The sequence below is a fragment of the Amborella trichopoda genome, chromosome 11 (genome assembly GCF_054954075.1).
Source record: "Amborella trichopoda isolate Santa Cruz 75 chromosome 11, AtrichopodaSantaCruz75HAP2 v2.0, whole genome shotgun sequence".
Classification (NCBI taxonomy): Eukaryota; Viridiplantae; Streptophyta; class Magnoliopsida; order Amborellales; family Amborellaceae; genus Amborella; species Amborella trichopoda.
Genome location: NC_142346.1, coordinates 3,898,387 through 3,960,000, shown reverse-complemented (window position 1 = coordinate 3,960,000; position 61,614 = coordinate 3,898,387). Strand labels below are relative to the sequence as shown.

The window sequence follows — 61,614 nt, the reverse complement described above, 5'->3', positions numbered from 1 at the left end:
ATCGAACCGACCCAGTGTTTCTCATGACCCACAGTCCAAGCAGGGGATCATTAGCGGGTCATCAAAGTCTTGCGAATGAGCCAAAGGGTCGCAATCATAGTCTGTGGAATACAGGTCCTCCCCTAGAGACAAGTCAAGGTCACCAAGATCTTATGCGACCACAGCTCTATGGCGCATATGGGTATCTCTCGCACATACATACGCTTCACCCTAAAAAGTGGATTTCTGGCTTTCCCGAATGATTTATCAATATGTATGCCGTGTGATGGTACATGGCTGAGGTTTTGGCCCTTGTCTCTGCGGGCCACCATCACACACAAGAGTCACACAGTCCCTCGACTCACTCATCCGGGCATGTTCTCCGACATCATCAAGGGCTAACCCATAAACCCTCATCAGTTTGTTCTTCATGCCTAGGTAACATGGGTTTTTCCCAACTGACTGGCCTAGATCATTAAGCACAGATCGGTATCAGCAAACCAACGTTTGCTTGGTATGGTCCATAAGGGATTACACTCCCACCGAGTTCATGTTCCACTATATCATTTCATTTTACAAGAACTCATAAGGTATTTAAAGGCTACATAAACCCAACATACCCTGCTTATGAAAGTAATTTAAAATAAAAAAATTAAATAATAGGAAATTTTACTTAAATATCCTCCCCATTATTTACTACCCTCCCCATCTCTTTCTTCTCTCTCCCAACACACCATTATTTACTACCCTCCCCATCTCTTTCTTCTCTCTCCCAACACACTTTTTCTATTTTATATGTATACGCATTTTTCCTCTTTCTTTTCATACCCAATTTGTCACCACTTTGAATCTTCAAGACAATATTTGGTTTTGAATATTGAAGATTCCAATTTACATATAAAACCTAGGTAAAACAAACTACTCATAATCTAATTTGCCTTGGTTTGTGTCTAAAGCTAGTTATCTAATGTTACCAAAGAAAGGGGTTCTATTGAATTATGATTTATAGAGCATTAGTCTTGAAGACTTTTTCTTCACAAAATCGTTCGCGGGGTAGCTTAGATCCGCTCAAAAATAAAAGGAGAAACCTTTCGAAATTAGAGAAAAGAAAAAGGAATTGTTTTATAAAGATTTTAGAAAAAGAAAAACAATTAATAACAAAATAAAATAACATGAAAGAGAAAAAAACAAATGGAAATACTTGAGAAGCCGGGCTTCTAGGCTTGGCACTCTGAGTTGGAGTCCGGATTAGACCGAAGATGTTGATCATGCTCCTTGATATTCAATTTTTATTGATCCAGAGGTTGTCTTGATTCTCTAGGGAAGTTTTGCCCATAAAATTGCTTCTAAGTCTGTGGTATGAACTAGGAAGGAGCTTTCTTTTAGGGTTGCTAGAGTTAATAGATTAATTAGGATTTCAAGGCACTCAGGTGTTTGCAAAGATTTTTGCATCACCTCCACCAAAAGAGGCCCATTTGAGATTGAAGGGCAAGCAAGCAGGACTCCTCATAACTTCAAAGTGTCATAATATAGCGATGATGATACTCCTGGTCGAGGGTCGGGGCGGCAAAAGATCGAAGCCAACTCCCACAGGATTATGATACCAAATAAACTAGAAGAATACCAAAAACACTTTTTGTTTTGTTGGTAGTCAGGCCCCCAAACGGTTGTATCTTGGACCCGAACTCAAGGAATCCTCAAACTTCATAAAGAGGTACACTACAAATAAAGCTCAAAGGGTTTGGATGAAGTCGTGGCTCAAAATTACGTTAGAGTCCATAATAAAGGACTGGCGTTAAAACTTGTGATGAAGAACACAAAATGGCCAAAATTTGTGCCCAGATTCTTCCCTAGATGTCCCTAAGATACCCTCAAAATTTCAACTTAAAACCATGTCGACATCCATGGAGCACCATACACATGCTGTGTGGCATTAGAAAGACAGCTAATTACAAAGGAGGCACTGGAAACGGGTCATCCTCACAGATGAGTTTCGATGGCCAGAAAACCTTAATCCTCAACATTCCAACATCCCTAGGTGATATTTACTGAAAGGTAAAGGTGTGTAGCATACTATTCAAGTGATAACTTTCATGCTACAAGTAAAATAGCCCAAAATTTTACATAATTGGTCATATTTGATAATTTCTCTTGATCGATTACTCCCAAACCTCGAGGAAGTTAGAGCTGGGCTTCGGTTTTATGGCTTGTAGACTTTCTGATAAAGTATATATGAAATGATGTATTTTGCTTTAAGGCGTCCGATTTCTAGATAAGTTGGATGGATTTTGTGTCACGCAACCTCTCATATTCCACGAACGTAGCTACTTCTACGATGAATTCTCTTGATTGGGAAGGTATTTCTAAAAGTTGGACTATTAGATCAAGCACGGTGTATATAAATTAATTTTTTTTATTCTTACACCGACAAGACCACTCACAAAATTTAATTACAAACAAATAATTTTTGAAAAAAATAAATAAAAGAAAAAAAAACAGTTCTAACTTTCTACCACTATTTAATACAATTTTTTAAATCAAAACCTTAACTCATTTTTTAAATCAAAACCTTAACTCATTGTTTTATGAGAAGAAAAGATCAAATCACTAATAAAGATTTAAAGAAGCAAAGTTGCCGAAGATTACCTTAACCGGGCTTAATACAACCTAAACCGAGTCTCCTCCTTCCCAATCCCACATATTCTAAATTGGACCCCCATATTTATGGAGGGTCCTATATAATTTTAGAATATATTTTATTTTGTATTTAGAATTTTAAAATCTTATATTTTATTTAAAACATTGACAAATTAATTTATCTTAATTTATAAATTTAAATGAAAAAAATAAAATATCAAAAAATTTATAAAAAACCAAATAAACTTTCTAAATATCATATATCATAAAATTAATTAAAACTAATTAATTTTGATGAGAATCGGATTCGTTAGATCTAGGAATTTATCAATATACGAAAGCACTCCGCCTTTAACTGCGGACCACAATCCACCTAGCTTTCTAAAACTGACCTAGTAGTTTCTATGACCCACAGTCCATTGCAGGGGCTTATGATTGGACCACCAAAGTTAGCCAATAAACTAGGGGATGCAATCCCAGTTTATAGATTTCAGGTTCATTCCCAAAGAAAAAAAAAAATCATGGTCCTCTAAACCATGATGCAACTATGACTCTATGGTGTGTAGGGATAATCTCTCGAACATGTACCGCTTCACTCTCATTGGCAAATATCAAAACGACTATCTATTTACGTGCCGTGTGATGATATAATGATGAGATTTTAGCCTTGTTTTTAAAGGCAATTCTTTATACGCAAGGGCCACACAGTCGCTCGACTCTCATCTAGGCATACTCCGACCTCATCAAGGGCTAACCCATTAAACCCTTCTCGGTAGATCCCTATATTTTTCAAACTCGACAGGCCTAACATGTTGAGCCTAGTCCGAGTTTCGGTAAATCGCAGTTGTCTAGTGTGGTTCACAAGAGGACCACACTCCCAATGAGCTTATGTTTCACTATATAAAATTCTCATGTAAGCTCTCATAAGGCCTTTAAAGACCACATAAACCCAACATCTCCTATTTGGCCTTTGGAGGCCTTACAATCTCTATTTCTCACATTCTCATCCCCCTATTCTCTCTTATTACATTAATCACGGCTTTCACCATCAATCCTTTCACAAAGGATTTATGGAGGCATCGCCTCTTTTTCTTTACTGCTCGGATCTCATTCTGAACATGGTTGTAGTCCTTCTTTTATGTCGCATCGCGAATCATGGATCTGTTGCCGTAGAAAATCATCACGTACCCTCATTGCATGGGATTGTATCTTCATTAGCTTTTAGCAGTTCTTCAATCAAGCTGCTCCCTTCTGTAGCCATACAACTAGCACCATATATCCGGTTTCCATGGGTGAACAACAATATGTTGTTCCAGTTGGCCCATCAAACACAAGGTGGTGCTCCTACTGGAATATTGAGTTTATCTGGATCTTTTTATAATATGATACCTGTATACTAAATATCCAAGCAACTAGAAATAATTGTGAGATTGTTGATAGCTCCCACACAAACATAACACATAAGAAATATTATCTCAGCATTCTAATACCTGTGTCATGAGGTAGTATAATAAGTCTCATACTAAACAATAATTCAATACCTGTTTGGTTTTGTAAAAACCATTTTTCGAACTACAAAGGTTCAACCACACTAGTCTCTTGGTTGTACATATCCATACAAACCAAATCATCTAATCCACACAATACGTTTCAAGGAGACCTAGCAAGATGATCATCCTCTGACATGCCCTATGGTTCATGGTCTTAAGTAATCGAAGATTCTAAATAACTCAAAACGATATCACATAATTGGTACTATGAGTCAAGACATGTGGGTATTTGAAAACAGTCCATATATTAATGACACATTTTCACATGTGCAAAAATACTTTCAAGACCCAAAGTTTTTCCTTATATCAAAATACTCTTGACTTGGTATACTTTCACGAATACTTAGAAAATAACATACGATTTTTCTTAAATACTTAGTGGATCTCACAAGAATATGGGGTTTTCTCAAAACCATAAACATATACTTTAGGTTTTTCATAAATGATCCAATTTAATTTAAAAAATACATCATTAGTCTTCATAAATCGTTTTTACCACGTTCACCATTAATTATTTATCAAGTTATGTTTATAGCCACAAAACAAATCATAATGTCTATCTTATAACTTTATCCAAAATAAAGCATGACTAAAAAATGGTTATCAAAACCTGACAAAAACACATGATTCTAAGATGAACACTATAGGGAAGCAAATAGATCTAGCTTTGATACCAATGATAACCATTATTTAGTGAAATGATTTTATCAAAAAATATATTTTTGGATTCACACTATGATTCTATGCTTTGATTTTGAGTTTAGTTTTTAATAGAAAAAGTTTCAGGAAGAAATCCTTTGTGAATTAAGAGGAACAATTATTTTATTGAGAGGTGCGCAAATAATTTTCTATTGTGAAAACTATATTGTGACGTAAATGTCACTAAATCAAAGACTCACTAAATGATGTGATTTAGGGATGGAGCTAAGCACATATTTTAATTTTTGAGTCTATTTCAATACTAAAAATTTCAGAGATAAAACTCGTAATGAGTTGAAAGATATCATATTTGAATCATGGGATGCTCATCTTCTATTCTATAGTACATTGAAAGACGTAGAATGTTGAGACATATATTTGTACTCCTCATAATTGAACCTCTTTTAGGAGTCATTCAAAAGTTTTATAATATATTATGAGTATGATTTATAACGGCAAAACTTCAGAGAGAAGTAATACAAAGTTGACAAGATATGTCACTTTATGTGAAGAAGTGAATATGAGAATTGCAGAATATAGAAGAAACACAATGCATATGAAAGCACTTGGGTTTCTTTGCAATGAAGGGATATGTAGAGATATTTGGTGGCAGCATAAAAATTCTAAAAATCAGTAGGAGAATTAAATTTGTTATCTTTGAAATGATGGAACGAAGAAAACTATTTTTTTTATATGTATGGGAGAATCCAAAAGTCCGAAGAGATGGATGCTTCATCAATGTATAAAAGATGATGACCAAGTGTTTCTTTATCATTTATGTGCTCTTTCAAGTTCACAAAAGCTGGTCAGCAAGTAAAAACAATGAATCAAGAAATCCCAGGTACCACAATACATGGTTTTGAGGTATGAAATCTATCCCACATTATATGGTAAGGTCATATAGGGAAAGAAAATTTAATAACCTTTTATTTTTTATTATATTTTAGCTTAATATGTATGGAATGTAAGAACATTAAGTGATATGTGCTAACAGCTTTTTTTTTTTTGTGTTCTATGTGCTTGAGTATGAACTACTTAAGGAATTGATACACATGGAGATGTGGTTTGATCAAGGACTATGAGCCTAAGTATGAAACACAAGAGATCTAGTGAAATAAAATAAATAGGGAAGCAAATAGATCTAGCTTTGATGCCAATGAAAGTCGGACTATGTGATCAAGCACGGTATATATAAATTAAATTTTTTCTTATTTTTCTTATTCTTACACCGATAAGACCACTCACAATGTCTAACTACAAACAAATAATTCTTGAAACAAATAAATAAAAGAAAAGAAATACGGTTCTCACTTGCTACCACTATTAAATACAATTCCTTAAATCAAAACCTTAACTAATTGCTTTATAGGAAGAGAAGATCAAATCACTAATAAAGATTTAAATAAGTAAAATTATCGAAGATTACCTCAACCGGGCTTAAACACCCCCACACTGAGTCTCCTCCTTCCGATGGTGTTTGGGATCTATAATCGGTCTCTTGATTCTCCTACATAATGTAAAACCCTCTGAATGGCATATGGATCTTGATCTAAACCCAACTACCTAAGGCCTGCGCCCCCTTTAGAAAAACTTGGGAGAGATCTTGAAGCTGTAGGTGAGGAGTGCCACCTATATAGTGATCTTTGAGAGACAGAGAAAGAGATTAACAGTTATAAAGAGGAGAGAATAAGTGTTCAACTTTTATGAGGTCGGTGAGCTTCTTTATATAGATTTTCTATGTTTTGGGGTTTGCCTCAATTCGCAGGGTCAAATCTTGACTGTCGATCTAAGGAGACTTGTGGGGTGAGAGATTTGATTCATCCATCTCTTTGATCTACCATCAAGATTCAAAGAGATGAGCTAGAGCCTTATCCTCTCATTCTTAGATCTATTCCCATCAAATCTTTACATAAAGAAAATATATATCTTACGTTCTATTTTAGTATATCCAATCATTATTTATTGGATCAAGCAATCTTGATTCAAAGATTTACTAAATATTTCAAATATTTAACCTTATCATATAAGTTGGCTACACCCAAAAGATAGACCAACAAACAAGGGAATAACTATCAACCAATCTTAGAGAACAAGTTAGTTCCCATGGGTGAGGCATGCCACCCTTTCATGGCCACACGTGGGCCCCACCCAATCCACATGTTCTAAATTGGGCCCTATATTTTTGGAGGGTCCTATATAATTTTAGAAAATATTTTATTTTATATTTAGAATTTTAAACCTTATATTCTATTTAAAACATTGGCAAATTAATTTCTCTTAAATAATAAATTCAAATGACAAAAATAAAATATCAAAAGATTCATAAAAATTCAAATAAATATTCTAAAAATCATATATCATAAAATTAATTAAAAATAATTAATTTTGATGGGCATCAGATCTGTTAGATCTAAGAATTTATCAATATACGAAAGCACTCCACCTTCAACTGCAGACCACGATTCACCTAGCTTTCTCAAACTGACCTAATAGTTCCCATGACTCACAATCCACTGTAGGGGCTCATGATTGGACCACCAAAGTTGGCCAATAAACTAAGGGACACAATCCCAGTTTATGGATTTCAGATTCTCTCTCAAGACAAAAACAAATCATGGTCCTCCAGACTATGATGCAATTATTACTTTATGGTGCATATGGTTAATCTCTCGCACATGTACATACTTCAGCCTCATTGGCGAATTTCAAAATGGCTATCTATGTACATACCATGTGATGATAGAGCAATGAGGTTTTTGTCTTGTTTCTAAGGTTATTCATCACATGCAAGGACCACACAGTCCCTTGGATCTCATCTAGGCATATTCTGACCTCATAAATGGCTAATCCACTAAACTCTTTTCGATAGATCTCTATGCCCAGGTATCTTGGGCTTTTCCAAACTCGGCTGGCCTAGCACGTCGAGCTTAGTCTGAGTATCGGTAAATCGCAATTGCCTAGTATATATAGTCCACAAGTGGACCACACTCCCATTGAGTTTATGTTTCACTATATAAAATGCTTATACAAGCTCTCATAAGGCCTTTAAATGTCACATAAACCGAACAATCCTATAATAAGATTTGGAACCATAGCTCGATATTTTTGATGATTTATAGGAAGCTACGATCAAAGGGTTTGATAGGCGTCTTGAAGGTAATCGGTGGCCAAGATTTTGACCTAGAAAATTTTTATTATTTTCATGGAATAAAAGACTAACAACTTGCTCAATATGCAATATTTTTGAGAGATTCTTGAACTGAAAAGTTCATATGATTGAGCCCTACTATGTTTTTGCCATAGGGCACCAAAAGTCCAATGAAACCTTACAAAAAATAAAGAATAAGTAAATGGCTGATTTTTCATTTAAGCAACTAAGAAATGACTTGCAACTCATCAAATTTTTGAGTTTTTAGGTCAAATTTATCGTAAAATGATCGTGGCCCAATGTAGAATTTCATTATGAGAGATTGCTCATTTGGATGCCGAAATATGAAGGTCCCATACCATATATATGAGTTAAAGGTTGCTTTATAGGGACTTTGGGTGGTATTTTACACATTGTTACCACCCAAAACTTTCCTGTTTCTTTTTGGATGGGAAAGTGTTTACAATGAAAAATTGAGAGGCTTTTCAGGTGAAAAACCGCCAATCTGACACTTCAAACTACTTGCTTAAAATCGTAGATGAGTAATGGGAATCAGTCAAACTATGACCTAGGTGTTGATCTATCCAAGTGAACATATCTTCTCTTAGATCATCGGTAGGGATGACATGATCTACGCACTAAAATACCTAAGAAAATGCAACTGAACTAAGATCCAACTAAGATAATTTAATGTGAGGAAGAGAGAAACTTACTTGCTCAGGCCAGTTGGCCAAGGATGCCCGCCCATATCAGGACCATGGCTTCACTTTATGCCATTTGTGCTCCTCTTTCTTTTCAGAAATGACTAAGCCATAGCTTTGGTAGAAATATGATTATTAGGTTTCATAATACGATTTTTCTAGATCTAATATTTAGAGGCTCAAATATGGGTCTTGCTAATGAAATTCCTGTTTCTTCTCTCTCCTAAATTTCTAAGTATCACACTTCACTCGTTCAATGCCTAAGCTAAATGGAATCTAAGTGATTTCTTGGTGACCAACCCCAAGAGGTTGGACTCAAGTCCTTTTATAAAGCTCTTAGTGGTTGGAAAGAGGTTGAAAGTTCTTATCCGGATGGGTAAACTCAAAATTTGAAATTCTGGTGGTCAAATGTACGTACGACACATGACGTGTCGTCTTAGTCAACAGGAGCAGATGACACAAATGATGTCATAAAAGCTGAAAAACAATGTGTCATCCAAACTTAGTGTGTCGTCTGCGTCATTAGGGTCCAGACGATAGTTGATGTGTTATCCAAGCTTAATGTCCTGCAGACACAAGAGTGTGGCATTTGGGTCCATATGACACGCAGTGTGTTGTCTAGGCTCAGTGTCGTCTTAACACAAGCTTGGAACCAAATGACCCAAATGACACAGTATATGTCGTCTGGGTCGTCAGATTCCAGACGACACATATTGTGTCATCCAGGCTCAGTGTTCACCAGACACAAACGGTTGGAACCAAATAGCACAGATGACACAATATGTGTTATTTTATCAAGTTAGCTCAAACAACACATCTTGTGTTGTTCACCAGACACAAAAGCTATATCTCACATGTTTTTGGATGAATATTATCTTATTTTCAAATTTAAATGAGTTCTCTATCGCATATTTAGATTACTTTTAAATTTAAATTAGGGTTTTAAAGGGATAAGGGATCATGAAATGAGGACCATAGACCATGGTATCCTATGATCTAGGGTGTTCTGGGATAGTGTGGTCCTAAGGGTTTTCTAAGTGTTTTTAAAGTTAGGAAAGAATAGAAATTCACCAAATTAAACAACGGGTCTCTTAGTTCAGTTGCATTTCCTTAAGTATTTCAGTGCTTATATCATGTCGGCCTTGCTGATGATCAATTGGAAGATCTGTTCACTTGGATAGATCAATCCTTAGGTCATAATTCGATTGATTTCCACAACTTCTCTACTATTTTAATCAATTATTTATTTGTATCAAATTGGGGGTTTCTCACCTGAAAACCTCTCAAATTTGCATTGCAAATTGTTTGGCGACTATAGTGGGGCATGTCAAGATGATCTTTTCACAAAAATACATCTCTTTATTTCTTGTTCTTTCCTTTTTTTATTTTAGAAACCATAGAATAGTAACTAATCTTGGGTTTGGAGTCTCTGAACTGTTTGGATCCTTGCCGAGTCGAGATGACACAACTCGTGTCGCTAGTAGTACTTTTACGACATGATCTTTGTTATCCTAATTGCAGGGGCTTTGGACGACACGTTGTGCGTTGCCTTTCTCAGATTCCTCCGACCTCCATTGCAGGTGCGCTAGCGCAACTACCAATGGAATATTTGAAGTAGAATCAAAGGAATCACATGAGTTACATAAAATAAAAATTTCACAAAAGACTTACACAATATTTCATTTCACCTTGGGAAATCCCCCACTTACTATAAACTACAAGAGCAAAATTACAATAGGCTTATACAATAACTATGCCCTTATAAATTGAGCATAGTTTCTTACAATTTAAATGAAACAAAATACAACAAAATAAATATTAAATAAATAATGTGCATGAGCTTAAAATATCCATTGGGAAGCCAATTTCAACGGTATAAGTACAACCCTTTACTATCACCACAGAACTTAATTATCATCCTCATATACATCCCAAAAACAACTTAAGATGGTCATACAACCAACTGAAACAAATGAGGAGAATTTGGGGTTGAAACATGCTCGAAACGCACTAGTTTCTGCCCTAGAGTTTGGAAGGTCCTAATCACTATGAGATGTAAAAGGATTAATTTCAGTGCATGGAGCTAAGGGTGAGCTCACTGTTATGATTCTATGTTAGCATTTCCAGTAACATAAAAGTTTCAACAGTTTGCACAAGAGGGTTATGAAAAATATATCAATACAACACATAACCAAAGGCCCCTTATAACTCTAACAGTCAGCCACTTAAAAGGGAAACTTATGAAAGAACAAATCTCACTATTTTTCACGAACTACAACGGCCAATCTATCACAAAAACAGTAGTCAAAACTGAATAGGAAGTGAGAGATGAGCTTTTAAACAATATACCTTCATCTTGGGTGAAAGGCATGTAAAGGGCAACTCCATTCATGCTCTTGGAGATGATATTACCGAGGGGCTTATGTGAATTTCCTGCAACATTTCTTAGACATAGCAAGAGCCAATACTTGGCTCAACAACGGCCACCACACTGGATGGTGCGTGATGAAGCTTAGGACACTAGGCTTCATCATGGGAGAAAGGCTTAGCAAATATCAAAGGGGAGCCAACATTTGAAGTGGGAAGAAGAGAAAGCTCAAAGAGTGGGGCGTGAAGCCCCTTTGAAGATGAGATGAGAGTTTAAAATAAAAAACTAACCAACTTATACTAAAGTGGGAAGAGGTTCTATGAAAAAACTTGTCATGTGGGGTTTACATCTTAAATTAGATCTCAACTGCCCATATAGTGATCCAAGGGTTGAGAGAGGATAAAGATCTAGCTTAGTTAATCACCAATGATGGCTATCACATAGATGATGATTAATGATCACACTCTTTATCACCATACCCACATACCACATTCACACACTTCCAACAATATTACATGTGCCCCATAACCCTAATTTTTCAAAATCATTGAATCACCACCATTCATTTTTGAACCAACGCATCTCCACCATTGATAAGATATCACACTTTCAAATTTCAAAAGAGGGTGGTGTGCCACCCATTGCTTATGGGTTGGAGTTGCTTGACTCAAGGTGAAGTCATTAAATGTGAAGCTTCCTCTTCACTTAACCCTTATGAAACATAACTTTCAAAAGGGGGGAACATGTTATAGGTTATCTCCTTATCTCCTTCACATCAGTAAGAAGCCCCAATTTCAAATTCTTAAAGGATAGAATTCAACTCCAATGTGTCTCGATTTCTAATGAAACCTTAATTGTTTTGCTACTGCAATTTCAACCCAATCATTACGCATCATTTTCACGGTTCACACACATTAATAGCCTATATATGAGATGGTTAGAAAATCATTGCCTCCTTTAGTAGTCAATCAGGATGCCACATAAACATGAATCCAATACTGACATTGATGAATAAATATTTAGAGGCAACTTTTAATTTATCTACATTACCTTGGTAATCAATATATTCAGGCATAACCAGGCGTATGGCATATCCATTGGTTGTCCTATAATTTTTAAAAAATCTCAATATTCTCTTGATAGCTTTTCCCATGCTCTTTACTCTGAGATCCACTAATCTTACTTTGAGAAAAAACTAAATCTGGTATGGTTCCTTGGTAAGGAACATTAAGGATCCCATAACATTCATGTAGGGAACTCTCTCATTATATGGTCTTTCACATTTATCTTTGTAAAACTTCTTGGTTTGACTCTCCTATTCACTGATACGTTATCTTAAATCATTTTAATATTTTCTTTTAATATGACAATATTAAACGATCTTACTGATCCGTTTTTTATAATCTCTATTATGAGACTTTCTCCTAGAATTCTCTAACAACATATTCGTTGTCTCTTAAAACGTTCCTGGCGAGTTATTGGTAATATTGTCCACATATAGTCTTAAGAGTACTAATACTATATTACTCCCAGTAACCTTAGCATTCATACACTAATCATCCTTAAAAAATTTCATTGGTCGGTATATCATAAAATCACATAAATCACCTTCTTGATGCTTGTTTCAAGTCATTGAGAGGCTTTGAACAATCATCTGCACCATATTTTCCTTTCTTTTCAACTTCAAATCCATCAGGCTATCCTAGGTAAGAAAAATGCCTTTTTCAATTCCTTATTAAGGAGAATAATTTTGACATTCATCTGATGGAGCTCAAGATTTAGATGGGTTGTAATGGCAAAATGTTATCCTAATCCACACTAGTTTTACAATAGGTAAGGAGGTATATCAACTTGTCCATGCCTTCCTTCCGAGTAAAACCTCTTTGGCTATCAATCAGCCTTTTATTTCTCAAGTTGTCCCTCATAACTCAGTTTCATTTTACACCTCCACTTCGATTTGATTGTCTTACGATATGGAGAAAAACAGAACGTTTCCACACTTCTCTTCCATTGATTGACTTTATTTCAGTTCTCATGGTTTTCTGCCATTGCAAGTGTTTAAGACATCTTATAGCTTTCTAGAAGGTTCATTATTTTCCAATTCATTATTTTTCTCACATACCTTACCTAAGTAGGTAAGAGAATACATGAGGGTCATCTGACTCTGGTTTTTTTAAATTTCAAGTTGGGTAGCGGGTTATTGGTCCTCAATCTCATGTGGAACAGGTTTCTCATGGCTCACTCTTTCTTCCAGGAATTCATTTTAAGAAAATTTACATCTAGACTCTCAATGATCGTCTTATTGGATAAGTCATAGAATCTTAAGCACTTAACGGTGTTCTGGGTAATGAAATCAGATTTTGGAGATCAACATGGTATTGTTTGAAATGGGATTAGGAGATAGGAAAAACAACTTAAAACTTTGATATGAAATTAAGATGGAGGCTTTGAGGTGGCAAACATTCTCATCTATCAAGTATATCTAAGTGGACTATCTTCTAAAACCAAATAACTCCATGTCATCTATCAAGTATATCTAAGTGGACTATCTTCTAAAACCAAATAACTCTATGGACCTTATCTATGAAAGGTCTTTATTTATGTTCCATCCAAATATTTTTTCACAAGATATGGAAATCATTATCAATGCCTCATGAAGTCTTTTCATCATTTCATTACGTAAGTGGACTAATCATTTTGTACCTCTCATATATCTATTAGGAATAGACCATTTTCCAAATAGCCCACAAAAAGTGTTTGGACCAATTAGGTCCTTTCCATAGACATAATCAAGAGCCTCACATGAACAAAAATGGGAAACTAGAGCATAAAGCTAAAAGCAAAGATGAGATTCTCATGCAACCTAGGTGCGTATAGTGTATCCCTAACATAATCTCACTTCTTAGTTTTGGTTATGTTTATAGTCGAAAATACAAGTAGGGAACCTGGTTATGCAAGGATATCAATTAGTAGAGAAATGGTCATGTCAAATTACATTCCGGGTGAGAATCAGGCCACAAGGCCATATCCTGCTCAGACCGCTGACAGAGCTAGCTTCCCATGCACCTTAACCTTAGAGTTCAAAGGAGATTTTAGAATGGTTTTTTAATGAAAAGGGGGAGATTTAATAAAAGATACTTTTATAAATAGAAGGAAATAAAAAAGAACAAATAGGCTAAAGAACAAAACTAGACTAAAAAATCCTTAAATCATGCGCATAAATAATATCAAAAGCATTTAAGATGGGAATAAATAAACTCCTAAATGATGGGAATTTAAAACAAGAGAATAGTGGAGAGATAAGAGAATTGAGATTTAATGAAGAGTCTTAATAAGAGAGAGAGAGAGAGAGAGAGAGGGAGAGAGAGAATTAAAGGTACCATGAATACTTATTAATGAAAGTAAAAAGAAAATATGGATAACAAGGATAAGATCAAAGAGGGAGAGGAATCAGGGACCTTAGGCTAGGACCCTAGGCCTGGCACCCAGAGTCAGCACCGGTTCAGAACAAGTAATTGCACAATCGATCCTGATCTTTAGGGTTTTTAACGGGACAAGTGAATATAGGAGGAAGAGGATCCGGAAGGTCTAATTATCCGGGTCACCTTCTAAAAGATGAATTTTAAGGTCTAAGAGTTCTAGTCTTCAAGGGTTAGGTAAGGTTTGGATTCACTCCAAGTTTGAGTCGGCAGAGCTTACATTCGTAATGCAATAAATCTCAGTTTAATTCAATTTGGCAAAGCTTATGCACTTAATGTAGAAAAAAACCTCTTTAAATAAAGGTCAAATGGTCTATTTATTAATAATTCGTGTTCAAGGCCATCATTGGATCGTTTTTTAGTGCTCTAATTTTCTTCTTGATTTTCTCTCAATCTTTTTCTTACAATTTCTTCTGTATATATTCTCTTTCACGTCTCTCTCCTTTAAAGAATTAACGGCACTTATTTTTGTATAGCTGTCCACCCTTTAACTCTGGCTTTTATATATATATATATATATATATATATATATATATATATATATATATATATATATATATATATATATATATATATATATATATATATATATAATTATGTTGATGTAGTTATTAAAGTCAAAATTTACCTATTTCTAGATATATCGTATATAGAGAATTCGGATAGACGATACCTCTATGGAGACATTTTGAGATAGGATTCTTACATAAAGTTATCACATGTGATGAATATGTTCATTGAAATTTAATTAGAAATTTATGATAGGAAATCTAACGAAGAAAAGGAAATTTTCCATTTATTGAATGTCTCATTTGTATCCAAACTGCACCCTTAGATAAACATTGAGAATAAACAGATGGGAAAGCTTTTTATGTTCCCCTTATACCATAGAAGTTCTATGTTCCCCCTACCATCCAGCCGTCCATTTTTTATCAAGAGAGCCACTTATCGATTGATCTTAGATCCGACGTCTCAAAGTATTTTATTTTAGTTTTTTTAATACAATTTGTCTGAATATGAAATTTGGTACGTGTCATCTTCTCATTGGACGCACCTATAAAAAATATTAACAATAAGTTTTCGATAAAAACTTATTTGATAATTTTAATTTTCGATAAAAACTCCTTAGGGGTTTTTTGATAATTTTATTTTATTGAAAATATTTTTTTTAATATATTTTTCGTTAGTGCGAGTTTAATAGAGGAATGGAGGTACAAAATTTGGTGTCAAAAAATTTTATAAAAAAAAATTAAAAATAAAAACAATGTAGAGACATGACATTTGTGATTGGGACAATCTTAGCCCTCTATTAAAAAATGGACGGTTGGACATAGAAAGGTTTTCCTAAACGGATACCCAATTTAAATATAATTTGATCGTAATTTTTAGATTAAGCACATCGAGAATAAACAGCTTGCAGCTACCCAAAATACGGGGTCAAGTTTATCTCGAAAATTAGCATACTTTTTGGGAAGAAGGCGTAGTGTTTTGCTATGGAAAAGAAGTAAAGGGCACAGCAGAAGGAGCTCCAGTTTTTTACAACAAAATTTTTTGATCTCTGTTACTCATGCGGATGGTTAGTCTTCCAGAAGCGGATAGAATCAGCTCTCTACCACCAGATTGCCTCCTAGAATCCATTGTCTCTCTCGTGCCCATAAGAGAAGCAGGCAGGACTTGTATTTTTTCTGGGAGATGGAGGTATGGGCTTTTGCTCCCTCATTGAACATCACAGATGATACCGGCAAAATCAAGAACTCCAAAGATTTAAACTGGTCTTTTATCGGTGAGCAAGCCCTTTCTCTCCACAACGGCCCCATTCTCGCAGGTCAATGTGATTTGGATCAATGGATACCTTTGTTAACAAGAAAAGGCCTGCAAAAACTCAAACTGAACTTCCTTCGTGAGGTGAAACAAGACGTGAATGGCATTATTTAGATGAGTTATAGAATGCACACTTCTCTATTTTCTTGTAGCTCTTTGGTGTCTTTGAACTTGAAATTTTGCTCACTCAATCCCTCTTGCGATTACAAGGGCTTACCACCTCTCAAGAATCTCACTCTAGCTTCGGTGAGGCTCAATGATAGCATATTGGAGTCTCTAGTTTCAGGGAGTGGGCGGTTGGAGAAATTACAACTATTGGGATGTGATGGCCTTTCCCATCTCAAAATTCATGCCTCCAGCATTTTAGTTTTTCATGTAGAATGCAAATTTAATGCCATAAATTTGAGTAAAAGTTCCAACTTGAAGGAGTTCATCGTATTTCAATGCGAAAGGGATAATGCCTTTGCTTTCATGTCTAGCAAAGTTCTGGAGGGTCTCCTTCTTGGATTAGAGGTGCTTTACTCTCATGATTCTTTGTTGCTCTCTGTTCTAATGTATATGGATGGCTTTATTTGGTGAGATTTTTTTTAACACTATCAGTTCTATAGAAATAATTGTACCTGCGTTCCATGAACTTGTTGCAGTATTTTTTCGGAGCAGATGTTCCTGAGAGATTCTCTACCACTTACAGCTTTCATACCTGAGTTTAAATACAAGCAAGATAATGGAGGTCAAGGGATTTGTTTGTCTTCTGAGAAGTTTCCCATACTTGGAATATCTCGCAATCCAGGTATGCTTGATCATAAGCTTATACCGTCACTTGTGCCTTTGATTGCTTTTTTGGTTTTATTTTTTTTGTAGGTTTCTTACTATCAAGAGATTGAAAGCCAAAATGATCGATGCTTTTGGGATGGATGCTTTTGGGAGAACATGAATGGTAAAGGCTGGGAAAGATTCGGTTAGAATATATGCTTGCTATTTCTTCATCCAGGCATGGATCTAGCCAAACAATTAAGCCTCGAAAAGCAGTTGCTTTCGCTTCAGAAATTCCAGTTAAGACTTGCAAATTTTCGAAACCAAATCTCGTATTTGGTTAGAATTTGAGGAAGAATGCTTGTTGTCTATCATCAATACAAGAATGATTGTCATATTGACTGATAGCAATTTGAACTTTGTGCGCATCGGCTTTGAAGCTGAAAGGAATTATTGGGGGACAGCATTAGTTAGTCACAAGGGTTCAAAGCATTTTATAATGTTGCTTTTATGTCCTCAGCAATTTGAGATATGCTCTTCTATTTTAAAACATGTTATAACAACACACATATAATGCTACCGGCGATTATATTGCTTTCTTTTAAACAACGTTGTTGTATTTTGATTATTATATTTTGTCCAGAAACAAAAAATAGCCTGCAAGTTTAGGATTGCACTCATTGAGAAGGATCATGCAACTTTTGGACAATCATCCAACTCTCATGAAGCCACGGAATCTTTATAATTAAGAAATAGCTTTTTCTTGTAGAATAGTTGTATTTTAAAATAGGAAAACCTTTATATAAGGTAGCAACTTTAAAATGTAGAATTAAGGAGCACCTCAAAATGCTGAAATAAAAGGTTTATCGTTTGGACATCGAGATGTATGAATATGAAAAGAAGGAAAGATTTTGAGTATGGGAAATAGTGTATCTTGCAATATATAATCTAGACCGTGCATTTTCAAGATTTTCATGTATTTATAGATCTACTTGATTTGAACCATTTTTAGTAATTAGATATAAAAATACATTCTCAAGCCATCCTAAGAATTTTTTGTATCAAAATTACATTTATGATAAAATTTAAAGGTGCACTTTAATTGGATTGTTTAAGGTTGCAACCTTATGCAAACCACAACCTTCAAAATAACATAGTGTTTTGTCTATTTCTCCTAAGCTTTATTTTGTAGAGAAATATATGTGTGAGTTTTTAGTCGCACATCGAAGATGAGAGTGTGGACTGAGTGGTATTTAAGTGATTGAAGATGAGAGTATGGACCGAGTGGTATTTAAGTGTGGGCATTCTCATGCTTTATATTCTTAGAACAAAGTTGAGAGTAACGGTGCAAATGCAGTGCACACGAAGCATGTGATACACATGTGCTCATGTGAGAGGGTGGAAGGGCGCTTTATAGTATACTTTGCGCTTTCTAATGGTCACTAGCCATTGAGGATTTAACGGCTTGTAAAAGATGACAAACGTCAAATTTAAGAGTGGTGTATGTAACAATCGAATTTAAGGGTAGTGTATGTAACAAGTGGTTGACTGTTGGTGAGATCACAACCATCGAGTTTAAGGGTGGTGTATGTGATTGTTGGTGGAAAATGTAACTCATCCCTCTCCATCTTTACACATTTTTCTCTCTTTCTCTCTGTAAGATACAAAACTCTCGTGAAGTACACAATAGGCTTCAAGTTCCGAATGCATAGAACCTAGAAGTGCATAAGAGAACCTTATGTTTTTTTGTATCCCGGTTCGTAGAACTTAGAAGTGCGCAAAAGAACCTTTTGTTTTTTTGAAATCTCTCTCTCTCTCTCTCTCTCTCTCTTTACAGGAAGCTTTAAATGGTTGATTAACTAATTAGAGTCCAGTAACAATTTTTTCTACATTTGAGAAGACAAATTTTGTTAACATTGTTAGGAATGTAGGAATATTCTAGAGGGTCCATTCAGGCTAAATACAATGAGTTGATCGCAACAATTAGTCCTTAAGACCAAGCTCTAGTCACCAAGCTCTATGAATGAATCAGAACAGAGACACAGAGTAGATGAATGAATCATGAAGTTAGAAAAATTAGATGATCATGATCTAAATATTCGAATATACAACCAGAATTTGTAAAACCATTTAAGAGCAAATCAAGCCATGGCTTAAAAACCATTCAATGTCAAATCAAGCCAATGCTTGTAATAACTAAGTTGCAATAGAGTAGGAGATGATTCTCTCCTTCGATTCACGAGAGCCTTGGCCAAGGAATTTAGAGTAGACACTTTGAGTTTGATTATATGGTGATTAATTGACATTAGAAGCCAACATCATAAAAAAAAGAGAAAAATAAAAATTGATATTAGAAGTCCCACTGGATCAGTTACATCATCCATTCAAACTCGGATATAGATATTGATGCTTGAGGACCACCTTCACCCGGGGAGACCCTCTAGGGATCGAAGCCAACTGGTTTAGGATCTTCTGTGAAGAATATTCCTCAAGTCCAACCTCGATCGTATGATGTTGGATAGCAAGAACCCAATCAATTGCATGTCGTGCTCGAGGCCCCACAAAATATTTGGTTTCTTTAAGTTGGAACTTTCATCCAAATTAATGTCACTAAATCCACTGCTAAGATACAAAACTAAAAGACTTGGGGAATGAATTTTGATATGGTAGAGGCTGTCACAATCTTCTACTTTGAGGTACTCTAATCGCAGGCTACGGGAAATTATGATCTTGAATGCATCATCATCAAGTGACACATTTTGCGGAGAGAGGAACTTAAAGGATTAGAACCCGATGAAATGAGTAGGGGGTTCAAGGATGCAAGAATGCAAGTCGAGCGACACCAGAGAGTTGCATGAAAACAAGCAAGGGGAAATTTGTATTGATGAAGCTGATTTACGTTGATGCTAAATTCTTGAAGGCCCCCTCTACTTACGAGGAAACATATCCAACGATCAATATCACTATGACTAATATGTTTGGATATATGAAAAGCTTGAATGGCTCCATGATGGAGCAAAAGAGCTTGGTCGACTGTCACAGGCCAACTGAATTTTTTAGAGACAGGACCTTTGTTTGAGTCCATTTTCAAGATTGCGACAGATGATCAAACATCTCTAAATATCTTGGATAAAATTGAGGTTCTACCTAATTCTCTTATGGGCAAGTGAGTGAGTATTTGATAAAGGATGTCATTAGAGAGATAACCAAGTCTATCAACTCTTGGCAGTCTAGTCCTGGCCATTGAAGAAGCCACAACCCCACAAGCCAAAAGATGATACTTTCAATAAACTTTTATTTTGAAGAAGTACTCTCTCTAAGTACTTAGGATCTCTCTATAAAAGAAACATCCCTCTGTAAAAAAAACTAAAAGGTGACCTCTCTTTCAAAGGATGAGCCCTTCCTTGTTAGACCTTTGAGATTGAAGAGGGATGAACTAATTCAATTGACTATGGTCTTGCCTTTTATAAGATGTTTAAATGGTCTTATCTATCAATATTAGAATCTTAGTTCAAATTGGAAAGTAGAATCTTTATATTTCCCTCATCTACTTCAATTTAGATAAGGAAAGACCATAAAAACGTTGTTTAAGAATATAAGAGAGAGAGAGAGATGGACATAAGTGCAAGGGCAGAGAGTGAGAGAAGGAGATGATGTAGGGGACATGTCAGGGAAGAGAGAAGAGAGCGAAGGTGGTGGGGATGCTTCTGAATCAGGTGGAGATGTTGTGGTTTCTATCAGGTTTGATCTATCAAGTGGGCTATTGTCAGATGAGAAGTTTCCAGTGGTGGGTTCATTCTCTCCCCCATCTAATGATATCTTCGGTCTCTCTAATTGGGCTAGAAGGAGTTGGGGTTTGTCTTATGCTCCAAAGGTTAAAATCATGGGGTTAAAATCATGGGGGACAACAAGATCATCTTCTTTCTTCTTTCTAAGGAAAAAGCAGTTTAGGTGTTGAAGAATCATTTTGTTCGTATTAGAGGGGCAAGCTTTTGTCTCTTGATCTATAGAAACCTGCATCCCATCATTCTTATTTACGAAAATAAAGTCTTTGGATCAGGTTGTCAGGTATTCCCTTCCATACCTGGTCTATGACAACTTTTCGTAAGTTGGCTAATAAGTGTGGGGAGTTTTGTGATATTGATAAAGTTGCTTTTGATGGAGTTGACTTGCGATTTGTTCGTATTCGTATCTGGAAATTGTGTGGGATTTCCATTCCTAAGTCCTTGAGATTACAAGTGGGACAAGAGGCTTTTTTAATTACGGTCTTATAAGAATCGAAGGATTTGTGCAGTGGCCCTCCTGACTTAAAGAGGGTTGTACCTCAGGTGGTAGAGGAGGTAGGATGGCAAAAAGTTGTTCGACGTCGTAGAGCTGTATCGGTCTGGGCTAATCCAGACTCTGCTTCTTTGCCATCGAATGAGCTCCAGATTTTTAGGATAGGGAAGAGGGAATTTCAAGTTTTAAAAATATGCAAAAGGTGGATTTCTGATGGCCGTTTTTTTTATTATTCGGTTGGGTTCTCGTCGTACGTTTCTGAAAAAGTTGAGGGATCACAAGCTGTTATGAATTGTGTGTGACCACCAAAGCTGGTAGTTTTGCATGCATAATGTGACGCCGAAATGGCGGAAGGCATATCTATGCGCCACAGATTTGCGGCCCAATCTTTGAGGGTTGAGATGACGGTGGGGGAAAGCAACGTGGTGGTTCGTACCATCGTTCCGTAGGCATGCACAAAGGTTGGAGTCTTCTTCTCCAAGCTTTTGGAGATTACTCTTAAGGCGGCAGATAAAATCTTTTGAGGCTTAAAGTCCTTGCCGTTGTTCTGTTACTTGCAGGTTATCACCTCTGATCGACGGTTGTCCTTCAGTTCGTGCACGCTCTGCTAAGTATCATATATCCCCTATGGCATCTTCGAGTAGCAAGAAAGAAGCGCTCATCCCATAGGCTGGCCTTTGATCTGTTTATTATCAATCTGCTGACCATGGTGGTCGTGGATGAGGCGGTCGATCCTATTGCAGTGATGGAAGAGGGAGCCCTGGAGTTTCCACCTAATGTCGTGTTAGAAGATGGAGGAGGGGCTGAGGGGCCTGAGCTTGCAATGGTGGAAGCTGAAGCGAATGCGCTCCTTAATGTGCTTCATGCTGAAGACCGACCTCCTTCATCTGACAACAACGGCTTCTGGGGATTTTGTCCCAACGTCTGATATGATATCTTCTCCTTTGCTGTCTCTTGAGGGCACTGTTCATGATTAGTGTGGGGTTAGGTTCTATTGTTCATGATAGAGGGATGGATTTTGATGTGCCCATTGGGGTTGTGTTCAAGGACATTGTTGAGAAACTTAGAGCGAAGAATGCAGGGAAGAAAGACTTATGTGATGGGAAGGTGAACATATGATGCAGGGAGGATGTATGTGTTGGTGAGATGTCCCCTTCTAAGGAGGTGGTTAGAAAAAATAAGAAGGGAGGAGCCCAATGAAGGGCACTAGATTGTCTGTTCGGCTGTTTGCTCGAGGTCATCGTCCTGGTGCTGCTCCAAGAATTGTCATTCGTGATGAACATATGGGAGAGGATTTTCATTGCAGGTCATCGCTTTGGCCAATAAGACTAACAAATTTGTTGGGATCTAATTAATATTTGTATTATCTTTTGGGAATGTAACATCATGTTCTTGAAGTGTTACTTTTTTACTATGGGAAATCCTTTTTGTTTCCATTAATTTTTTGTAAAGAGTCCTATTAAGTGCGGAAGGCACTTTTACGATAGTGTCCCTTTATAAACAAGAATTTATATGTGAATTTCTAGAAAATGGGGTGTTGTTTGCATAGAGCCTAGGCTCTAAACAGTCAAATTAGAGCCTACTTTCAAATAGTGTCGAGAAATGTGGTTTCAATAATGAAAATCTTTGTGATAGCCTTAAAATATATTTTTATCTTTATTTATAAAGTTTAATACTGCAAAAAATGATGTAGATCGACAAATCTATGAAAAGTTGAAAATCTTGAAAATTGACAGTAAAAAAATACGTTACAAAATACACTATTTCTAGAACTTGAAATCCATTTATTTCTCATGTCCACGCATCTTGAAGTCAAGATGATCAATTTGATAATATTTGGGCATCAAAACAACCTCTTCTAATGAAATTTTTCAGGTAGGCTCTAATTTTATTATTTAGAGCCTCAGCTCTATATAAACTCTTTCCATGTGGGGAAAGTATGGAATGAGATCATTTAGTTTTAGTACAAGGTGGTCATATTAATCTTGACCATTTAATGTAAAATTGGGTGGTTGCAATTATTCCATTGACTATGCTCAAACTTCAAAAAACATTTCTTGAACTTTGTGACACATTGAGCTATCAAACTTCACATTGGATGGTTGTAAGTAATTGTGACCACTTTGTATTAAATGTAAATTGTGTCATTGTATACAATCCCTATAAATAATCGTTTAAATATACATAAAAGTTCTTTTTTCATGAGTGTAAGTCTTTTCGGAATGCGTAGCTCGCCGCATTTGTTTTTTTACCTATTTCATTTTGCTTTAATGTGTGATGTAATGTTAAATTAATTTGTGGATACTACTTTTAACATGAGCGCGATACCATCCCTGTGGTGTAATGCTGTAGAGGTGTGAACAATTTCTGCCAAGATGAAATTTCTTTAAGAAAATTAGTTGAATATCATCTAAGTTGTCCCAATTGTATTTTTAGGAAAAGAGCTCAGGCTTAATTGATTAGCGCTTGATGATTTACAACACTTGTTTTAGCTTTAAATTTTAGAGAAAAACTTACCCAAGAAAATTTTCTTTTTAGAGAAACCATAGGGCTGCTGCTGTTTAAGCTGCAGTGGAGTTCTCATAAAAAGTTGTTGTTCTAGAGTCGAGACTTGTGAAAGGGTTTCAAGCCCTAAAGATAATGTTTATTGAAACATATTATTTGGGCCCCTTCGTGTACAAATGTTAATAGGTCCATCGGATCAGTATCATTCTTCGAGCTTTAAAAGGGTGGAAATAAATTTTTAGTCCATGGTACGATTTCTTGGGGGCCTGTATTAAATATGGAAAAATTCATATAAGGATTAGCTTTAAACAATCAAATTAAAGAGCAACTCAAAAATTCATTAGAAGACATTTTGATGCCCAAAGGACGATCATCTTGACCTTGATGTATGTATACAAAAAAAAAATCATCTTGACCTCATGATGTATGTAAACGAGAAAAAATATATTTCTAATATTGAATATAATGCATCTCGTAATTTATTATCTAGATCGTGAATTTTCAAGATTTTCAAGTGATCGACATAATTTTTGAAGCTTTAAATTTTATAATTAGATAAAAAAATAAACTTTCAAGCTATCACAAAGATTTTCAATACTGAAACATCTTTCGATACCATTTGGATACTTGATTGTTTAGGGTCTCCGCCTTATACAAACCACACCCAGTAAGTATTTAGATGAGTATCCATATTATTGTAACTTATGCATGAATCTGTGAGAGGACTAATTTGCATGGTGCATTAAAGTTACGAGAATAATCAATTGTGTAACAGTCTTACACTAAACCATGAGAAGGATATTGCAAGGCGCAACTAAATTACTAGAAATATTAGTAATAATTCGACGGGAAGAAAGTGAACGGCAACGCCTCATGGAAAAATGCATTAGACCTACAATGCATCATGATAATTTGCTGATGGATTTACTACATCAAGTTCTTTGTAGACCTAAGGAAAGCACAAGAGATCCGGGGAGCCACAACAATAACGCTAGGGAAACAGGACCATCAGATTGAAAGCCTCTAACATTATTACAAATGTGGCCCCCAGAGAACCCAAAAGCAAAAATACTATTTAAGTAGATTGGGTTTTGCTCAAACATCCCTACTAACATCTCCTTCAATTCAGTCATAAGGCTAAGGATATGTGGTTTTTTACCCTTTTCCACTGTTGACTCTGGTCATATGCAAATGGGAGATGGGTTTATAACCTCAAACCTTGAATAACCTGAAAATGCTATGAAGTCTTCCACAAGCAATCAAAGTTTTACTTAAGAATGGCAAAAAACTAGCCAAGCTCAAGGCTTTGATAGAGATTCTAGATGGGGGGCCATGATATCAATCAGCCCCTTCGGATTGTCAACATGGACCCAGTGACCTGCATCTTTGAGAATATGATAGGAGACATTCCCCTTGCCTTGCTCCTCTCCTTTGCTAACAAGGTTCTCCATTTGGTGGAGCACATTAGGAGTCCACCTATCGCTCTTCTCTGCACGCACCACTTTAATCTCCAAACCCTGAGGTGGGTTTTCCAATAGAGGCCAATAACTCTCTTTCCTGCATTTCCAACCGAAGCAAAAGACCCAATGAATCCCCAAATTTCATGGTACAAGTGCGAAACATATGTTTTTCACGATCAATTTCTAATGCATCCAAGTGAAGGTTAAGGGTGAAGTACAAGAAGCAAAGAAGAGCAGAAAAGAAGCCCATCACTTATCCAGAAATTGCCCATTTCATATCATTAGTGGATATACTTGGGCATTTGTTTTTTACCACTGGCAAATCAAAAACTCAAAACTGAAACGACAATCATTCGGTCCTCTCCTTAAATGTTCATAAAAAGATTAACTATTAATACAGTACGCTAAAAACGTAATAATTACCAGTAAGAGTTGAACATTTCCACAGCACCATTGAGATCGAAGGACCAGACCATTTGTTCGCCTGATGAGCCTGCTTTCTTCAGATTAGTCCCTATCCACTCAGAAATTGCCTTGGAGAAACCAAGCTTAACCATGTGATCAACGAGCCACCTAATTTGGCCAGACAATGCTCACACTAACATGACTGAATTGAAGATGTCTAATGTAATAAAAAATCTAAGCCCCCCAGAATCTCAGGAAAACGTAGCAAAAACTGGTCCTACCAGACAATGCAAAAATTGGGTAAAGCTGCAATAAGAATAGCCCTATATTCAGATCAAACTTTGGGCCACTTCAGGTAAACTTTTTCCAATTTGTTTAGTCTTGTCCCACTTTTGTACTGAACTAGTCTAAAATTTGTTGAATTTTGGCAGCCAAAATAAGACCTCTAGTCAGTTTGGAAAATTATCCACCCATTGGGAGGTTAGGCGTTTTCATTCTTTTAGGGCTTAGAACCCTTGGAGATTGGGGACTTGGCGAAGACCATGCTTCAGCCAAATCTCAATGACTGTTGCAAACCATAGTCCCTTGGGTTCATCTCCATCCAGGGAGATGACGGACACTGAAAAGCGGAATGAGAGCCACCAATCAGTCCTCTCCTGTTATTGTAGATCCTATTTTCTCTATCATCGTCCATTATTTCATAAGACACTGATGACTCCAATAAACAATGTTTTTAAATAAGCCAATGGGATATTAATGCACTTATCCAAAATTTTAACCACACCAGGATCATCAAAAACTTGTCAAATTTACATTGAATATAATTGTTTCTCTTAAAATTACCTTCTCGATGGTATTGGAACTGGAATGCTTTGGAGAGTGCGAAGTACATTTTCCACTTCGCCATCACTTGGATTCACCTCTCCAGGAACAGAGTCTAGCACCCACAGCTGTTCTGCATCAAGGATCAAACACCTTTTCTGAGAATTTCCCCATTGAAAGAATTCCACAATGTTTGCAAGAAGACAAGCATAATGGTCAAGTTGCCAAATATCATTTCTTTTCATACCATTCAGCAGAAAATTGGAATTTGATTTTGAAGTTCGGCAAACAAAAGTAATAAACAATTAGACAAAATTCGGAATTATGGTCCAATGGTAGACCGAGTTTCGGACTTGAAAGGCCAGAATTTTGTCCATTAAAATGGGTGTTAGTTAACGTTAAATTCAATCAGGTCATGTTCCAAAACCAGCTGCTTTCTACTGTATTTTTTGTTCATTTGCTATTTTACTTGTTGCCCAATATCAGGCATTTTTTGGCCAGACTTAGGCCAATATTACCAAAAAAGGGACCAAAATCTCTGTAGTTCAGTGGAAAAAATGAGAAAGGCTGATTTCAACAGCCAAATTTGAAGGACAAGGATCCCAATATGTCGGCCCACAGATTCATGAAGAAATTATGAACTATGAATTGTTATATTTCACACTACAATTGCTCTTTAGATTTTCGATTTAAAGCATGCATGCATTTCCTACAGGCATGTCATTGTAGAATTGTGATATCGTTGTTGAGTTCAGGCTTTCAAGTTGTCATACATGTGCTTCTTTGTCAATGACGACTGAAAAAAATGTTTATCAAGGTGCAATGGCTCTTATGACAGTAGTTTCTCTACGTAAAGGATGCAATTTTATGGACTAGGTAATGGCATTTAATAACCACTAGCATTATGCAGCTGATGATATGTGTAATGTATACTTTTGAGTCTAATGATGCTCATAGCCTCCTCAATCGGTCATTTACCAATCTGGTGAGGCTGTAGCTTTATAAAGTCCTGCTTCGCTCATTCGATTCTTAATTATCAAATGGTTAGGGGTTAGAGAAGGCATTGGACCCCTTCCAAATAGAGGATGTCTTCTATTCAAATATTTATCTTGAATATCTTACAATATTTCAATAAACCAACCTTTGCTCCTTTATTGTTCAAAAGATTGCAATCGAATCTTCCAATACTCTCAACATTGATTGCACAAAAGATTTAAACTCTTTCCACTTACGGAAAATACATGTGTTTTTGGGGAATAACACAAAGAATGCCAATTACTAATTTTTTAGAAGTTGACACTTCCAATTGCATGCACCTTCACAGGAAAAAAGGCTGTAAGAGAAAAAGAAAATGCACTAAGTAAAACTCTAATAAGCCAATTGATTAATATAAACCTTACATGAGGATAGTGACTGTGCATGGAAAAAGGGGATTAATCATAAAGAACTTCGGCCCTGTAGCTAATTGACGTAGTCTCATATTGTTCTTTAAGTGGCAAAAGGTTGCAAATTGTATCAATTTGATGAAACCTTCTTAGTTTTTGTACTCAAGGCTACAACTTAAGACAAAAAAATAGCAATAATAACGAAAAGAAATGCCTCACCATGATGCTAATTTTTTATACTTATATAAGGATATAAAATTGATTTACAAGAATAGGCTTTTTTGTCTCATTTATTAACAAATCTTCATATGCGTTTTGTTTTACTGCTTTTGATTGGACATGATAAAAGGATGACCAGAAACTACCAGTGGCAGTCTCATGTTCAGCCTGTAAGTATTCGAAGAGAAAGACACAGCCTGTGGGGTCAAAGCCCAAAATGGAAGCTGAATGATGCGCAATCAGTCAACTTTTATCAAGAAAAAGAAACAATGATATACTATAACAGTGGGTTTCACCAAAGAACAATAAAGTGGACTTGGCATCTGAGCAAACAATTCAACAAAGAGTGATTCAGATTCTTTGGATCTGCAATCCTAAAGGCACAATGAAAGCTATTCTTTCGTTCATTTTTATTGTCTTTGAATCTCAATTTTTAGAAAATGGTTGTAAAAATGATCAAAATACACCAGAATAGCAGAGCCAGTGCATGGCTATTCACAAAAACCCCCAAATTTCATTAGTAAGCTTCATTAACACAAACAAGTCTAACATGAAATTACTACTCACCTTTGCAAATTTTTTTTGCAGCAACCTCAAAATCTAAATTCAACACAATCAGACTAGTCCAATATAGGAATTAACAATTCAAATCAAAGAAAACAATTGGGCTGGATGATAAAAATTCAAAATATAATAAAAGAAAGATTTACCTGTTCGGGTAAAGTGGCTGATTCTCCATAGTCTCCTTGAGCGCAGCTCTCTGCAAATTGAAGGGCTATTTTTCCACCCATAGAGTGACCGATTACAACATCCGGCCATGACCAACTTTTTGATTTCAACAAATTTGCAACATCTAAAGCAGCACTCTTCATGGTATGTGGAGGATCAAATCCTCCGATTTCAGCTGATTTCCCATGGTTCCTCAAGTCCACCAGGACCATCCTCCAATCTGAACCTAATTTATAAGGTTGAAATTCCTCGTGTGAAAATAGAGAATATTATATATCAAATGAATTACAGAGGATGTGTGGAACAAAAGCAAAGATCAGAAAACTGAATTCGTTAAGCAGTGAGAAACTAGAGAGACAGAGAGACAGAGAAGGGGGGGGGGGGAAAGCGGATCCAAACAAGTCAGAGATCCTCATAAGTGCAAATCCCAATTTTAAAGAAACAAAAAGTGACAAACCAGAGAGAGAGAGAAAGAGGCTCAATTACCAAATGCTCATAAAAGGGGAATGAAGCCAAAGAAAAGAAGATATGGGTTCCTTACCAGATTGAAAGGAAGAGAGAAGATGGCGAGAGAAGGACCTCCAATTCCTACAGGAACCCAGAAACCCATGGAAAATGAATGCAGTGTATTTGCAGGGATTTTCTGAAACTTGGATTTCTTCATATGAGAGCGTATTAAGACCCCTCTGATTTCTATTGCTGAAAAATCTCCACAAATGAGGGAATAGAAAGGAAGGTTGCGAAGTTGCAGAGTTCCTAAAGAATTTCCTCATGGCCGCCATGACTACAATCACAAAAAAGAGTCGGCCAATAGATGAATGAAAAAGACTATGTAGAGGAGGCTCTAAACAATCAAATTAGAGCCACCTAAAGGATTTCAAATACCCAAATTGATAAAGCTCGATGTAGATGAAGATTCAAAATTTATAATTAAAAATAAAAATATATTTTAAGGCTATCATAAAAATTTCCAATATTAAAACCACATTTCTCGACAGAAGGTCCCCTTTTCCTTAAGTGTTTAGAGCAATGGTTTAAAAAACGGATCGGTGACCCGGATTGAGCTTCTAAAAAATCGATCCGGATCGGTCAATAGACGATTCGGATCGAGAATCGAGTGAATCAATCAGAATAAAGCTTAAAAAAAATCCGAAAAAATTATTAAAATTCATTATAAATATTGTTTTTTAGGAATTCAATAAGAAATGAGGGTACTCCATTAAAAATTTTCATGTTTTTGAATGAATATGCGAATATTGATATGTTCTTTCCCTGCATGAACCGCCATTCAGCATTTAATTTACATCACACAAAAGGATAAACATATAATTATCATGGAATAAGTATATCAACATACATGGACTACAATAAAGCATAAAATTAGTAACATATGATCTAAAAATAAAATGATAGACGACGTTATTGTTCTTCTTGGTCACGCTAGTGCCATTGATTGAATTCGTTTAACAATTCATTGATTCGATCTAAAAACGAATCATCGATATTAGCAGGCGTCTGACTATTCCCAAATCCCTGAGTGTTAGTATTTTGTTGTGTTCCCAATCTAAAATCCCTGAAGATTGTCCATCCTTCATGCTCACCTGCACTGTCGTGCTCATCCCTACACTGTTGCTGTTGGAACTCGATATGTGAATAATATGGCTGGGATAGGGTGGCCTCAGAATCATCATCTCTCTCATTTTCTCTTTGAATAATATGGATTAAAAAATAGTAATAATAAATTTTCAAAAAAATCGATCATGGATTAAAAAAAAATCACAAATTTTCAAAAAATTCTATCATGGATTACAAAAAAAAATTCGATCATGGATTAAAAAAAAAAAATCACAAATTTTCAAAAAATTCTATCATGGATTACAAAAAAAAATTCGATCATGAATTAAAAAAAAAATCACAAATTTTCAAAAAATTCAATCATGGATTACAAAAAATTCGATCATGGATTACATAAAATTCAATCATGGATTACATAAAATTCGATCATGGATTACAAAAAAAAACAAACAATAAAAAACAAAAAATTCAATCATGGATTACAAAAAAAGAAAAAAACAATTCGATCATGGATTACAAAAAATTCAATCATGGATTACAAAAAACTCTGTCATGGGTTACAAAAAAAGCAAAAAACAAAAAATTTGATCATGGATTACAAAAAAAAAAACAAACATTTCGATCATGGATTACAAAAAAAAAACAAACATTTCGATCATGTATTACAAAACATTCGATCATGGATTACAAAAAATTCTATTATGGGTTACAAAAACAAAAAAAAAAACAAAAAATTCGATCATGGATTACAAGAAAAAAAAACAAACATTTCGATCATGGATTACAAAAAATTCGATCATGGATTACAAAAAATTCTATCATGGGTTACAAAAAACAAAAAAAAACAAAAAATTCGATCATGGATTACAAAAAAAAAAAAACAATTCGATCATGGATTACAAAAAAAAAAAAACAATTCAATCATGGATTACATAAAAAAAAAAACAATTCGATCATGGATTACAAAAAAATCGATCAAGTATTACAAAAAAATCTATCATGGATTACCCAAAAAAAAAAATAAAAAAATAAAAAAAAATAAAAATAAAAAAAATAAAAAAAATAAAAAAAATTCCATACGGGACTCGCCGATTCACTGTACTGACTCGCCGATTCCGTACAGTGAAAACGGCGAGTTACCGTACAGAATCGTTCAGTTCTCTCTAGAACCGGACGATTCCTTTTTTTTTCGTCGATTCGATCCGTCCATAGCAATTCCCGAGTCGAACCGGTCGAGTCCGGTTCGACTCGACGTTTTTTTAAACACTGGTTTAGAGCCTATGCTTTACCCATAGATGAATTCTTTACGAGGTGAATACTTTGATGAGTCAGCCGACTCACCGCAACATACCCGTCTCCTCAGGCATTGGACGTCCATTATAGTGATGGGTTGAAAAAATGTGCTTTCAGCCAACCTCAAAATGGATGGTAGAAAATATAAAGATTCTTTCTCCTGGTTTAATCTGTGTGTTTAGCTTTTGAGGAGCATTTTTGGAACATATTATTGTCACCTTTCTCAGGCTAAAACAACTAAGAAGATTGTGCTTAGGTTGCAATACCTTTGTTGCAAACATGTTTCTCAACACCCAATCAAGGTAGGAAAAGATGTTGGGCTTAATTGGTTACCGCTTGATGATTTGTAACGCTACATTCTAGGCTCAATTTCTATCAAAGGTAAGGCTCTCTCCCTGTTAACTCGCCAAAAAAAAGAAAAAATCCCCCGATCAAGGTGAGCCTATTAAAAGTTAACCATTGAATGTTGAATAATTAGCAGAGTTTCATTCTTTGTTTGCTGGGGTTTACCATGAATGTAGAATAATTGGTACAGTTTCATTCTTTGCTTGCTGCCTCATTCGCTAATTCGAGAACTGGTTTTGCAGATTCTTTGTTTGCTGCGTCATTCACTAATTTGCTGCCTCATTCGCTAATTCGAGAACTGGTTTTGCAGATTCTTTGTTTGCTGCGTCATTCACTAATTTGAGAACTGGTTTTGCAGAGGTGCAAGCACTTTGAGATCAGTGGCGACAAGAAAGGGAAGGGAACCTCACTCTTCTAGTTTAAGACATTGTCCCCGGCACGTTTGAGACCTTCTTATTGATATGAAGTAAACCTTTTGTGGTAGTTTTGTTGAAGTGTTTTAAGTTGACGGTTTTCTCTCTGATTCAGCGAAGTCTTTTGGAAGATGTAGCTCATTTTGTTATCCATTTGAAGTGGTCTCTTTGGAGGATGTAGTTCATTTCTTTTTTCGTCATTTTAAACTTTTCGGAACAGGTCGCTCGCCGCACATTTTATTTTTGTTACCTATATCATTTTGGTTTAATGTGTGATGTAATGTTAAATTAATTTGTGGATATTATTTTCTACATGAGCTGCTCTAACATGGAAATTTGGCATGTGCCATAACGGTGCGCGTGCATGTGTCGACACACTGAAGATACGATCCTTCTTGTGAAATGCTGCAGAGGCTTGAACAATTTCTGCCAATTTTGTTGAAATTTCTCTGTAAACAATAGGTGAATTTCATCTAAGTTCTCCCTGTGTACTTATTTAAATGTGCAAGGTCAAATTATAGAGATACTCACCCAAAAAAAATTATAGAGAAACAATAGGGCTGCTGCTTTTTAAGCTGCAGTTGAGTTCTCGGAAAAATTGTTGTTATGGTGTTGAAACTCATGAAAGGTGTCGAACCCCAAAGATAATTTGAGACTTATGAAAGGTTTCAAGCCCCAAACATATCATTTGGGCCCGATCATGTTCAAATGTTAATAGATTCATCAGATCTGTATCATTCATGTTCAAATGTTAATAGATTAATCAGATCTGTATCATTTTTGGAGCTTTAAAATGGTGGAAATAATTTTTTTACACATTCCCGTAGTCTATATTATTAGGTATTGACACGAGTATCCGTATTATTGTAACATAGCATTGCATGAATATGTGAGAGAGCTAAATTGCAAGGTGCATTAAAGTTACTAGAATAATCAATCTTACATTAAACTATGAGACAAGGTACAACTAATGGAATTATCTATAAAGAGATTATTTATCTTTTGTATATAAAGATCACAATCATTCTCGAGTCATAAAATCCAATTTTTTTTTTTTTTTTGGAACTATCTATTTAATGACTTTTATAACTACCTATTTTGAAATTTAAGAGACAAAAATAACTGTGACCTCTATATATACAAGATAAATGGTCTCTTTGTAGACAATCCTACAACTCCTACAACTAAATTACTAGAAATATTAGTTATAGTTCGAGGGGAAGAGAGTGAACAACAACCATGCCTCATGGAAAAATGCATTAGACCTACAAATGCACCAGGATAATTTGCTGATGGATTTACTACCTCTAGTTCTTTGTAGACCCAAGGAAAGCACGAGAAATCCAGGGAACCACAACAATAACGCTAGGGAAACAGGACTATCAGATTTAAGTCTCAAATAGTATTGCAAATGTGGCCCCCAGATAACTCAAAAGCAAAATACTATTCAAGTAAGATGGTTCTTGCTCAACCATCCCTATTAACATCTCCTTCAATTAAGTCATAAGGCTGATGATATGTGGTTTTTGACCTTTTGCACTTATGACTGGTCATATGCAAATGGGAGATGGGTTTATAACCTCAAAACTTGAATAACCTGAAAATGCTACAAAGTCTTCCAAATACTAGAGGTCCGAACAATCAAAGTTTTTTTTTTTTGTAATGTTGTTGACTGTTGTATTAAAATAAGTAAAGTATTACAGTAGTCCGTTGAGACGACCCACGCAATGGACCCACAGGCGGGACTCTCGGCGGTCCAAAGAATCAAAGTTTAACTGAAGAATGGCAAAAATCTAGCCAAGCTCAAGGCTTTGATAGATATGCTGGATGGGGGCCCATGATATCAATCAGCCCCTTCGGATTGTCAACATGGACCCAGTGACCTGCCTCTTTGAGAATATGATAGGAGACATTCCCCTTGCCTTGCTTATCTCCTTGGCTGTGGACCAAACTAGGAGTCCACCTACCACTGTTCTCTCACGCACCACTTTAATCTCCAAACCCTGAGGTGGGTTTTCCAGTAGAGGCCAATAACTCTCTTTGCTGCATTTACACACGGAGCAAATGACCCAACAAATCCCCAAATTTCAGGGTACAAGTGTCAAACAGATATTTTTCATGATCAGTTTCTAATGCATCCAATTGAAGGTTAAGGGTGAAGTATAAGAAACAAAGAGAGCACAAAATAAGTCCATCACTTATCTAGAATTTGCCCATTTCATATCATCAGTGGATATACTTTGGCATTTATTTTTTACCGCTGGTAAATCAAAAGGGATTGTATACAGTGCGACCATTTACCTTTGATACAAAAAAGTCGCCATTAGTTACAACCATCTAATGTGAAATCTAATAGGCTGGATGTGTCCCAAAATTCGAGAAAATTTCTTTTGAAGTTTGAGCTTGGCCAATGAAATAAATGCAGCCATCTAATTTCACATCCAATGGTCAAGATTAATTGTGACCATGTTGTACCAAAGATTAATGGTTTTATTGCATACTTTTCCAAATCAAAACCTCAGAAATAAAAAGACAAGTCATTGAGTTCTCTCCTTAAATGTTTATAAACATATTAACTACAAATACAGGATGCTCTAAGGGTAAGAATTACCAGTAAGAGTTGAACATTTCCACAGCACCATTGAGATCGAAGGACAAGATCATTTGTTCGCCTGATGAGCTTGCTTTCTTCAGACTAGTCCCTATCATCTCAGAAATTGCCTTGGAGAAACCAAGCTTAACCATGTGATCAACAAGCCACCTGATTTGGCCAAACAATGCTCTTACTAATGTGACTGGATTGAAGATGTCTACTGTAATAAATAAACTCAAACCCCCCAATAATCTCAGGCAAACATAGCAAAACGGGTCCTACAAGACAATCCAAAAATTGGGTAAAGCCGCAATAAGAATAGTCCTATTCAGATCGAACTTTGGCCCACTTTAGGTAAACTTTTTCCAATTGTTTTAGTGTTTTTCCACTTTTCTACTGTCTTAGTCAAAAATTTGTTGAATTTTGTCAGCCAAAATAAGATTTCTGGTCAGTTGGAAAATTATCCACCCATTGGGAGGGTCGGCATTTTCATTCCTTTAGGCCTTAGAACCCTTGGAATTGGGGACTTGGGGAAGACCACGCTTCAACCAAACTATGGTTTGCAATCTAAATGCCTGTTGCAAGCCATAGTCCCTTGGGTAGTTGGGTTCATCTCCATCCAGCGAGATGGAGGACAATGCAAAGAGGAATGAATCAGATCCACCAATCCTCACCTGTTATTGTAGATCCTATTCTCTCTCTATCACCATCCATTATTTCATAAGACAGTGATGACTCCATAAACAACTTTTTTACAAAAGCCAATTGGATGGTAATGCACTTATCTAAAATTTAAACCACACCAGGATTGTCAAAAGCTCATCAAATTTATATTGGAAAACTTGTTTCTCCTAAAATTACCTTCTCGATGGTATGGGAACTGGAATGCTTTGGACAGTGCGAAGTAAATTTCCCACTTCGACATCGCTAGGATTCACCTCTCCAGGAAGAGAGTCCAGCACCCACAGCTGCTCTGCATCAAGGATCAAACACCTTTTCTGAGAATTTCCCCAGTGAAAGAACACCACAATGTTTGCAAGAAGACAAGAACAATAGTAAGGTTTGCCAAATATCATTTCTTTTCATACCATTCAGCAGAAAATTGGAATTTGATTTTGAAGTTTGGTAAACAAAAGTAAGAAACAATCAGACAAAATTTGGAATTATGGTCCAATAGTAGAACTAGTTTCAGGCATGAAAGGCCAGAGTTTTGTCCATTAAAATGGTGTTAGTTAATGTTAAATTCAATCAGGTCATGGTCCAAAACCAGCTGCTTTCTACTAATTTTTTTGTTTGTGTTTCTTTGTTACTTGTTACCCAATATCAGGCATTTTTTGGCCAGATTTAGGCCAATATTACCAAAAAACGGACCAAAAATCTCTGTAATTCAGTGCAAAAAATAAGAAAAGGCTGATTTCAACATTCAATTTTGAAAAGATAAAGATCTCAATATGTCAGCCCAGATTCATGAAGAAATTGTGAAGTATAAATAAGTTATATTACACACTACAAGTACTCGTTAGATTTTCGTTTTAAAGCATGCATTTCCTATAGAGGCATGTCATTGTAGAATTGCAACATTGTTGTTGAGATCAGGCTTTCGAGTTGCTGTACATGCGTCCCCTTGTCAATGACTAAAAGATGCAAAACTAAAAAAATGCTTACCAAGGTGCAATGACTCTTATGACAGTAGTATCTCTATGTAAAGGATGCAATTTTATGGACTATGCAATGGTATTTAATAACCACTAGCAATATGCAGCTGATGATATATGTAAATAAAAGTACAGAGGATTTCTACTTTGAGCCTGATGATGCTCATAGCCTCCTCAATCTGTCATCTACCAATCTGGTGAGGCTGTCGCTTTATAAAGTCCTGCTTCAGGCAAATGAATCTCAATTATCAAGTATTTAGGAGTTAAAGAAGGCGTTGGACCCCTTCCAAATATAGCATGTCTTCTACTAAATCGTTATCTTGAATATGTTACAATATTTCAATAAGCCAGCCTTTACTCCTTTATTATTCGAAAGATTGCAATCGGTTCTTCCAATACTCTCGACATTGATGCCGCGAAAGATTCAAACTCTTTCCAATGATGGAAAATACACTGTGTTTTTGAGGAAGAACACAAAGAATAACAATTACTACTTTTTTAGAGGTTGATACTTCCAATTGCATGCACCTTCACAGGAAAGAAGGCTGCAAGAGTTAAAGAGAACGTACTAACTACAACTCTATAAATCTTACATGAGGATAGTGACTGTGCATAGAAACAGGTGATTGATCATAAATAGCTTCAGCCCTGTAGCTAATTGAAGTAGTCGCATATTGTTCTTTAAGTGGCAAAAGGTTGCAAACTGTATCAATTTGATGAAACCTTCTAAGTTTTTGTACTCTAAGGCTACAACTCAAGACAAAAAGATAAGAAAAAATAACCAAATGAAATGCCTCACCATGATGCTAATTCTTTATACTTTTGATTTCCAAAAATAGGCTTCTTCGCCTCATTCATTAACAAACTCTTCATATATGGCTTGTTTTACTGCTTTTGATTGGGCATGATAAAAGGATGATCAGAAACTACTACTGTAGTCTCATGTTACGTCTTAAGTATTCGAAGAGAAAGATACAGCCTGTGGGGTCAAAGCGCAAAATGGAAGCTGAATGATACGCAAACAGTCGACTTTAATCAAGAAAAAGAAACAATGATATACTATAACAGTAAGCTTCACTAAAGAACTATAGAGTGGGCTTGGCATCTGAACAAACAATTCAACAAAGTGTGATTCAGATTCATTGGATCCAGTATTGCAATCCGAAAGGTACAATGAGAGCTATTCTTTTTTTCATTTTTATTGCCTTTGAATCTCAATTTTTAGAAAATGGTTGTAGAAATGATCAAAATTCACCAAAAAGCAGAACCAGGGCATGACTATTCACGAAAACCCCCAAATTTCACTAATAATCTGCTAAACACTTTGACAGCTTCATTAACACAAACAAGTCTAACATGCAATCACTACTCACCTTTTCAAGCAATCTCAAAATCTAAATTCAACACTATCAGACTAGTCCAATATAGGCACTAACAATTCAAATCAAAGAAAACAAGTGGGCTAGATAATAAAAATTCTAAAAATAATAAAAGAAAGATTTACCTGTTTGGGTAAAGTGGCTGATTCTCCACAATCTCCTTGAGCGCAGCTCTCTGCAAATGCAAGTGCTATATTTCCACCCAAAGAGTGACCAATCACAACATCCGACCACGACCAACTTCTGGATTTCAAAAAAATTGCAACATCTAAAGCAGCACTCTTCATGGTATGTGGAGGATCAAATCCTTCAATTTCAGCTGACTTCCCATGGTTTCTCAAGTCCACAAGGACCATTCTCCAATTTGAGGCTAAATGTATAAGGTTGCAATGCTTCATGTGAAAATTGAGAATCTTATATCTCAGATGAATTAGAGAGGGTGTGTGGAACAAAAGCAGGTAAAAAAACTGAATTCGTCAAGCAGTGAGAAACTAGAGAGAGAGAGAGAGGGAAAAACATGTCCAAAAAAGACGGAGATCCTCATAGGTGAAAATCCCAATTCTGAAGGAACAAAAAATGACAAACCAGAGAAAGAGAAACCCAATGACGAATTGCGCATAAAGGGGAATGAAGCCAAATAAAAGAAGTTAGGGTTCCTTACCAGATTGAAAGGAAGAGAGAAGACGGCGCGAGAATGACCACCAATTCCTACAAGAACCCAGCAAACCATGGAAAATGAATACAGTATCTTTGCAGTGATTTTCTGAAACTTGGATTTCTTCATATGAGAGCGTATTAGGACTCCTTTCATTTCCACTGCTGAAAAATCTCCACAAGAGAGGGGAGAGAAAGGCAGGTTGCGAAGTTGCAGAGCTGCTCAAGAATTTCTGCAAGGCCGCCATGACTACAATAAATAAAAATGTACGTCTCCTCAGGCATTGGACGTCCATTATAGTGATGGACATTCAAAAAATGCGCTACCTCAAACGATGGTAGAAACCATACTAAAAATATAGTTTTTAAAATAAAAATTTTATATAGTATCATTACTCTATAGATAGATATTTACCATGAGATTAATAAATAAATTTTAAAAATTTTGGTTCCAAAATCCGTCTTGAATAAAAATTCTCTGAGGGGTAATGTATATCTACAGGTGAGTCAAAACTCAACAAAAACTTTCCTAAATATAGTGGTTTTGTACAACTTGTAATGTATTTTTTAGATGGTCAATTTTTAATATTTTTAAGTGCTAATAGATTTGTTCAATTTACATTGATATGAAACTTTAAATTTTATAAATAAAAATAAGCTTAAATAAAAATAAGCTTTAAGCTATCATAAAAATTTCTAATACTAAAACATCTTTCGACACTATTTGAAGATGTGTTGATTGTTTAAGACCTCAGCCACCTACAAAACCAAACCCTTCAAAAAAAAAACTTTTTCATCATTTCAAATCATGACGATCTTAATCCAGTCCCAAAAGACCTCATTCCTTCTTTTCTTTTATTTTCTTTTTAAGATAATGTGAACAATTGATGAGTATATATTTGTTTTTGGATTTTTTAAATTGCATTTTTTAAAAAATTTCTTTTTACGATAAGGGATACTACAAGATTCTCTTACATATATAAGATTAAGCAAAAAACTTTAATGCACTAATTTCTGTTAATTTGTCAAAAAAGAAAGAAATATTATTTATTGAAAAGAAATTGCCCTTGGAATGTGCAACATAAAAGAAATATCAATCCCCTAACTTATAAAAAATATCAATCCCCTAACTTTTTATCTTGATGAGTGAATAACTACAAATTTGAAACAAAAAAAAGTTAACCTATTAGAAAAAAATTAATCTTGATGGGTCAATATCTACCTATAAGAAGAAAAAAAAACCTATTAGAAAATAAAATAAATTTTTTTTACGAGTCAATATCTACCTGTTAGAAAGAAACAATTAACCTATTATCTACCAAAGAGCAATATTTTTAGGGACAGCAGTAGGATTTTGAACCAACGCCCAGCGCCCTAAAAAGTTAACCTTATCGATTAACATATGGAAAATTGTCTCATGCGGGCTGGACCGCATTACTACATATGCGGTCCAAAAAGTGTAGAGCACTCATCTTGGATGCAAGTAGGTGTTCCATCTAAAAAAACGATAGAAACTAATGGTCCAAATGTTTTTTTACTAAATTTATTATTTTTAGATTTTAAAATTTATTTTATTTTTATATATTCATGATCTTTATATTAGAGATTACATGTCCTTAAAAATCAAGTCAAAAAATCCATCTCAAAAATAGATCTATTAATAGGCCCGCATTTTGAGGGCTTGGCCACGTAGAAACCGGGTCTCATACATATTTTTAAAAAACAAATTAGGATATTTGTTTGGTGCGTCCAAGCCCGCACCTATTACTATGCGGGCTTGGAAATCTACACCGTCCATATAATCAGACGATGTAGGTTGTATCGAGATTGGAAACATGACCTACAGCCCCGGTCTCCTCTTTATATGTCTCTCTCACCCAAAAAAATATTTTTATTATTTTTTCTCTCTAAAACCCCCGAATCCTCTAGGGAAACATGACGGGAAGAGGAACTCTTGTCTCTTTCTAAAACCCCCAGTGCATACAACGCTTCTCTTTGCGGTATATCGATTTCTCTCCGGGTTTCGATCGGGTCTCAAGATAGAAGAGTGGATTTTCGAGCCTTTCTAAAACCCCCAGTGCATACAACGCTTCTCTTTGCGGTATATCGATTTCTCTCCGGGTTTCGATCGGGTCTCAAGATAGAAGAGTGGATTTTCGAGCCGCAAAATCTTCAAGTATTTGAGGGCTTTCAAGCTCAATTTTCAGATTAAGCAGACCAATTGTGGGGTTTTGTTTGATGGAGAAGGGTTGGAGGGTGAATCTAGTTCAGCCATAGTAAACGGTTTGGGGAAGACACTGGCTATGGTGCTATTGGCGCTGTGAAACTTGCCAGATATGTGACTGCATCTCTCAGGTAATGCTCTGTGAGCCATGTAAAATCCCTCCACCAAGTTCATAAGGTCATGCCTCTTTTTGTAAAACTAAAACATCTCTGCCCTCTTTGCAAATAAATCTGTATTTCTTCTATCAGTTTCAGTATTGACTTCACCTTCACCTCCATGTCTTGGAGGTTCTGCTCCAGCCATTTTGCCTGCCTATGTAGCTTGCTCACCATCATGAATAGGAACTACTTGCAGCCCTCTTCAACATATTTCTCTCTTCTCTCTCTAACTTCTCTCTCTTCTCTCTCTAACTTCTCTAAAATATTTGTCAACCAAACCACTTCCTATATCATTTCTACATCACCTCTCTATCTCTTTCACCCATGTTTTCCATGTCCCTCCATTTTCATAAACAACTCTCTCACTCTCTAACGGCTATGTTTACAATGGCATTATCTCCAAAAGCATTAGTATTAGAGAGAGAGGAGCGGAAAACAGAGAACTTAGTCCAAGTGTTTGGCATATCAAATTCAAGATTCATAAGAGTTTCTCTCTCTAGATTGTTTTGGTTTCCTTTAGATTGTTTTCTTTTAATCTAAAACAGAATAATCCAAAGAATCTCACTTGCTTTTGTCCAATTTTGTATCTCTTAAAAGTTAAAAAGAGAGTTTAAGGAAAGAAACTCACCTACTCTCTTATTTTAAATTCGTTTGCTCTCTCTCAAAATATAGTAGGAAAGAAATTCACTTTCTATCTCTTTTGTTTTGATTAAAGTTTTCTCTCTAAAAGCAGGTGGGTTTTCACTAACATGTTTTTTCTCTGTAAAACACCACCTGCCATGGTGATGAAGATAATATGGAAGAAAGAGGGGAAGGGAGATAAGAGAGCAAGGAAAGAAAGAGAGAGATCATGGAACACATTTTTTTTGTTGGTATAAGGGAGGGCTTAAATCGAGGATAAGATTTTTGGGGATGAAGGAGCGTTGCATGTAAGGTCAAGACTTATAGCCAATTTTGGAAGACAATTCACTTTCTGTTATCTGGACATTTGAAAATCATTAGTTCATGGTTATATGAATGTCTTGGATTTGATGACCACCTCATAATAGGTGCGAAAACCGGGTCCAACAAATTAACCTAATAGAAAAGGTGCGAAAACCGGGTCCAACAAATTAACCTAATAGAAAAGGTGCGAAAACCGGGTCCAACAAATTAACCTAATAGAAAAGGTGCGAAAACCGGGTCCAACAAATTAACCTACTATAAAAACAATTAGGTGCGAAAACCGGGTCCAACAACTTAACCTACTAGAAAAAATAGTTTATTACTTACCTACTAGAAAAGGTGCGAAAACCGGGTCCAACAAATTAACCTACTAGAAAAAAAAAAAGTTCGGTGTGAAAACCGCGTCCAACAAATTAACCTATTAGGAAAAACAAATTTATTTATTGTTGACAGCTGTGGGATTTGAACCCACGCCCTTGCGGACCAGAGCCTAAATCTGGCGCCTTAGACCACTCGGCCAAACTGTCGCTGATACAATTGTTGCCTTAATTAATATGTGATACATAAAAGATTTAAAAACCAAAAAGGCAGCCTATTCCATCGAAACCAACGTACCTGGAGCATCGGCCGCTCTTGTCTATGACCAAAGGCGTATATAAATGTTCACCATTGAGAAAAAACGGTAGATAGCCCGATATTTAACAACATAAACTTTTAGAAATTAGGAAAAGCTAAGGTTTCTATACTTCCTCTACTGCATAGAAGATATATGCTTCCCCTCATCTAGCCTTCCAATTTAGATCAAATGAGCTACTGACTATATGATCTAGATTTGCCGCTTCATAGTATTTTTTTCTAGTTTGTTTTTTACAAATTATATAAATATGAAATTTGGTACGTGCTATCATCTCAACAGAGCACACCAAAAAAAATAATTTAAAAACATTTTTTTGATAAAATATAATGACCAAAATATCCCTTAAAACTTTCAAAGGTATTTTGATTATTTTATTTTATTGAGAATATTATGTTTATATTTTTTTACAGATGTGACTTTAAGAGAGGAGTGGATACCCAAAATTTGGTGTCAAAATAGTTTGAAAAAAATTAAAAATAAAATAGTATAGAGATGTAACATTGTGATTGAGTTCATCTTAACCATCCATTCAGAACGGACAGTTGGATAAGGGGAAGAATAGAAAACTTTCCCCATTAAAAATGGGAAAAACTTTATATAAGGTTGCAACCTTAAAATATAGAATTAAAGTGAACTTAAGAAATACATCGTAAAAGGTTGCTTTGAAGTTGCAAACCCTCTAATTGATCATCTCTGCATCTGGATATATAAATATGAAAAAAAAAAAAAAGATTTCGAGTCCCAAAAATAGTGCATCTTACAACGCATTATCTGGACCGCCCATTTTTAAGATTTTCATTTGTTTATAGATCAACTTGATTTGAACCATTTTTGGGGTTCAAAATTTTATAGTTAAACGATGAAAATGGATTCTCAAGCCATCCTAAAAATCTTTGACACCAAAATTATATCTTATTATACAATTTCGTGATGCAACTTACTTTCATTGTTTAAGGTTGCAACCTTATGCAAACACCACACCCTTAGCAAAAAACAAGACAGTTATGTGTTATCTTGGCCCGGAATCGTCATCCTCGGAATCCAGTCTGACTAAGGCAATTTGAGTCCAATGGGTACTACTATGTACTCAAATGTCAGCGTTCCCCGAATCAATTTGGGAAACTTTACTGTATGTCTGCTTTCCCCGAATCAATTTGAGAAACTTTAGTGTTTGAGAGATGAAGTGAACTTTCATGAGCTTAGACTGTACAATTTGAAAGTATGAGCTGAAAACTCATGAATGTCATAATTCAATGCATTGATTTTGGGCGTGCTTCAGGTTTGGTGTATGATCCCAACGCGGTGTCATTTGTCCCTTTGGTGGAGATTGATTGCAATTCCTGCAGGTGAACATTCAATCCATGTACAGTTGATCTCCACGGTCCATCGTCCACAATGGATGGTCAATGACTCAGTGGTGTTATGTATAAATTGAAACACTGGATTATAATACACTTGTTTGATGGGTGATAAGCTGTGACCTCAAATAGCTGGTATTTCAGTAGCGATTAGGGCAAGGATCGACCAATATTTGTATAAAATTTGGGCTGTAATGCCCACAGTGACCTCCTTTTTTCAGTACTTTGCCTAAATTTGTTCATGTATGTTTCGTTAGTTGAAGAAAATATAGACCATTGGATCATCAAAGCCAATGAAATGATGGATAATTTTGAGTGGAGTATATGGTTACGACCCGACAGACCATGGCCATCGTCGATTATGGTCCACTTTTCTTCCCCACATTTCAATGCTTTGAAGAACTTGTTCTCCTTTGGTCTGCCGAATTGAGAGAGAGAGAGAGAGAGAGAACTAAAAATCCTTCTCAATTTCTGGTTTTTTAAATTAAATCTAGAGGCTCAAGCTGCGAATTTACATGAGAAGTAATTTATGAACTAATAACTAAGCTTTTACTGAAGGGTCACCCACATAAAATCCATCACTCTTATGTATCAGTCGAAGGGGTCTATACGTAGATCATGTTCACTCGCCATCGCCATTCCTGTGCAAAGGCATGTAGGGCACATAACCTGCAATCAAGCAGTTCAAAGCTTCAAATTAACAAGAAAACATAGTTTAGCAATCTATATCAAATTAGACATTTTTCTCCCCTCCCTATAGAAAAATCATGAGATCAGCAACTAGAAACAAGTCAAGTTATACCACACTCATTGCATGCCATATTCGTTCCAGTGAAGGAGAATATATATAGAGACTTTGATGGTTGGGATCATAAGGTAGATTAGTCGAGAACAGATAAATACGCTTCAAATTAAGCACATTTCCAACTCCCCCAATGAATGGCAACAACTGATGGACTATTCAGCCCCAATATCAGACCAAACCTGGCTGACTTGTGGTATACAGCCAAAATCCAGCAAAATTGTTTAATACACGCCAAATTGCTGTTCATTTTCAACTAAAATTGCGAGCAATTCAATCATCAAAAGAAAATTGTTGTCCACTCCAAATCCAAAGCAAAATGAATTTCTTAGATATGACGGAACAATATGGTTAATTTTCAGAGCTTCTGAGGTTTGAAACTCCTGGAGTATTTCTTAAGGACAAAAAACATGGGAATAAAGCGCATCAAAGACTTCATATGGACAGTGAAACACTACCAGTGGAGTGAAGAAATACAGTCCAAATGCTACCGTTATTCTCCCACGAAAGCTATTTTAAAATCCTTCCAAAAACAATATACACTATAGGGGAAGTGTACTACAATCTAATGGACTACTGGTTCATAATTTTCACAAGGAAATGGAAGATACACTGAAGGAAGTGTACTACAATCTAATGGACTACAGGTTCATAATTTTCACAATGAAATGGACAATCATGGAGAGAGAGCGGGACTAGCAATGAAATGCCATTCGTATCCTAATCCAGGGGGTCCCACTTTTTGCCACTGTCAAGAATTTCACTAGATGGTGATGACCGAATGGGCTCTGAGTAATAGCATTGTCCATTGGGATATAGTATACTTCCCTATATAAGAATCGATTGAATAGGGCCAAAAGTACCAAGACCAGTAGACCACGATGGTATCCAGATCCCATACCTTGCCAGCACCTGAGCAATTGGAACACCTTTGAGTCGTGGGTACACGCAAAGGGCTATTGCAATCGCCAGAGATCATGATTGGATCAATGCTCAGAAACATACCACTTCCGGAACACCGAGCACATGCTAAATATCCTGCATTTTGCAGAGGCAAACAAAAGTTAAATAATAAAAAACCCATCAGATACTAATTAATTTCAGGACCCTGCACAAGTTGCAAAGCATCAGATGTTCACACTACATCAGGTTTATTGAGAAAGAGGGGATTCATGGTAAGGATGTTGCAAATATTCAAAGTAGGAGAAACAAGATAGTAAAGTATTCAATTGAAGTCTCAAAAGGTTATAAGATACTAAGAATCCATGAAATAAAGGTTTCAGATTTCACAAGGGGAACAACCAAACAAGTGCTAAAGATAAAAGCGGTATGGGCCTAAACATATAAAGATATACTTCACCAGGAAAACATGAAATGCTAGAAATGTATTTCTAGTAATTCTTTTATGTTATTATCAGCACCTAACAACCATTGAAATGCAGCTGAACATACCAGTGCCGAGACAATACTTGCATCGTTTCTTCCCTTGTTGCTCAACATTGTTGATTTCAACCACCATCAAAGCTGAAATGACACCCACTGCTCCACCAGAGAAGGATGCCACTATGGGGTCCACCTGACTGAACCATGGTTATAAAAATACTAGCTTCAGGAGATTAATAATGCAATATGTTATTGCAAAATCCAAGATTGGCAAACCAAAGATTGTAAAAGAATCAGAATAGTCAGAGCATCATTAACAAAATCACTAAGGGTGGGAGACAGAGAGAGAGAGAGAGAGAGAGAGAGAGAGCATGCCTTAGTTGCAGTGGTAAGTGCATGTTGCGTATGAAATCTTCATAGGAAGTACCACCCAATCCAAGTTTAAGCTCAAGCTGATAAAAAATTCCTGATTCAGTAACCTTGTTTCATGATCAAGAGTCCACCTAATGTGAACCTAATATGGCTTTCTTTATAAGAAATTAGTAGATATTCTACTCTAAGGAACTCCACCATGGTCAGTCCCAAGCAGGTCATACCGGTCCCAAGCCCTGAGAAAGGAGGAAGGTTGTGTTAGGTTGGCAACCAGCGTAAAACTTTTGCCACACCTATTCCATGAATCCTGATTCAATGTAATATGCTCATGCTAGGGCGATTCCTGTAAGTCTGACTGAGGGTACGGCCCTTGATAATGATAATGATGATGATGATGTTCTACTCTTAAGGAAAAATAAATTTGAGCAGTGCCCATGTGTCTTTAGTTTTGCAATTTACTTAGTTCAGGTAATTCTGTGGCTGAGTACTGCAGGGAGTCACTCACTCTCTAAATTAGAATATCATATTACTATCAGGAAGCCAATCTTCTCCATCACTGTCGATCATTTCATTGGATGGTGATGATACTGATACGGTTTCTCCAGTCTGCCGGATTGTATACTTTCACATGTGTGTTTAACATTTCAAATATAATGGAAATTATTCCAAAATAACAAATCATCGCAGAAAGACTCTACTTACAATGGGAGCAAGGAGGCCACCAAATACAATGATCCCAGATATAAATGAAAAGGATGTGAGATATAGTTCCTTCAAATTTGTTGGATTCTAATACACGAAGAATATACACATGGTTAGTACATAAAGCTGAAATTCACCGATCAAAATTTCACGTATTATGCCCCTTCACAAGGAATTAAGACAACGCCAAAAAGGAAGCAAAATCATTCATGCATTCACCAAATGAGGGAGAAAAGGAATAGATGATGGAATCTCAGGCATTTCATTTTCCTCACTACTTTCAACGACTGACTCAGAGCTCTTTATTCGCTGCTGTACTCGTAATCTCCTGACCTAGACAAAAGGATCACAAGAAATGTTCAATTTAAGTGAGTTAACCTTTTCTTCAAAACAAGAAATGCTTAATTTAAGTGTTTGTAATTAAATGGATACAAGAGAAGAATTTAGTCAAATAAACTATAAACCAATAAACTATAAACCAAGAAACCCTTCTTGAGGACCAAAAACAGAGGGAAATCAATCATATCCAATTGAAATGCTTGAAATGCTTTGGAGGCCAATACATATGGCACAAAAATGCTACAAAAAGGTCAATGAAATCCATACCGAACAAATCCAGAAGCTAGGACAGTTATCATGCTACCATACTATAGTATTGCAAGCATAAACACTTTTCATGACGGTGGAACTATCCCCTTCGACCCCCAAAAAAGGACATCATACAAATTATCATGTGTGGGAAAGAACATCATTTCTTTGTAGTAATGGAAAATGATCTTATGGATGAGAAATCGTTCTCCAATACAATCCATAGAAGGAGCATCTGTGAGAAGATTCAATTTTGAGGTGCATATTAAAAAAAAAAGATAGAACTGAAAAAGCACAAAAAACAAGAAATAGAAAATATTTGACATACATAAGAAAGTTACCTCCTCCATGAGCAGAAAAATTTTATTACGACGGCTTTTTATGTTGTCTTGAATTTCTTGCAGCTGCATTTGAACAAAGTCTTGCACTGTCTCGGGTCCTTCTATGATGCAGAAGCTGCAGGGAAAGGAATGTTCTTTAGAAGAATACAATGTGATCACAAAGAGATCTAAATTCAAGGGCCATTCACATGTCAACAAGCAGATCAAAATGCAAAAGAAAAATATTACATAGAATGGAACAAGATGATAAACAATTCAATGGCGATTCACATGTCAACAAGCAGATCAAAATGCTGAAGACAGATATTACACAAAATGGAACGAGTTGATAAACAATTTTGGATGAACTTACATAACAAAGGAAAATAGAAAAAGGTATAGACAAGAGGGCCTCAAAATATTGGTTGTGCTTTTCTAGGAGACGTCATCCTCCAAGTTGCGACATGAGATCTGAGGGAAGTGACTAATTTTCTGTTTTGGTCATTTAGAAACTGGAACTCCACTTTATGATACTCAAAAGCTGGCACAAAACAATCATATTTTGTTTCTTTTGTCCCCTATTTACTTGAATCTCCAAGAAATCCCATACATTTGTCTCCTAGTTAACACCATACAATTATTTCCGCTATTCAATAAGTTCCATACTCATGTTTAATTTTTTTTAAGTTTGTTCCCATAGTAGAATATTGGTGGTTTTTATTCATGATACTCAATTAAACAATAGAGCTAGTAGAGATTCTAGTTTTTCCTCTTTATCTAGGGATTATTGAGCTAGGTCCACCAGGGCCTTACCCACAAATTAGAAAGTTGAAATAGCACAAAAATGGACCATAGGCCTCCATGCAATTCAGGGTCTCAAGACCTCCATCATCTCAATATCTATGAGATCCAAATTACAAATACTGGGCATAACACGAGGATGAATTGCACTTCTGTCATAGGTGAACATTGCAAGTCCAACGCGATATATGGATTGGATGACCCACATGCCTATTTGTGTTGAGACAAACAAGCACAAAATGAGATCAGAGAACTCATAGAAAGTCATCCCCATGCCCAGATATTAATTAACTGCTTCCCAAAAATAGGATAAAATAACCACCTAAGAGGGTCGCAAAAGTTGATAGGGCCTAGAGGCTGCAATGCCAAAAAGTTTAATGAATTTTAGAAGAGTTGAAAGCCATAAAATCTAAGTATCAGGTCAAATTCACATTAGTCTGGCAAAACCAACTATATAAAACCAGACAACCCAGGGGCACTTTATGGATCCAAGGTTAAAACATCTCAAATTTTTGCTCTCTTGAACTTGGGCATGATTGACCGGACCAATGCAAACTACTATCACCAATTCACGCTAAGTTAAATTATTGAAGATTGAGACCGTACCAGTGGCATAAACAATTGATAGCAGAATTGGTTGTGAAAAACTGACATATAAATCGGTAGCAAGTCATAGAATCTATTAAATTCGAGTATAGAGTCAGGCATCTTGATATGATCTATTGCACCCATACTCATAACTGGAATTTAAATCATGGAGTTATAGATCGGGCGTATTGTCCTCTTTTGTGAGATTAATAGCACACCTACAGCAGTTGGTTATCTCCATTCCCACCAAAAATATCCAATTCCCATTCAAGCCTTCTATCTAGTAAGGATTAAGTTCCTTTAGCCATTAATTTATTTCCAGTCGATAAGAAAGGGAATTGTGAATCATATAGAAATTTTCTTAGCTTGTCCAAGTAACAGATGCGAGAAACAATTAAAAAGGACTAACTTGGAAGCAAATAATCCACCAAATCTCCTATAATCAAACCATGGTTGTCAAAGAATAAGAACATAAAAATCACTATAAAACAATTACTTTTAAGTAATTAACTGTAGTCAGAAACGATTCAATCCCAACTCAGCTCTTATTTCTCAACAATCAGTATCATTCATCAGCACCCACTAGAAAATATCATAAAGCTTTTAAGAACAATTAAGAAAACTTAAATAGTAAGCAAACGATCCACTAAATTTCCTCTAATTGAATAAATAATTGCGAAATAATCTGCTAAATTCCCTACAATCCAATCATGAAAATCAAACCCAAGAACATTGAACTAGGAAAAACAAATTCCAGAAGAAAATTAATTATAATTTAACCATAATAACCACAAACAACCCCAACCTAGTAACCAAGTAAACGCTTTTATTTCCTACAAGTCAACAATAATTATCACAAAATAAGAACAAAAACAAACCCAAAAAGGTGAGAGGACCACCAACCTGGATGCCCCGCCGGAAGCTACGTTCTCTTCTTCCAAGGGGTTCGAACCAGAGGAGCTCATGGACAAGCATTTGGTCCTTAGATATAGAAAGCCTCCTTTATGCAACAAAGTGGGCTTTCTCTCTCTACAATGGGTTAAATCCTTTATGAAAATCTCTCGACTGGATGTAAGTTTTTGTGGGAAAACTGAAGGCGTAGAGAGAGAAAAGGGACGAGAGCAGAGGATATGGGCCCACATGTCTCTGAGCAGAAGAGAAGATTTTTGCAGTTTTATGAGAAAGAAACTACAGTTTCTGAGTCATTTCTCTGTAGTGGAGCCTTAGAGAGAGAGAGAGAGAGAGAGAGAGAGAGGGGAATCAGAGGAAAGCATCAAAAGCGTGCATGAGAGACAAAGAGCAGGCGCAGAGAGATGCTTAATGTTTGGACTCTAAGACGGACGGCGGAGATTCGCCCATTGCAGTACTAATGCGGGGATGACCGCATTTCTACAGTTGAGGTCCCCGAGGTATAAAGCATAGGGATGCAAATAGGTTGTCCATCTAGAAGTAATCGAACCTAAGTCCATTTTTAATTTTCAAAATTTATCGATTATGTCATATTCGTGATTTCTATGCTAGAGATTACTTGTTCTTAAAAATTGGCTAAAAACTCCATATAAAAGGTCAAATTTTAAGAGGTGACCCATTTCTACATGGACTCATAAAAACCGTTTCCATTTAGTATTTCATTAATTTTAATGGGAGGCAAGAACTCGTGTGGCGGATGATTTATTTTGTATCAAACATGGCTTCTACATCTTCCTTTCCTTGACGATTAAGCCTGTACAAAAGTGTTTGAAATATCGGATTGGCCTTAACACAAGCGATCTATGTTTCAAACATCGGATTTTGTATTGCTATAAATAAATGTGAACAGAGAGCAGTCCGATATTTGAAACATCGTACCAAACATCTGACCACTTGTGTTACGGCTTTTTCTTATTCTCCTCTCTCTCTCTCTTATCTTACAATGCGAGAGAATGCCTTTGCATTTACATGCATATGATCTTTTGACTAGGGTGAAATGAAACTTGCATTATATGCATAGGCATTGAACCGCACTTTATATGACTAAAACTTTAGTAGAGAATTTATTATACCTCAAATATGATCTTCTCGTAAGTTTCAAATCAATTTCCAAATATCAATGAAGGATTTATCGGTTAAGCCTGTTTTGACCGACATCAATTTCCAAATATCAAAGACAGGTCTGTCAGTTAAGCATGTTTTGACCGACGACAGTTCAAGCAATCCTATCAAGTGATGTCCAAATTTAAAGATTTTTTAACTAAAGGCATATAATGAGCTTTCATTGGTATCTGCCAAATTTCACCTCCTTCTGTTATGATTAGATGAGATTTCTATAACTTGAGCAGTTAACTTCTAAAACTGTCGGAGCCTTTCTAAAACTTGTATCCAAACTTTTCCAATATGATGCGGAGAGGCATAATATGGCCATGAGACTGTTGGCCCATAGTTTGGTCTCAAATCGAAATGTTGTGACAACCTCTAAGTGTGTGGGACGGTTAAGATGTATATCAATTGACTGTAGAATATTCAAGGCATATGCTGCCTTGGATGGCCAGTTCCACTTATATTTGTCCTCTAATATGATATTTGAAGTTTTTTCCACAAATATACCACTCATCAACCATTCATGAGATCCTTCATCCGTAAAGTAGTTTGTGCTTGATGATCGTCCAAACCTTATATTGAGATTAATCCCATTCCTTGATTTTATACATTTTACCTTTGATTCGAGTGTCCAAAAATTAACCCCAACAGGGCTACTTATTTCTATAGAGTTGCATCCCTATGAAAATACTTTTCACAAATATAATATATATTACATTATTCTTTTCATCTCTGCCTACATAGAACTTGTCCCTCACTTCCAAAACTCTCTCTCTCCTTCTTTCCCAAACCCATAAATCTTGTTCTTGTTCTCTTTAAACATAATCAACCCCACTAATCTCTCTCTCACTATACAAAGCCAACGCCAACGTTTGAAAACTTGGCCAAGTCAGCTTGGACTTAGCCGAGTTACTCAGATTCGGCCATATGTCCAGGCCGAGTATTCTCGAGTTGGGGGTCATTCCTTCATGGGCAGTGGAACCCCTACACTACTTGCCGAGTACTGTAGCTACTCAGGTGAGTAGTCAACCACTACGTCGAGTAGTATGGTACTTGGCTGACTACTACAATTTTGTAGGCCTTGCCTTTGGTTCCACTGTTATGGAGCTCCAATAATGGAGATAGAGGAGAGGGTTTTTAAAAACTTTTACCCGCTCCTTCCACCGCTAGCAATCCTCTCTCTTTATCTCTCTCACCTTTTTTATCTCTCTCTCTCTCTCTGGTTGCCCCTGCCCCAACCTCTCTCTCAGTGGGGCAGGGGTGCATGGCTCCTATCTGCACTCTCCCTTCCACTCAGTTGGGGCAAGAGCGTAGTGCTCCTACTCTCTCTCTCACTCAAGTTGGCGCAAGCCCCTACCCCAACCTCTCTCTCCCACACACACACACAAAAACAACGGGAGGAGGGGCACAGAGCCCGACTCAGATTCTCTCTCTCTCCCCTGCCTTCTCTCTTTTCAAATTAAAAGTAAATTTTAAAATTTCGTTTAAGTTTATATCATAAAATTTTTGGCATGAATCATTTTTTAAAAAAAAATTATATTTTTTTTCTTATCTTTATTTTAAAAGAAAATAAATATATGAAAAAAGATGTGTAGCCCATGGACCCCTAACATAAATAATAATAATAATAATAATAATAATAATAATAATAATAATAAAAGGTTAAATAACCCTTACCCACTTTTTTAGCCTTTTCTTTTGTCTAAATTTCTATTATTTTTCACTTATCCCCTCATAGTCCAAATTCGTTTCCCTTTTAATCATACTCTCTCTCTCCCCCATTAACCTTCCATTCCTTTCTCGTTCTTCCCATGAAAATTTTTTTTTGACCAAAATTTGTACTTTTTATTAGTAGACTAGAAAGAAATTACATCATAAGAGATCGTAAAAGAGGACAGAGATGCCCCGCCCTTGGCTAAAGCATTAGCTACACGATAGACATGGGAAAAAGAGACAATTAACGGCACAATCGAATCCATTATCTATAGCCATAAGGATCGGAGTTCCCACGGCACCTTCTGCTCCTTCTTGCACCATCTAATCACATTAAAAAAATCCCCTTCGATTAAGCAACTGGTACCCAAATTCTTTCTAATGAAAATTTGCACTCCCCTAAGCAAGGTACTTAGTTCTGCAAAATTGGCCGTAGTTGTGCTTATTGGGCCAGAATATGTAAAAATAATACTTCCAAAACAATCACGTAAAACATCACCAATGCCAGCTTGACAAGGATTACCAAAAGAGCTTCCATCAAAATTAAATTTTAGACAGCCCAAAGGAGGAGCAAACCATAATCCCTTAGGCCTACTCCTACTACCACCCAAAGAAAAGTGGTTAGAGAGCTTGATCAAATGAATAATCTTGTCTAAAGGCAAAGCCGTCCCATCGAAAGTCCTTCTATTTCTCTCCTTCCACACCCGACAAAGAATCATACATTTTGCTATCTTCTAGATCACACTCCTAATCTTGGGTAGAAATGGAAGAGCAGACTGTGATACCATGCCAACCACGGTTTGTAGAAGCGCCATTGAGACTCCTGTCACACCCATCAGCTAGTGCCAAATACTTACAGTAAAAGGGCAGTGAATAAAATAAAGGTAAAAGTTTATATAGAGCCGAGGCTCCAAACAATCAAATTTGAGTCTATCTAAAAATTTCACTAGAAGATGTTGTTTTGATGCCCAAATATCCTCAAATCGATCATCTCGACATCAAGATGCATGGACATTAGAAAAAAATGGATTTCAAGTTTTGGAAATAATATATTTTGTAATTCATTTTTGGATCGTCAAATTTAAAGATTTTCAAGTTTTCATAGATCTATCGATCTACACTATTTTTGAAACTTTAAAATTGATAAATAAAGATGAAAATATATTTTAAGGCTATCACAAATATTTTCAGTATTGAAACTACATTTCTCGACGCTATTTGAAGGTAGGCTCTAATTTGATTGTTTAGAGCCTAGGCTCTATACAAACCGCACCCATAAATAAATGCGCACTTGATTCACCATCTTGTTTGCAAAGCAAACAAATATTGGGCAAAATATTTCCCCTTTTAACTAAATGATCAATGGTTATTACTTTATCCTGCGCAGCCAACTAAATAAAAATTTGGACTTTATGGAGAATTGGCTATTTCCAAATTTGAACAATGTTAAGACATGACCACCTCCATCGATCATGAAAAAATAAATTATAACAAGATTTAACAGAAAATATACCGTCACTTTCAATCTCCCATATCAACACATCTTCTGCATTCTGTGAAATATAGATTTTATCAAAGAGTTCCATCAATGCACACCATTGAGACAACAACACATTATTCAAATGCTAATAAATAAAGGGGATATTCCACAAAACTAGCTGGCCTCTACGTTCAACAACTTCACATACCTTTAAATTTGGCTTAGATACTACTCCAAGGAGGTTTGGGAAAGCAGATTTGAGAGGAAAATCCCCAATCCACTTGTGATGCTAAAACAAATCATGGCTTCCACAACCAATATTCCACCTAAAATAGCTCGAGATCATAGGTCTATAATTTGAAATGGCCCTACACACATGAGGGGTCTCCTTCCCTCTACCGCCTCCAAGCCATAGTTCGTATCTATCTATCCCATATTTTGAACAAAAGACTTGATACCAAAGATGGTCCTTCAAATGAAGACTTCACCACCACCACTTACACATCAAAGCTTGATTAAACCTTCTAACATTATGTATACCCAGACCACCTTCTCACTTAAGAGTACAAACTCTATCCCATCTTAACAAATGAAATTTTTTAAGTACAAATTTTTGCCCCTGCACTTTCTCTCCCCACCCATAAGAGAGAGAAAGGGGGGGGGGGGGGGGGGGGGGAATAGTTAATGGGGTAGAGAGAAAAGGAAGAAAGGTTCCCTTTGAAGAGGGAGAACGGTGGGAAGGTTCATGGAGAACTGAGAAAAGTAGGGGGGGTGGGGTAGAGGAGAGAGAGAAAAGGGGTTAAGGAAGAGAGAGAAAGGGGGGTAGAGGAGAGAGAGAAAAGGGGTTATGGAAGAGAGAGAAAGGGGTTTTTGTGTAAGTGTGTTGAGGGGGAGGGGGAGGGGGGACGTGTGTAACATGATTAACAAAGGGGAAAGGGATTTGGACTATTGGGGGAATGAGTGAAAAATAAAAAAGCAATTTGAAAATAAAAAACAAAAAAAAAAGCCAAGAAAGAGTTAGAGAGTTCTTTGACCATTTTTTAAAAAGTTAAGAGGTCTATGGGCTATATATACTATATTAAAAATAAGGAAACACATTATATTAAAAAAAAATACATGACATGGGAATCAACAGGTTCTCTGAGTTAAGAGGTATATGGGCTATACTTTATTAAAAAAAAGGAAATACATTATATTAAAAAAAAGACATGAAATGGGAATCAATAGGTTCTCTGACCTGGATTACTAATTCCACAACTAGAGTCGCCCAGTTAGTGACAAAACCAGGCGATTCCCCACCTGGTGGGCTTATTCCTCATTCTATAAAAGAATTTGATTGATCCACTCTTGAACTTGATCCAGATCAATAATTTTTAAATGGGCAAAGTCATATAATGTGTCAACTTTGCACGGTAGAAGTAAGGTGCATCTCAAAAATCCAATTAAAACGGCTCTTTCGACATCAATAAACTATAGTTGATCATCTCAACCTCAAGATGTATGAATATAAAAAAACAAGCGTTCACAACAACGTTCGAGGGTGATGATGTGGGGAACGACTCTTCGACCGTGACGCAAAACACCTTCGAACAGGAACAGAGTCGATCAAAGGTACAGATTGGAGCTCTGTCAAATTATGGTCTGAGAGGGAGATAGGCCTAAAGACCGCTCTCTCACACGAACTACTGACAGTTACCAGCTTATTGGACGATGAGGCCGAAAATTCACAAACAAGAAGAAGTTTTGGAAATTCTACATCAAAGAAGTAGATAGATTTAGAAAATGGTTTCGACATAGGGAACTAGGGCTAAACTATACTAAATATGAGAAAAGAAAAGTTTATGAACTTACTTGAAACTGGGCCCACACGCCTATCACCCAGAGTTGGTGGTCTGGCTCAGTTATGAGATTGTGTGCCGACCTTTTTCGCCTCTTAGAGTTCACCATTTGGGATTGAATAATGCTAAGATTGAGTCAGTATTAGCCTAGGTTTAAATGGGATACTAAGCCTAGGGTCTAAAGAAAGAGTCCAGAGTTGATGGATGGTAACTGAGGGTGTATGATTTGATTGGCTAGAGGGTATATCTTGGGTTGAGATAATGTTTCAAAGGTTCAAATAGGCTTAGAGGTTATGAGAAAAGAAATTAGGGTTCTTCGCTTTAGGGTTTTTAAAGATTCATGGTTCAATGCGCAAAGTGGTAGGGCTTCACCGAATTCTCTCCAATTCGGGATCCCTATACTATAGGTGATGGTCTATATTTATAGGCTAGGACCTAGATAATAGCTCTTACAAGTGTCGGCTCAATTTGTGTTGTAGATCATCTGTGAAATACAATATTATGTATACTTAAATAAGTGTTACGCAAACATGGTGGAGCCCACAATTTTGTAGTTTCATGCCATCTGCCTTGTTATATCCATTGGGACATTTTCAATATGCAAATGAGCCGTTTTAGGTGCATTTGGGTGGTAGTAATGGGTCTGAATTAGGAGTTTTAAAGGTCATAAAGGCAAGTCAAACTAAGGTTTAATGAGAATTATGATGTTATTAGGGTTTGACCTAGGGGTTAAAAGTATTGGCCCAGGTTTAGCTTAGGTAAGTTTTAGGTGGGTTTAGGCCATTTAAGTAAATTTAGGTTTGTTTTAAAAGGTTTTAAAAGAGCTTAGTTTTAAATTTGAAGGTTTAAGGGTAGTTTAAGTGCTTATTTAGGAAGGTTTAAGGGGGTTCAGTGGACTTAACTAGTTGAACTAATTTAATTAGGCTCTAAATGTGGGAGTTCATTAACTTATGTGGTGCATGGGATGGAATATGTGAAAGAAAGACCTATGTAATCTTTTACTGGGGAAATACAATTATTATTATTATTTTTTAATAATAATCACCCCTTATAATTTTGACAACAAGATCACTTATAGATGGTCTTATTACAAACAATAGAAACTCAAAAAAATAAATAACACATCAATTAAAATCTCAACTACTTGATGTCATTCATACAACCTATTACTGTGCTTGAGAATATAAAATAAAAGAACAAACAATTAAAAGAGAAAGATGCCGGAGATTATCTCAACCGAGGTTTTTACACCCCACACCGAGTCACCACATCCAATGGCACGGGATCAGCAGCTTAGCTTCAATCTTGAACTGGGAAAACTAATTTCGGTCAAACTAGGTAACTACCCTTAAATCTCTACAAAACCCTAACTCCAAAATAATTAGGCTCAAACCCTAATTTTTCCAACCCTTAGATTAGATCATGAGAGAGAGAAAGTCTCTATGTTGGGGCGTGCCCCCTAGGTTCTTTTTAAGAGAGAAAGAGTAGAGAGAGAAAATCAGTGAGTGGAGAGATAGGGATGTGGCCCCTAGGGAAGAGAGAGTGTTTTTTTTGGAGAGAGAGAGAGAGATGTGTAGAGATGAGGGGAGAGCACCCATATTTATAGTGAAATTTAGGTCGAGGGTTTCTTTAGGGTTTCCCATACTTTGCCTCTTTCTTGAGATTGAATATGGACTGTTGATCAAGGTGACTTGTGGGGTGAGAGATCTGAGCCATCCATTCCATAGATGGGCCATCAACATTATGGAATGCGCATGAACCATTATCCCCCTTTCCTTAAACCATTTTCCCATCAATATATTTAAATAAATTAAATCCATTAAAGATATAGTGCATACCATAAATTGCATATTCCATCTCATATTTTCCATAAGAATATTTCAATAATATCAAGTCAAGATATTCCTTTAATAATCAAGATAAGATATGGTCAATATTTTCTGATCAATATTTGATCATATGCTACAAGATATAGTTATCATATTTAATAAACTTGAAGGCAAAGCAACAAGAGAAGGTATCCAAGGGTGGGACGTGCCACCCAAGTATGGTATGTGGAGCCCAACCTAATACCCACATGGTGGGCCCATGTGCACTATGGGCCTCCCATGTATTTTTTTTAATAAATATTTTAAAAAATAAATTTTAAAATATTATAACTTTGTAAATTAATAACTTCATTTTTATAAGTCAAAAAATAAGAAATAAATATCAAATGACTTTTAAAAATTAAAATAATAAATATAAAATAATTTAATAATAAAATGAACACAATTAAATTAATATGATGGGAAGTGGATCCATATGATTCAAGAATTCAATCAACGATCACGGGGTACTCCACCTTCAATTGTGACCTACAGACCACACTTGCTTTATCAAACCAACCCAGTGTTTCTCATGACCCACAGTTAAAACAGGGACTCACTAGTGGGTCACCAAAGTCTGGTCGATGAGCCAAAGAGTCGCAATCCCAGTTTATGGATTACATGTACTCTCCTAGAGACAAGTCAAAGTCACCACGACCTGATGCGACTATAACTCAATGGCGCATACGGGTATCTCTCGCACATGCATATGCTTCACCCAAAGGTGGATATCTAGCTTTCTTGAATAATCTATCTATATGCATGTCGTGTGATGGAACATGGATGAGGTTTTGGCCCCCGTCTCTGTAGGCCTACCATCACACACAAGGGTCACACAATCCCTCGGCTCATTCATCTAGGCATAAGCGCCGACCTCATCAAGGGCTAACCCAAAAACCCTTCTCAGTTTATTTTTTATGCTCAAGTACCTTGGGTTTTCCAACTGACTAGCCTAGATCGTCAAGCACAGTCCGGTATCCGCAAATATCATTTGCTTAGTATGGTCTTTGAGGGACCACACTCCCACTGAGTTTATGTTCTACAACAATAAATGTTTTTTATTACACACTCATAAGGCTTTTAAAGGCCACATAAACCCAACATCTCTCACTTGGCCTTTGAAGGCCTTACATTCTCTCTTTCTCACTTTCTCTCATCCCCATCTCTCTTACATGTCTTACAAAAACATTAGGGACAACTCTCTTAGTCAGAGGGTCTGTAATCATCAAATTTGTAGATATGCAGCTGATCTCGATCTCTTTCAATCTCACAACATTTCTCAGGTGATAGAAGTATGGCTTGATATGCTTGAAATTATTGTGAAACCGATGCTCCTTAGAGACACAAATAGCCGCCGTGTTATCGTAAAAAATTCGCACCGCCTCACAATGTACAGGATGGAAATTAAGTTGATTAAGAAATTTCTTAATCCACACACCCTCCTTGGCTGCTAGATAGCATGCCACATACTCAGATTCTATGGTGGACAAAGCCACAATATTTTGTTTCTTTGACTTTCAAGAAATCGCACCCCCTCTAAGCATAAACACATACCCAGATGTAGACTTCGCATCATCTGGATCTACGAGATAGCTTGCATCTGAATATCCCTCTATTGCTATTTCAGTTTCCCCCGTATATGTGAGGGCATAGTTCATGGTCCCCTTTAAATATAAGAGAATTCTTTTTACTGCTTTCAAATGGCCTGAGAAAGTTGGATAGTCTTCTCTCCTATTTCTTATTATCTTGATGGCCAACACATATGAAGCTTCTCTAAGATCTTCTCATATCGAAGTATTGTGCAAAAAAATTTTTTGTCTTTACTACTAGAGCAATTGAGCTACTAATAATTAGCATATCATCCACATATAATGACATAAAGACCATATCACTCCCAATGACCTTTTTATATATGCAATAATTCTCATTATTTATAGTGAATCCTGCAAGAGCGAGGGGTCTCTTGGAATTTTATGTACCACTATCGCGATGCTTGTTTCGGCCATAAAGGGATTTATTAAGTTTGCATACAAGGTTCTCTTTCACTTTCTCCTCAAATCCCTCAGGTTGGGTCATGTAAATTTTTTCTTCTAAATCCCCATTTAAGAAGGCTGTTTTGACATCTATTTGATGAACCTCAAAGTCAAAATGGGTTGCTATAGCTATAAGGATTCAGATGGAGAGAAATTTGGCAACAGGGGAAAAAGTTTCCTCATAATCTATCCCTTCTTTCTAGGTGAAACCCTTTGCAATCAACCTAGCTTTGTATTTTTCTTTTTTTCCTTCAGAGTTTAACTTTTTTTTAAAAATCCACTTACAACCAATGACCTTATGTTTTTCAGGTAAGTACATGGTTTTGGTTAATAGAAGCATACTCATCTTTCATGGTTTCTACCTTGTATTCCCTTTCAGAACAGGCAAGGCTTCACAGTGAGTTCTAGGTTCTAAATCTAGATCTTTCCCAACCTTATCAAAATGTTCTCCAAGGTAGACAAAATGTTCTAGGTAAAGAGGCGGTCTACTAACTCGATTACTTCGTCTTGGTTCAGGTAAATGTTCACTTTCTTTAGGGAGTTCAGAAACAAGTTGGGTTGGTTTAGATGTTTAAGATTCAGGGTCTCGAACTACATCTTTGTTTTTTGCCTCCTTATAAAAGTTGACCTTTTTTTTACTTACCTTTGCTTCAAGAAACTCTTCCTCAAAGAAGTGAGCATCACGGCTTTCAATAGCCGTACCAGTTTTAAGGTTGTAGAATCGATACCCCTTACCATAATCTAGGTAACCAAGTAAAATGGATTTGATAGTTTTGGGTTGCAATTTGATTCTATTTTGATGTGGGATAAGCACATGGGCTGAACAACCACAAACTTTCAGGTGTTCAAGGGAGGGAGTACGACTTGTGAAAATTTCTTGAGG

At 36.2% G+C, this 61,614-nt stretch overlaps 2 protein-coding genes, 2 long non-coding RNA genes, 1 other non-coding gene and 1 pseudogene across 10 annotated transcripts; 2 read left to right on the top strand and 4 right to left on the bottom strand.

Annotated features, from left to right (window-relative positions):
- The first annotated feature begins 16,099 nt into the window (after positions 1-16,099).
- Positions 16,100-17,741, top strand: LOC148779680 (uncharacterized). Its single transcript, XR_016043619.1, has 2 exons — positions 16,100-16,895; positions 17,027-17,741. It is a non-coding gene; the product is annotated as an uncharacterized LOC148779680 (long non-coding RNA).
- Positions 17,742-24,775: 7,034 nt separating this feature from the next.
- Positions 24,776-29,788, bottom strand: LOC18421319 (uncharacterized). Of its 4 annotated transcripts, none has more exons than XM_088850779.1 (5): positions 29,480-29,788; positions 28,920-29,164; positions 26,627-26,738; positions 25,802-25,951; positions 24,776-25,475 (listed from the first exon to the last, which is right to left on the bottom strand). In XM_088850779.1, exons 2-5 carry the CDS (start codon positions 29,026-29,028, stop codon positions 25,217-25,219), a joined length of 630 nt encoding a protein of 209 aa, XP_088706905.1. In that variant the 5' UTR covers positions 29,029-29,164; positions 29,480-29,788; the 3' UTR covers positions 24,776-25,216. The 4 variants fall into 4 exon arrangements, with proteins under 4 accessions (XP_088706905.1, XP_088706903.1, XP_088706906.1 ...); XM_088850777.1 differs by having other exon boundaries at positions 26,627-26,733; XM_088850780.1 differs by having other exon boundaries at positions 28,920-29,158.
- Positions 29,789-34,132: 4,344 nt separating this feature from the next.
- On the bottom strand, positions 34,133-39,304 carry LOC105421207 (uncharacterized; annotated as a pseudogene). Its single transcript, XR_016043618.1, has 5 exons — positions 38,853-39,304; positions 38,317-38,583; positions 36,019-36,125; positions 35,176-35,325; positions 34,133-34,607 (listed from the first exon to the last, which is right to left on the bottom strand). The product of XR_016043618.1 is annotated as an uncharacterized LOC105421207 (transcript).
- Positions 39,305-40,767: 1,463 nt separating this feature from the next.
- LOC148779679 (uncharacterized) lies at positions 40,768-42,206 on the top strand. The gene is made up of 2 exons (XR_016043617.1): positions 40,768-41,200; positions 41,961-42,206. It is a non-coding gene; the product is annotated as an uncharacterized LOC148779679 (long non-coding RNA).
- Positions 42,207-42,619: 413 nt separating this feature from the next.
- Positions 42,620-42,699, bottom strand: TRNAL-UAG (transfer RNA leucine (anticodon UAG)). The gene has a single exon. It is a non-coding gene; the product is annotated as a tRNA-Leu (tRNA).
- A 1,926-nt stretch (positions 42,700-44,625) lies between these two features.
- LOC18441275 (protein ORANGE, chloroplastic) lies at positions 44,626-51,091 on the bottom strand. Of its 2 annotated transcripts, XM_006851393.4 has the most exons (8): positions 50,627-51,091; positions 48,356-48,470; positions 47,646-47,759; positions 47,427-47,513; positions 46,728-46,804; positions 46,422-46,549; positions 45,871-46,007; positions 44,626-44,836 (listed from the first exon to the last, which is right to left on the bottom strand). In XM_006851393.4, exons 1-8 carry the CDS (start codon positions 50,863-50,865, stop codon positions 44,759-44,761), a joined length of 975 nt encoding a protein of 324 aa, XP_006851456.2. In that variant the 5' UTR covers positions 50,866-51,091; the 3' UTR covers positions 44,626-44,758. The 2 variants fall into 2 exon arrangements, with proteins under 2 accessions (XP_006851456.2, XP_088706902.1); XM_088850776.1 differs by lacking the exons at positions 44,626-44,836; positions 45,871-46,007; positions 46,422-46,549 and having other exon boundaries at positions 46,796-46,960.
- Between the last annotated feature and the right edge of the window lie 10,523 nt (positions 51,092-61,614).

Bases quoted from the DNA above. Each gene is read 5' to 3' on its own strand.
- LOC18441275 (XM_006851393.4), bottom strand. From the start codon at position 50,865: ATGTGGGCCCATATCCTCTGCTCTCGTCCCTTTTCTCTCTCTACGCCT. The intron at 47,760-48,355 runs GTAACTTTCTTA...CCTTTTGTCTAG, and splicing joins TTTTTCTGCTCATGGAGGAG to GTCAGGAGATTACGAGTACA. The intron at 46,550-46,727 runs GCATGCTCTCTC...ACCATGGTTCAG, and splicing joins CACTTACCACTGCAACTAAG to TCAGGTGGACCCCATAGTGG.
- LOC18421319 (XM_088850777.1), bottom strand. From the start codon at position 29,720: ATGGCGGCCATGAGGAAATTCTTTAGGAACTCTGCAACTTCGCAACCT. The intron at 25,952-26,626 runs GTAATTTTAAGA...TGGCCAAATTAG, and splicing joins GTTCCAATACCATCGAGAAG to GTGGCTCGTTGATCACATGG. The intron at 25,476-25,801 runs GTAATTATTACG...TTGGAAATGCAG, and splicing joins GAAATGTTCAACTCTTACTG to GAAAGAGAGTTATTGGCCTC.